Below are 72,089 nucleotides of genomic sequence, written 5' to 3' on the forward strand. Positions count from 1 at the left end.
TGCTCCCACTATGGGTTGACTCAACAAGTTGATCAAGTTGATAGCCCAACTCAAGTAATATGTAATGATTTTAACCCGTTAATGAGAAATTCACATCATGGTGCCATCCCATCAAGTTCAATGGGGAGACATTTATCAACAACTTCTTATGATCTGTACCGAGAAGGCTCTACAAACAATCAGTATGATAACATCGCATCCAGTTCAAAGGGAAGACATTAATCTGCCAATTTCTTTGACTTGAATATGAATGTAATGCCCCAATTATTGAATTAAGGACTTTATTTAAAAGATTTAGAAATGGAGGATTTTAGTGACTAAATGATAAAATATGGGTAAATAATTGGAAAAGTGTTTTAGACTAGATTGCAACTATAGTTGAATAGAGAGGGCATTTTAGTCCTTTAAAGGGGAAATAAATTTAATAATTATTTTATTAAGGTATTTAAATAAAGAAAAGCGAAAAATGAGGGGAAAAAGCTATATCTCTATATTTTTCTTCTTTCACGTGGTTAAGCTATTCTCCATAACTCCAAAGGTAAGTTTCAATTAATCGGTTTTCCCTTTTGATTGTGGGTTGTTTTTACAACCTTAAGTGATATAGAAGCTTAAGGAATGATTAATTGAGATTAAAACCATGAAATAAAAAAATATTGGAGATTTTAAAAAATGAGTTTTTGAAATGATATATTAATATATTAGTGTTTATTGAATTTTACTGGTAGATTTGACTTGCCAAAGAGGTATATGAGAGATTAGAAGTATTAGATGAGATTAAGAACATATTAGAAAAAGTGGTTTGATTCTTAGAATTGAATATTCTTGAAAGATTTTAGATGTTCTAAGAGGCTAAATGAAAGAATGTTAGTATGGATAGTTAAGGAAGAGTTTAATAGTATTGTATGGGGTAAATATAACGAAAATTGATCATATTTGGGTGAAAATCGGGTTCAAAACTGAAAATTTTGGGCAAGGGTATCGATATTGCTAGAACAGTACCGATACTATAGGCTAAAATGTGGTAAATTAGCTGATTAGTATCGATACTGATTCAATCAGTATCGATACCGACGAGGTAGCATCGATACCATGATAAGGGTATCGATACAAAACAATATCGAATCTAATTTTGGTATCGATACCGGGATGGGGTATCAGCACTATAGCACCGGCACCTCAGAATATGTCTGTTCCAGAGTTTGGAGCTTTTATGGAAGCTCTCGACGCTATTTTGACAAGGTTCCAACCTTCTCTGCCTCCCCCTGCTCCTCCAATATCGCAAATACTAATTCCGAAGGAGTTAAGAAGTTTGGGAGCATCTGAGTTTAGAGGGGAAGAAGGTGAAGGTCTTATGGACGTAGACTTATGGTTGAACGATGTGATGATGATATTGGAAAGCCTTCAATGCTCCGATCATGAGAAGTTGGGCGGAGTTGTATCGTAACTCATAGGATCGACTCGGGTATGGTGGACAAACACGACATGTATGCGTCACCCAAGCAAGTGAACTGACAGTTCTTTTAAGAGGAGTTTAAAAACAAGTATATCGGGGAGCAGTTCATGAGATCAATACTGTTGAAGTTTCTCAACTTAAAACAAGGCGACCAAGCGGTGAATGAATATGAAGCTGAATACAACAAGCTTAGCCGTTAAGCTACTGAGGTGGTCCCTAATGACAAGCTCGAAGGGATTGGTTTATTGAGGGACTGAGGCCAAAGTTAAAAGAGATGATGTTGGCCTTAATTTGCCTAGTTTACAGGAAGTGATAAATAGAGCTAAGGCGATTGAAAGGGTTCAAGAGGAGACATTGGAAGCAGAGCAGAGTGTACAGATAGGAACAAAGATTGGAATGTCTTCATCTACATCTCATGCTAAGAGAGGCAAATGCTCAGGTTCCTGATATACTGATAGAGCGGATGCTGTTGCTGCTGCACAGAAGTCTAAGCAGTCCCATTCTTTTTCTGCGAGCTCGGGCAGAGCTTTTGGAGAAAGAAGTAATCAATGTTAGATATATGGCATATTTCACCGAGGAACATGTAGAGTGCTTTCTGGTGCTTGTTTTGTTTGTGGAGAATCGAGTCACTATGCTCAGAATTGTCTGTAAAAGTCTTGGGATAGACCAGCACAAACCAAGAGGTTAGTAGCTGCACCAAGTAGAAGTAGATCCAAATATCATAACAGGTACATTTCACCTATTTGATGAGCCTGTTTTTGTTCTAGTTGACTCGAGTTCTACGCACTCTTATATTAGTACAACGTTGGTTAGAACTAGAGGAATTCCCTTAGAACTAATTTTTAGTGAAATGGTAGCGATAAACCCTATATGTAATAAGTACATGGGTAACACAGGTGTGTAGAAAGTGTCCAATTAAGATTCAAGGGTTGTCTTCTTGGCAAACTTAATGGAGTTGCCCTTTGATGAGTTTGAAATCATTTTAGGCATGGATTTGTTGTCTCCATATCATGGATGGGTAGATTGTTTTCAGAAACGACTATTTTTAAAGGATGCGGAAGGCTCCGAGATTATAGTGATTGGTGATAAAGCGAAGTCACCCTCTAATGTGATATCAGCCATGACATCAAAGAAAATGATGTCAAAAGGATGCGTAGCTTTTCTAGCTAATGTAATAGACACTAGAGTTATAGAAGTGAGATTACTGGATATCCCTACAGTTAGGGAGTTTTCAGAGGTTTTTCTGGAAGAGTTACCGGGTTTGCCTCCCGATCGTGAAGTAGAATTCAGAATTGAGGTTTACTCGGGTACCGAACCTGTTTCTATGGCTCCGTATAGAATGGATCCAACGGAGTTAAGGGAACTAAAAGCACAGTTGCAGGAGCTGCTTGATAAAGGATTCATCCAAGCCAGTGTTTCTCCTTGGGGCGCACCTGTGCTATTCGTGAAAAAGAATGACAGGTCTATAAGGTTATGTATTGACTTAGTCAATTAAATAAGGTAACGATAAAGAACAAGTATCCTCTTTCGAGTATTGATGATTTGTTTGATCAGTTGAAAGGCGCAGTACCATCAATTAAGGATTGAAAAGGAGGATATTTCCAAGACGGATTTTCAGACTGGGTACAAACACTATGAATTTACGGTAATGCCGTTTGGATTAACAAATGCTCCTGCAACATTTATAGATTTAATGAACATAGTATTCCAACCGTACTTGGATCAGTTATTGGTAGTGTTTATAGATGATATTTTGGTATATTCCAAGTCAAGGGAGGAACATGATGCTCATCTTCGGATGGTTATTCAGATACTTCGTGATAAGAAGTTGTACGCGAAATTGTCCAAATGTGAATTTTGGTTAGGTGAGATTGCTTTCCTTGGTAATATAGTATCTGCATAGGCCATAAGAGTGGACCCTAAAAAGATTCAAGCTATAGTGGATTGGAAACCCCCAAAGAATGTTTCTAAAGTTCGAAGTTTCTTGGGGATCGCTGGTTATTATAGGAGATTTGTGAAGAATTTTTTCGATGCTAACACTGTCGTTAACTAAATTATTACGAAAGGATGCATCTTTAGTTTAGACAGATAGATGCCAAGAAAGTTTTAAAATGCTTAAAAGAATATGTTGAGATTTGCGGAAGTTCAAATCTATAACTAAAAGGGTTCGCCAAGAGGGGTGGAATCGGTTCTTGTGTTTAAGGAGTAAGAAGATTGAAACATAGAAAATTTGCACAACGATTTATAGTGGTTCAACTTCTCAACCAAATCTACAACCAATACCTTAGCTCCTCACCAAGGATTTTCTAACAAATTTACTAATTTGTTCTTTAGTTTTACAGGATAAATAGTAACTTTTACAACTCCCTAGCTTTTCACGGGCTCAGTTAGAACCTTTCATATCTTTTCACTTGGCTAAGATAAAACCAATCCCTAGCTTTTAACAGGCTCAGCTAGAACCAAAACCCCTTTTAAAGGAAAGAAAATGTAAACAAGAAAATCTCTCTAAGGTGGGTGTTTACGAGATTTAAACTCACAAGAACAAAATATTTACTAGAGAGAGATAAAATAAGAATGAAAAATTCTTCTATTGTGTTTAAATGCTTGGATAGGTGTTCTCTATTTTCTTCAAGTGTCCTCATCTTGTTTTTATAGCTTGAAATGAGTTTGAAGTCATATATAGTCGTTGGGGATGTTTTGGAACCATTTGGGATTAAATTTTGCAAAATAAAACTACACAGAACAAGTAGTATCAGTACTCCTTCAATGAGTATCGGTACTACCTTTGTAATATTAGAATTTTATGACTGTTGGACTTGATAGTATCGATACTACTGTTCATTGTATCGATACTACTGTAGTAGTATCGGTACCATTTTTGCATTCAGAAATTTTTTAGCATCAGCACTGTTCATGGTATCGATACTACAATTCATGGTATCGATATTACTGTTCACACAATATCAGTATTATTCATACAATATCAGTACTATCCATACAATATGTTACTATTCATAAAAAATTTTGTGCTCAATTCCAAATTAAATGGACTTTGAATTATTTTTAAAATCTTTGAAAATTTTTGAATAAATTCAATTCAAGTCCAAAAATATTTTGTCTTAATTGTTATATCAAAATTTAGTTATACAATCTCCCCCTTTTTGATATAACAAAACACTTGAAAAATTATTTTTGGCAAAACTCCTCCTTAATAAAATGTTAATGAAAAAAGATACCAATTGTTGGAAAATATATGAAAAATGTCCAGCTCTCCCTTTTTCATTAAGAAATTGAATTTTTCAAACCATACTTCTCCCCATTTTTGTTATATAAAAAATAATTCAATCTTTAAAATTCTAAAATAACATTAGAGAGTAAGTGATAAATTTGACATTTAAAAAATCATTTGAAAAATCAAAACTCCCCCTCAAAAAGTGCATTTCAAACAAAATTTAGCTTTAAAATCTTAACACTTAAACAAAATTAAATTGCAACAAAGAATAACAAATATGTTAGTAACACATGAAATTCAATATATCAAAGTCTAAAATACTTTATGCAATACCAATTGTTGAAATTAAGTTCATATGCATAAAGCTTTCCAAAAATGTTATGCATTTGAAAATTTTGATATCAATTGTTAGAGATATATCTTTTGCATTTAAAACACATGCATAAACATTTAAATTTAGGTAAAAATTTTAAAATTTTTTAAAATCAAAGCACTTGAAAATTTGATATCAATTGTTAGAAAGATATAATTTGTATTAAAAAATATTTTGACAAAAATTCATTATGATGAACTAAAAATTATGAAAAATCGTTAAAACATTTAAAATGTTCACCATAAAACATTTTTTTAACATATGAGATTAAAAACAATGCATAATCATTTAAAATCAACACTCATGAATGCTTAAACAAAATGAATAACTAAATAATCAAAATTAAAAGCATCAAGCTTAGAGGTTACCCATTCCTTTTTCAAGTGTGGCTAGAGCATTTGAATATCTTCACTTTCATCACCATTGCTCCCACACACCTACAAGAGACATTCAATTCGATTTTAGTATCCAAATTGCTTTAGATCATTGGACGTTAGTTTCAATGCCCATTGTTCCTTTTGAAACCCATGCTTGTCTAATTTTAAAACGTTTTCCTTTCTTCAAAGGACAAGTACATTCCTTGTGACCATGAAAATGATAATGTAAGCATTTTGTCATTATGGAACTAGATGAATTATTTAAAATAGTGTCATTTTCTTTTGGTAAGCATTCAAACTTAACTTTCAAATTAAAATTTTCTTTTTCAAAACTTTCAATTTTCATTTTTTAAAAGCTCTAAATCATTTTTCAAAATTTCATTTTGGTTTTCAAAATCCATTTTAGCTTTCAAAAGAAAATCATTTTCAATTTTAAATTTTGAAATCATTTTCTTATATTTGGAGTTCATGGTCTCAAACTCCGAAAATAATTCATCGTATGCATCTTACTCATTAAAAGAATAAAAATTTAATTCATTTGAGTTAGAAGATACCTCGGGCTCTTCACGAGCCATTAAGGACACCACCTTTGTTGGTTATTTCATGTTTTCATGGATTTCCTCGAGCTTATTCCAAAGCTCCTTGGCATTCGAACATGAAGAAACTCTTTCATAGATATCGGGACCAAATGCACAAAACACCATGTGCATGGCCTTGGCGTTAAGTTGAGCTTTCTTCGTTTTGGTCACTCCACTTCTTCTTTGGAGAAGAGTAGTTGTTCTCGATTATCTCCTATACATCAAGATCATTGGATTGTATGAATAGCTTCATTAAATTCTTCTAAAGAAAGTAGTTTGCTCCATTTAAGTATAGAGGATTGTCGATCGGTAGGGAGTTTTTCATGTGGAACGAACCGGATGTGGAAGTCATCATCTCGGTTGTGTCGTGAATTGGTAGAACGTCTTCTAGGATCGTCTCAAGGTTGTTAAACTTCTAACGAGTCAAGCTTTGAAACCAATTGTTTGAAACCAAGAGGGGTGGAATCGGTTCTTGTGTTTAGGGAGTAAGCAGATTGAAAGATAGAAAATTTGCACAACGATTTATAGTGGTTTGACTTCTCAACCAAGTCTACATCCACTACCTTAGCTCCTCACCAAGGATTTTCTAACAAATCCATTAATTTGTTCTTTCTTTTTACATGATCAAGAGTAACCTTTACAACTCCCTAACTTTTCACGAGCTCAGCTGAAACCTTTCCCTATCTTTTCACTTGGCTAAGATAAAACCAATCCTAGCTTTTAACAGGCTCATCTAGAACCAAAACCCCTTTACAAGGAAAGGAAATATAAACAAGAAAACCTCTCTAAGATAGGTGTTTACAAGATTTAAGCTCACAAGAACAAAATATTTACAAGAGAGAGATAAAATAAGAATGAAAAATTCTTCTCTTGTGTTTGAATGCTTGGATAGATGTTCTCTATTTTCTTCAAGTGTTCTCAACTTATTTTTATAGCTTGAAATAAGTTTGAAGTCATATATAGCAATTTGGGATGTTTTGGAGCCATTGGGGATTAATTTTCTACAAAATAAAACTGCCCAGAACAAGTAGTATCGGTACTCATTCATTGAGTATCAGTACTCATTCATTGAGTATCAGTACTCATTCATTGAGTATCGATCCTACCTTTGTAATATTTGAATTTTATGACCATTTGACTTGATAGTATCGATACTATTGTTCACGATATCAATACTACTGTTTATGGTATCGATACTACTGTAGCAGTATCGGTACCATTTTTACATTTTGGAATTTTTGAGCATCGACATTGTTCATGGTATTGATACTACTGTTCACACGATATCGATACTATTCATACAGTATCAGTACTATCCATACAATAAGTTACTATTCATAAAAATTTTTGAGCTCAATTCCAAATTAAATAGACTTTAAATTATTTTTGAAATCTTTGAAAAACTTTGAATAAATTCAATTTAAGTCCAAAAATATTTTTCCTTAATTGTTATATCAAAATTTAGTTCTACAGAATAGTAACTGAGGCTTCAGTGCTCGTGCAACCTGAGTCAGGTAAAGTATATGTTGTTTACAGTGATGAATCCCATAACGGATTGGGATATGTACTGATGCAAGAGGGTAAAGTCGTGGCCTATGCCTCAAGATAGCTGAAGAATCATGCGAGAAATTACTTAACTCATGATTTGGATTTAGCAACCATAGTGTTTGCTTTGAAAATCTGGCACCATTATCTGTACATTGAGCTTTGCCATGGTTACACGGACCATAAAAGTCTAAAGTATTTGTTGACTTAGAAAGAGCTGAACTTAAGGCAGAGAAGATGGATTGAGCTCTTAAAAGATTATGAATTGGTTATTAACTATCATCCAGGAAAGACTAATGTGGTACCAGATGCGCTCAGTCGAAAGACTTTTGCAGCTTTAAGGGCTTAAGATGCACGTATGTATTTAAAAGAAAATTGTGCTTTGATTGTCAAATTAAAGTTAAGGCCAATGTTTTTGGATCGGGTTAAAGAGCTGCAAGTTAGAGATAAGAAATACGTAATGAGATTGGCGCAAGTCGAAAAATTAGAAGCCAAAGATTTTGAAATTAGGGATAATGGATATTTATACTACCGAGGAAGACTTTGCATTCCTGATGATGATGAATTGAGGAAAGATATTCTTGGTGAAGCACATTATAGCCCTTTGACGTTGCACCCGGGTGGAAATAAGATGTATCAATATTTGAACAGTCGTTACTGGTGGCCTGGCATGAAAAGAGCTGTCACAGAGTTTGTTGCCAAATGTTTAACATGTCAGCAAGTGAAAGCTGAACATCAGGTGCCATTCGGTTTATTGCAACCTATATCTATTCCTGAGTGGAAGTGGGAGCAAGTCACAATGGACTTTGTTTCGGGGCTACCGTTATCACCAAGTAAAAAGGACTCGATTTGGGTAATAGTAGATAGATTGACCAAGACGGCTCATTTTATTCCAATTCGAGTAGACTACTCAATGGATAAGTATGCGGAACTGTATATAAAAGAGATAGTTAGACTGCACGGAGTACCGATATCGATAGTGTCCGATCAAAACCCAAGGTTTACTTCAAGATTTTGGAAGTCTTTGCATGAGACATTGGGTACTCGATTGAACTTTAGTATAGCTTTTCATCCGTAGACAGATGGGCAGCCAGAGCGAGCTATTTAGATATTGGAGGATATGTTTAGGGTATATGTGATTGAATTTAAGGGATCATGGGAAATGTATTTACCTTTAACAGAATTTATGTATAACAATAATTATCAATCAAGTATTAAGATGGCCCAGTATGAAGTCTATATGGGAGAAAATGCAGAACACCATTAAATTGGTTTGAATTGAAAGATCGAGATTTGGTTGGCCCATATTTAAAGATATGGAGGATAAAATGAAGATTATCCAGAACAATCTAAAGATAGCCTCAGATCGACAGAAGTCCTATGCATATTTGAAATGAAAAGAAATAGAATACTAAGAGGGAGACAAAGTATTTTTAAAAGTATCGCCTTAAAATAATGTATTATGTTTTAGGTAAAAAGGAAAACTGAGTCCGAGGTTCATTGGACCGTATCAAATATTAAAAAGGGTTAGACTCGTAGCTTATCAGTTAGCTTTACCTCTGGACATGGACAAGATTCACAATGTTTTTCATGCATCGATGCTTAGAAGATACATAACAGACCCCTCGCATGTTATCACTCCTGAGGAAATTGTGATCCGACCATATTTGACTTATGAGGAAGAACCAGTAAGGATCTTGGCTAAGGTAACCAAGGAATAGCATAGAAAAAGGATTTTGTTGGTTAAAGTGTTTTGGCAGAATCATAAGGTTGAAGATGCTACACGGGAAAGGGAGGAGGATATGATAAAGCAGTTTCCACATCTCTTTGTTTCAAGTACTTCTTTAAATTCGAGAACGAATTTTATTAAGGGGAAGAGTTATAATGCCCCAATTATTGAATTAAGAACTTTATTGAAAAGATTTAGAAATGGAGGATTTAAGTGATTAAATGATAAAAGATAAGTAAATAATTAAAATAGTATTTTAAACTAGATTGTAACTATAGTTGAATAGAGAGGGCATTTTAGTCATTTAAAGGGAAAATAAATTAATAATTATTTTATTAAAGTATTTAATTAAAGAAAATGGGGGAAAATGAGGGGAAAAAGCTATATATCTATCTTCTTCTTCTTTCATGTGGTTATGCTCTTCTCCTTAGCTCCAAAGGTATGTTTCAATTAATCGGTTTTCCCTTTTGATTGTGGGTTGTTTTTACAACCTTAAGTGATATAGAAGCTTAAGGAATGATTAATTGAGATTAAAACCATGAAATGAAAAAATATTAAAGATTTTAGAAAATGAGTTTTGAAATGATATATTAATATATTAGTGTTTATTGAATTTTACTGGTAGATTTGACTTGCCAAAGAGGTATATGAGAGATTATAAGTATTAGATGAGATTAAGAACATATTAGAAAAAGTGGTTTGATTCTTAGAATTGAATATTCTTGAAAGATTTTAAATGTTCTAAGAGGTTAAATGAAGGAATGTTAGTATAAATAGTTAAGGAAGATTTTAATAGTATTGTATGGGGTAAATATAACGAAAATTGACCCCATTTGGGTGAAAATTGGGTTGAAAATTGGTGCGTGTCAGATACCCAAAAAGACGATGACGATTCGCACCTGTCATTATGTGGCACCAACTCGGATAAGACGCGAATGACCATTTACGCCTTTCATGACGTGAAACCAACTCGGATGAAACCCCACAAATGCGCGGATGACGATCTGCACCTTGTCAGAAAAGGTGTTAGATCAATAAAATTTGACAAAACGGTACCTAGGAAGTAATTATTTCATGTCAGGGTGATTTTTCGTAAAATCACCCGACACAATTGATTAATTTTATTTCTAGGAAAATCAATACTACAATCCTTTAGAGCTTTGACCAACACTTCATAAGAGGGGTGGCCAAGCCTTTTATGCCACAAATCCAAATAATCATTATGAATGGCAAAAAAATAACTCATATGTGAAAAAGTTCTATTAGCAGCTTTATTCCCAACAGAAGCATTATCTAAACCTTCAAGCCCGTATAAACCAGTAGACTCAAGGCCTCTAAGAACCACTTGTTCAATCTTGAGCTCCATTGCTTGACAGAATCGAGGATAAAACTCTAGTGAAACATAATTATCCTGTGTAAACTTGGAAACAGGCAACATATTTTTAGTAATTCCAGGTACATATAACAGATTATTTAACTTAAAATTATTGAAAGAAGCTAGAAGACTAGACTGACCAGAAAACCTAGCAGGAAGAAGATTAGCATTTCTTACTTGCACACTGCCAGAAGCGGGAGCAGTAGTGTCCACCTGGAGATTAGCCAAATCATTTGTGAGGTGATGGGTAGCCCCTGAGTCAGGGTACCAAGCATTATCATCCACAATTTCTGGCGTGGCAATGTGAGCTTGACTATTGGCCTGAGAAGACACAGAAGCAGTAGGAGTGAACTGAGGAATCATGTGAAAAATCCCAGATAGAGTAGCTGAAACACCGGACTGATAAGCCAAGGCTGGATAGGAACTGATCTGAGGAACCATTTGAGCAAAATTCTGAGGTATATTCAAAACAGGAGAAGGTGAGTAGTACACAGTGAAAAACAAATTAGTAGAGGGAGGAACAAAATAAGTACAAGCGTTAGCCTGAATAGTGGAGCTTTGCTTATCAGAACTAGCAGAGGTCCTTGATGACTCATTTTTAAAGTTTTTATCAAATCTAAAGTAATACCTCTCAACTAAATGACCAATCCTACCACAGAGCTGATATTGAGGCCTAGAAGATCTGCCTCTTCCTCTACCCCTGTTGTTGTCTCTATTATAAGGAAAAACCTCATTATTTTGAGTAACAATGTACACAACAGTAGAAACATTATTAGCCTGCTGATGAGAAACAGTATTAGCAGAAGCAATAATCTGACTGTTGAAATTTGATTGCCTAGCATCTGCATCCAGCAAAATTGTGCTTACAGTACTAACACTAGTAGGAACTGAGCCAGCAGTCAAAACAGTTATCACAGACTCAAATTCAGGAGGTAAGCCATTAAGAATTGCATTACATGCTCATGCTCAGAGATAACCTCCCCACAGTTGGCAAGGTTATCGCAAATAGACTTAATTCTAAGGAGAAATTCCCTCATGCTAAGATCATCCTTCTTTTGTGAGTGTAACAATCTTCTGAAATACATCAATCTAGATGTAGTCTTACCACTATATAATCTATGCAAGGTATGACATATCTCAGCAGCAGTGTTAAGACCTATAAGATGTGGTAGAACATTTTCACTTACAGTGGACAACAACCAGGAAGCCAAAGCTACATCTTGTTCCTCAAATGCTTCAACCGCAGGATTCACAGTCAGCTGATTATCAACAGTGATATACTGAGGTGGGAGAAACATTAGTATCTATAAACTTCTGAAGCATTGTGAGTTTTAATAGTCAAGAATACTTGCTGATGCCATAAGAGATAGTTATTATCATCAAGCACAACATTAATTCTTTTTGTAGAGAAAATTCTAGAGTGATTCGAACTAGCTGAATAACTATTACTGTCCTCAGGAGTATCACGATCAGAATCTATGAGAGTCAAGATGAGAAAAACAAAGAAGCAACAGCTAGCACAAACAAAGCACCAGGAAGAACTCAAACACAACGCAGCAACAAAGGAAGAAAGGCAACAAATCCAGAAACGCAGCAAGAGAGAAGACGAACAGAGACGATTTCAACAAAATACGAAACCCTAGAAAATAAGAAAGCACAACACAGAGATGATTTCAACAAATTGAAACAGCAAACCGTCCACAGGGGCAAAAAAAAAAGACAAATCTCACCAAAGAAGAACCAAATCAGAGAGAAAAGACCGAGATTAGGTCAAACCATCAATCAACAATATCGAACCATCTATTATGATAACTATCACCGCTCAGCTCACCATAGAGGCACCGGAAAAGTGGCTTTGATACCATGTTACGATTCAGAGATCGAGTAACGGAGTGAAAGAAACATAAAGGAAAGAGGAGAATTAGAGAAGTACAGAGAAGAGGGAAACGGTTAAGAAGAAAGTAAAATTGTATTTAAGAAATAAAAGACAATGAACAAAACATCTTGATTAAAATCAGCTTGAATAGGCGGAGACACACAAGGCCTATTTATACAATAAAGGCAAAGGCCCAAAGTCAACAAAGAAGACTTAAACAAACAAGACTGAATCATAACAGAAATCTTTAGACAGTTATACCTATAGAGACTATACTCTATCAGTGTCTTCTTCAACTTCAAGTCTGAATCTTTTTGTGTTCTGAGTATTAATTGACGCATTCATTAAAAATCAAAATCTCAGCAGCATCCTTGAGAATATAAACAAACTATATTTCAATTGAATTAAAGGAATAATTATAGCGAGGAAGCATAAGACCAAGTGGTCCAAAGCAGAGGAAGTTAAGAAAAACAGCTTGTTAATTATGAAATAAGATAACTTAATCTCTTTCATTATTTGATTTTGATTCCATCTCTAGTAAAAATAGATTAACTGGTTAGTCAAATTAGTATCAAGCAAGCCATCTCTGACGACCGACCCATTGTATTGGAGAACGAGGGTGGAAAACCTCACAGGTGCTTGGATTTTTATACGAAACATGGATGGCCAACTCTGGATTTGTTGGGCTTCCTGCAAAATAAAAATGAGTTAAGGTGGTTTAGTTATAGAGGCAGGTTACTGTTCTGAAAGAAATCATTACAACCCAAAGTTTCCCGATCGAACCAACATGTCAAAGAGAGACACTGCGGTTCCCAAGTCAGCCAGTTTCGTCAAACGTTATCGCAACTCCATGTAAGACTGTTCTGCAATTCCATGTGTACATGTTGATCCTAGTTGATTTAACTTGTTGCAGCCGAAGCAAACATGGATATGAAACGGAAAAAAAAAACATAGTTGTATGCAGCGATAACAAATACACTGCACTCAACTAGTTGATCCAAATCAAATCATCAAAACAGATGCCAACTAGTCTCCAATGATGACTACTACCCAATACCAATAATTCGTCATAAAAAGCGCAGAGCAGGTTACATTGGAACCAGAGAAAAAACTGGGCCTGCAATGCCTACCAAGACACTTCTCTCTTTGGTATATTGAGTATATCGAGAAACGGATAAGTTTTTCCAATGTTTCACAGAAATTTGCATGCACATAGCACCATTGCTTTATGTCAGCATGGTATAAAACCATGATACCGTAGCAAGTCTATAGGATTGGAAATGTGGAATCACAGTGACGCATATTTTAACGAGATTTTGCTAAGCAAAAGAAGGTACTGTCAAAAGAGCACAAAGCTGATCGGATTTCCTGTCCTACTGCAAATGACTGACGGGTTTCTGCTTCATATTCTGATATAGAATTAGTTTGATTGCATGGTACTATACAATGTTTATTATACGCATTACTAATATATGTTAAGTCGAGTGATGAGAAATTCAATGTCTTACACGGAAGATCTTTGATTATCCATGTTCGATCGAGACTCAATGTGACACTATCAAATACACCAAGAGATCTGCAGGAACATTTTTCTCTTCATATCAGACATTAATGCTGTGAGCATTTACCCAAAGCTGCTACTGCAATTGGCCATTGCTATAATTAACTGTTGAATACTCAAATGCTGATTAGTGAAGAAACCTCAAAAAAGGCCATTTTTGAGGAAAAACCCAAAGAGAGCGACTCCTTGATTGCCTCGAACTGTCAAGCTCCGGATCACAGCTTGCTCTCATTGCACCATTTCGAAAGTTTCCGGGACCAAACAGGACTTTATATTTCCTCAAAATTTCTGTATCTGCAACTTTCCCTTTCCCTCTTTTACTCTACTAATCCCAAAAACCCTCAACTCCCCCAACTCGTATAACCCTTTCAAAAAAAAAATAACAGCTTTCCCCCTTTTACACTCTAGACCCAAATCCGTTTCCCTGATTTTTTTCCCTCGAGAATCCCATTATTTTCCGGGAAAAGATTTTATTTTTTCCGGAAAATCAGAAAAAGTGAGGGAATGGAGGAAGAAGGTGGTATACCGGACCATCTCCGGTGCGATCGAACCGACGGGAGACAATGGCGGTGCAAGCGACGAGTAATGGAAGGGAAAAAGCTGTGCGAGCTTCACCATATCCAGGGCCGTCACCGACAGAATAAACAGAAAGTGTCCGAATCCATGAAAATGCAAAGAAAAAAGAGGAAAAAGAAGGCCTTTGAGAAGAACAAGCTGGAAATTAGGGCAAAGTTGCTAAAATTAGCGAGGCCGATGAAGCGGAAGCTAGTGATCGGAGGGGAACCCGAGGCATCTGAGGCGTTAGACGAAGCTGTTCGTAAGATGAAGCTGAAAAGAGGGGATTTGCCATTGGAGCTCATAAGAATGGTTTTGAAAAGAGAAGCTGAGAAAAATAAGAAGAAACGGAAAGAAAGTGAGCGTCGTGATTCTGATGATGATGATGATGAAGAAAGAGGTGACTTGATGAGAGGATTGCCTAATGGGTTGATGGCTATTTCTTCTACAAGTCCACATTTCGATAATGCAGGTTCATGTTCCGGTTCCGGTTCTGCTTTGGGTTCTGTTTCAGGTTCTTGTATTAATGCTAAAGTAGGAGAAACTGAAACTAATACTGTTGCAATTACCAGAAGGCGGTTTAGGTCAAAGAACATTGAACCGTTACTTGTTGGTACATTGCAGGTATATTTGGTTTTGGTTTGCCTTTTATTTTCAATTGATCTCTCCTGGTTCTGTTTTGAATTTGGGGTATTTCCCCCCTTAATGAAGGTTCTGCCATGTCACAAGAATGGGGCAAATTTGAGGAGAGGGAGAAGAAAAAGTTGCCATTGGTGTAGAAAGGGTGGTGCTTCTAATTTGATCAAGTGTTCCAGTTGTAAAGAGCAGTTCTTTTGTTCGGATTGCATTAAAGAACAGTGAGTCATCTTTTACTTTTTTTCAATTCTGTTTGAATTGTGATTGTAAAGTAGATATACCGTGTGTGTTTGTTTATTGACAAAGAACATAGATCCTATGCTAATGGGTATGAGTAGTTTGTCAACATGCAATAAGTTTAAGGCATAAGTACCTGTTTTGTCCTCTCTAGAAGAAGTTCGCCTAGTTTCTCATATGGACCTTCATGAACTAGTGTTTTTGGAGAATACTTTCCCATTCTGGTTTTTTGTATTTAGTCTTTGTCTCATCTGTTTAGTTTTGAATATAGTGTAATGTCAGATTTGAACCATTTGGTTGAAGTTAAATCATAGATGTTGATCAAGTCTTACTCTGTTAAATTGCGTAAAGGTATTTTTCTAAGCGGGTTGAAGTTCAGATAGCTTGTCCGGTGTGTCGTGGAACTTGTCGCTGCAAAGCCTGCTCGGTGAATCAACATAGAGAGACAGAATGTAAGGTCTGATATCATCTGAAACACTTCATGTTTCAACCTGGTGCTTGCATTTTGCCACACTAATATTTGATGTTTTACCTAGCTGCAAAAAAAAATGTTTCACTGTTTCAGGAATTTCTAAGGGACAAAAACAAAGTGGACAAGGTGTTAGATTTTCATTATTTGATCTGCATGCTTCTTCCTGTTTTTAAGAGAATAAACCAAGGCCAGAGTGTTGAGATCAATGTGGAGGCAAAAATACAAGGTAGTTGCAATGATGCTTGAATTTTTCTTATTAAAGCACTTTATACTCCTCAGAGGAAGAGGTTTTGCTGTCTTCTTGTGTGTCATAGGCAAAAAACTCAGTGATATACAAGTCCAACCTGCTGAATTCGGTGGCAATAAGGAATATTGTTGGTATGCTCTTTGTTGCTTAAAATGTATTCAATAAAATATATGTAATTTGTTTTGGTTGCCCTTTGGTGACGATATTACTTCTGGAGCAGCAGTAACTGCAAGACTTTCATTCTGGATTTCCATAGAAGCTGCCCAAAGTGTTCGTATAGTCTTTGCTTAAGTTGTTGTCGGGATATCTTTCAAGGGAATTTATTTGGAAGTATCAAAGAACTCAACTGCAAATGCCCAAAGAGAAGGAAAACTTGTTTGTCTGGCATTTTCCTTTCGGATAGGAAATCCGTAAGAATAACTAGGCAGACTTCAGGGGGTAGGAATATTGATTCTTCTGTATCATTGCCTAGTCGGAAAGCTCCTGATGGCAGTGTTCTTATATCATGTCCACCCAAAGAGTTTGGTGGTTGTGGTGATGGGCTTCTTGATCTGAGATGTATTTTGCCGCTATGTTGGTTCAAAGAACTGGAAGTAAGCGCTGAAGAAATTAGTAAGCAGCTATGAATTGCCTGAATCATTTGATACTTTTTCATGTTGCTCCCTATGCCCTTCAACGGATTATGAAGCCAAAGGCATGAAGCAATTGCAAGAGGCTTCCAGGAGAGAGAATTCAAATGATAACTTCCTATTTTACCCCACTAACTTGAACATTCATGGTGATAACCTGGAACACTTCCAGAAACATTGGGGTAAAGGCCATCCTGTAATAGTTCGGAATGTTCTTTGGACTACTGCTTTAAGTTGGGATCCAATATTCTTGTTTTGCTCGTATCTTAAGAATAGTCTGGCCAGAGTGGAGAATGAAGAATCAAGTAAAGATACAGGTTGCTTGGACTGGTTCGAGGTTAGCTTTCTAAATTACATGGTTATATAAAATTGCAATTTTTGGAGGTGATAAAAAATGTGTTGCCTTATGTATGGTGGCAGGTTGAAATTGGTATTAAGCAGTTATTTTTGGGATCATTAAGGGGGCTTTCACAATCTAGCATGTGTGTTGAGAAGCTAAAACTGAAGGGCAGGCTTTCTTCTCATATGTTTCAAGAACAATTCCCAGATCATTATACTGAACTCATTCAATCTTTACCACTTCCTGAATACATGGATCCTGGAAGTGGTGTTTTGAACATTGCTGCTAGGTTGCCACAAGAAATCGCAAAGCCTGACCTTGGCCCATGTGTCTCTATCTCATATTGCAGTGGTGAGGAACTTGTACAGGCCAATTCTATGAAAAAATTATGTTGCAGTTTATGTGATATGGTATGCCTGTCTTTATCCTTCACTTTTTTCTTTTGGGTCAATTTATCTCATTGAAAACTTGGCATGATGAACATTTATTCAAGTTCCGTCGACTCGTATGTAAACCTGAAGATGTTATATAATATTGTTGTGAAACCCCTTTAATTCGTACATTCATTATCCTTATTATGAACATCATGGAAATGTTGAGTGATCTTTGCCATTTATTTTTCTTTTCTCCCTCTTTCGATCACAGGTAAATGTTTTAGCAGATGCTACGGATGCTCCTGTTTCCATGAAGCAACTTAATAAAATAAGAAAGTTATTGAAAAAGAAAAACTTTCAAGACCAAAAGGAGAAGGAGCTTGCTAAGACAGATCTGGATCAAAATATGGCTAATGAAGTGAAGGAAAAATCTCCATCACATGGTGAAAACATGGAAGGAGTAGGACTGAATGGTACAGTTTGTAAAGAAATGTGTTCTCATAATACGGTACCAAAAGTTTCTGGATCACCTTTTGCTGTGCATGAAGCACATGATAAGGAAGATGGCTCTGATTCTGATTCGGACTGTAATCCAAATTCTGAAGCTGCACTACCATGCAACAACATTCACAGCTCAAAAGCATTAGAGGATCATGCAATCTTTGGGAAAAGAACATATTTGGCCAAGTCTTGTGGTGCAGAATGGGATGTCTTCCGCAGGCAGGATGTTCCGAAGCTTATGGAGTACCTTAAAAAGCACTCAAATGAGTTATGTCACACATGTGGTGTTCGCAAAGATGTAAGACCAGTCACGAGACTTGAAAATGTGCTAGCAGAATGGACATAACGCTGATTGTTTAACACTCCTACTACAGGTGGTTCATCCAATCCTCGATCAGAATTTCTTTCTTGACACAAGTCACAAAAGAAGGCTGAAGGAGGAGTATGGTTAGTTTACTTGGTTTTATTATCTCTCGTAATAGTTAAGGATAAGCATTCTGAAATTTCTTTCCACCTGATACCTGCTTCTAGAAATAGAACCCTGGACTTTTGAACAACATGTTGGAGAAGCCATTATAATTCCAGCTGGTTGTCCATACCAGATTAGGAATATTAAGGTATTGTATATTACTGCTACTTTAGTCATGAATAATCGTTACAGAACTTACTGAATGATGTTACGTGCAAATTTTCATATGCTTCTTCACTTGGGAATTTTACTCTCCAATTCATAAGGCTATGATGGTGATTTTCTTTACCCTTATAATCTGTAGTCTTGCGTTAAGTTTTGGACTTCATTTCACCGGAAAATGTGACCGAGTGCATCCAGTTGATCAATGAACTCCGTCCACTTCCAGAAGACCACAAAGCCAAAGCAAAGAAGTTCGAGGTAAATTTTAAAATACAACTCCAGTTAACAGTGTTCATTTTCTGTATTGAATTGAAAAAAATTCTATTTTTGCTGTAATCAGGTTGAGAAGATGGCCCTATATAGAATAGGTGCAGCAATAAAAGAAATCCACGAGCTTACATGTGCAGAGTAGGTTGCTTTTGGAATTTTTCAGTGTTATTTCTGCAGAAGCATGATGATATTTCATCAAATCTCTCTGAAAATTACAGCTCATAAACATAATGTTTGATTCTTGAGGTTAGGTCCAGTGGTGAGCTCAGTGAGTAATTGAAGATTTAAGAACGAATGACATGTTTATGCAAAGGGATTCTCGGTTTATGGCTATTGCTGCTAGCAACTTTTTCTCTATGGGCTTTCCATTGTTGAAGCATTGCTACCGGCAAATAGCATGTGGCATGCAGAGATTTTGATGCAATTGTCTATTCTACCTTTGACCCCCTATTGTCCATGGAAGTTGAAACTATATTAAACCAGGCCAGTTTACTGCAATTGACTTTGTAAATATGTAATATTAATCCACCATGTAACTATACCAAATTTAGTATGGAAAATCATTCATACTATTTACCTTTGTTATTGAATATAATCACAGCTGATTTCTCCATTGAAGCATACTGATTTGTCAACATCTGATATTCCCTTTTGGCAACCATTTCTTTTCCATGAAGGTGATGTAAATATCAGTGAAAAGCCATGCAATTCATTTTAAACATTTTTTTATTAAGCTAAGGTGATTATAAAGTAGTATATGTTTTAAATATTTTCAATCGTTTGACAAAAAATACTTGAATCACCTTATTACAGCCGTTAATACTCGAATCCATTACTTCTACAAACAATAACAATTCCTTTAACTACTAAAGTGAGTTGTTTCATGCACTGTAAACAATTAAGTGATCAGCCATGAGACCCTTTTGGTCATTTTCTTACATTATATCTACAAAATGAGTTACATTACAGCAGAGAACAAAAGATTCCAGTGTAATCTATCAAGCAGGTAGGTACATAGATTATTTGTCCTTCCATTTTTATGCAAGGAATTTAAAGAATAGTTTGACACTTTATTTCTCTCGTGTTGCCCTTCTCTTTCACTGTCTTCACCTGTGTCACCGATGAGACTAAGGGCTGAAGATTGCAATGAACAGATAAAGTAACAAATAATTACATAAGGTTGAAATTTCACATTATCTCAAAACTTCAAGATGAATAGCACTTATGATGCTTTTCATGGTCGGTATATTCCAAGGGTCTTGGCTCTGTCAAAATTGCTTTTCTAGAAACAGAAATACATGACCCTTAAGAGTCGGCTAACCGTACTTCAGATAATGTTTTATAGGGCCATCAGCCCATCGATAGTGTAGGAAAGAGATTTTGCCCAATCGGCTTTGAGTAGCAATGTTTGTAGTGTATGCATTACGTTATACCCTGGATCAAGTTTCCTCTGCCAACCCTACAAATTTAAACAAATACCAAAAATGTGGCATTGAATTAAATCAGTAATCTAAAATGGCAATAATGACCATATATGGACTAGATCTATCTTCATGAAATGAAGGCATTTTTGAAAGTTACCTAGGACCGTTACTAAACAATCCTCAGATGGGAATACATCCAGTCTTGGTTTCTAGACTCAAGTCGTCCGACAGACTTAATCGGATGACTACAAAGCATCCATTTAGTTTTTTGTTTCCTTTGGAAAACAGAAAGAACAACACATAGAACATGAGTTGACACAAAGACGAGAGGAGTTACTTCTAGCAGGTAAACTAGCAAAAGCGGAACAAAGTTACTTAAGATATTTCATATGGTTGGACAAAGGTTCAAATGAAATCTGGATTGACATAAAGAAGAAGGAACCTCGAGAACCAAAGTTGTGACCATCACAGTGCATACATTGCCATCAATATTGACTCTATGATGCCTTAATTTCTCGAGCAGTTCTTGCATGCATACAGCCGGATGGCCTAGATCACCCTCTGGGCTAGAGTACCCCAGAATGTGAATGCTGCTTCTACTTCCTGTTGAAACAAGGTATTAGAAAACCAAACGAAAGCATTGGGTAGACTAAATGGGAAAATGCGTAGAAGAAGATAACAAAGAAAACATTTTCCTAACCCCTAACTGTCCTAAAAGCCTTTGGTTTAATCTATATACATCACCTCAATAAAAGCCTTTGGATTCGGGCAGTCTTGTCACCGAGATAGTCTGTGTGCACTCTGCAGCAGTGCGGCCATCTCTACAGGCAACAGCCTTAAAGAATTCCAATAAATTTACACGGTCACCCTTTGAAAGCTCAGCAGTCATGCCTACAATAAGAAAGATGACATAAGGCTTTGTTTTAAAGAGCCGTTTCCGAAAAGCCTTGCTCTGAGACACAAGGACAAGTATATTTCCTGGATGCATGTAAGCATGAATAAAGTTGTCCACCTGAAAGAAGAGAATTATAATTTCTTGAAATCCAGAATTATCATACTTTAATTCTCAAGCAGACATCATAATCGGAACAAGGATCAAACAACATCAAGTGGATAAAATATAAGAACGTTTACCAGAAGCATCTTTAAAAGTGCATGAGTTCTGATATGAGCAAGTGCAGTCTTAATCCGATTATGTCCTTCAAGGCCATCAACATAGTGAGCATCTCTTTCCCCTTGCTCATAAGTTTCCACTAAAACAGCATGATGCACAAGTGGATAAACAGGCTTAGGAAAAGAAACAACCCTCCAGCTTCGGAAATTATATATAAAACGGTTCAAATGGGCAGCTTCCCTTGCAAGATCAACTTGAGACATCATGAAAACAGCAAACTGCTGGACACTGTCATCCAATCTCAACCACTTTAGTGTAGGAATGAACTTTGATAATTTTGCCACAGAGTTGATAATCACAAAATCTCTCCTAATTGATTCACCAACACCAGGATGTCTAACCTTTACTGCAACTACCATGGGTTTGACCCGCTGACCAGGATAGTGGAATCTCAAAGAAGCCCGGTGCACCTGAGCTATACTTCCAGATGCCACAGGTTCCTCTTCAAAAGCCTCAAAATTTTCAGAAACTTGTGGCCAAATGCCTTTTCAATAGTTCCCTTTGTGTTGGCAAAGCTACGCTCAGTGGCTTTGCTGTGGAGCTCCGAAAGCTTGATGCATAGATCTCTAGGAAAGAGATCAGGTCTTGTTGCTGCCTGTGTTTTAAAAGGTGTGAGGCGCTCCAAGGCGATTACCTACCCGAGAGCCTCAATTTTTTGAGGCGCTTTGAGGCGAGAGATTCACGTACGCGAGGCGCTTAATTTTACAAAACATTTGTAAATATTTTATAACCATACCTCAAACACAAAACAACTTAATAAGCAAAAATATTTTATAACCATACCTCAAACACAAAACAACTTAATAAGCAAAAACACCAAGTAGCATAGCAAAAACACCAAGTACATACACTACAGTGATACAAATTTTAAAATTAAGACTTACCTTAATGGAGAAAATCGAGAAAGGAGATAGGAAAAACTGAGAAAGGAGTCTGCTTTCAACTTCAACGTAGAACAATCACTGAATTAAGCATGAATGGAGGAGGGAGAGAAAATTTTAGGAGGGAAAAGAAGCTCCAGGGTATGCATCGGAGAAACTAGAGAGCTTGGATCATGATTTATAGACATACAGTAATTAAAAAATTGGACGTTAGAAGGTCAAGAGACAGTTCAAAGTTCCAGGAATACATTAATGAAGTAATTGGAATTTAAAAGGTCTGACTGTTGGAAGAAATTCGAGCCCAGACCCAAAATTTAAAAATGGGTCATTGCGTGAATCGCTAAAAGCATCGCCTCGTCGCCTCTCGCCGCCACCGACAACTGAATCGCCGCCTCATGTACTCGCCGCCGCCTTGGTGGTCGGAGGCTTTTTTCTAAACGCCTCGCCTCGCCTAGCGCCTCAAAGCGCCTCAGGCGCGCTTTTTAAAACACAGGTTGCTGCCATTGGCCCCATTTAATGAAAGCTGGACCTGCCTTTCCAAGTGTGCAATGCACAACCTCAAGCCACAATTTCCTGAATTGAGGACCAAAAGCGTCGGGAAAAGGTGCCATTATTACGGTAGGAGAGAACAGAACAGCAAGAAACAGAGCCCTCCCCAGCAAAATGACACCTTCTGCTGCTAAAAGTAGTATATCATAAACAAAAGCATGCCCATCTCGTGCATGCATAGACAAAGAATTCTGTGATGGGTAGTAATCTGTCTCTATTACAGTCCTCTGCGCCAATGCTTCCTGTTCACATGTCAATCCAAAATACCAGGTACTATCAGGTGTGAGCGGGATAAAGCTAAGCTGACAGCTTGAGCAGCCCTGCCTATGTGTTGAAAAGTTCGACCACTTGCAGACATTTCTGTGCGAGCCTCTTCCAAGCAAATTGTGTATGATGAGTTACTACACTACTTACAGAAAGGAAGGAATGGAAGCACAGTCTATATTTCGGCAAAGGCAATACAACAGTAACCACCGTTGCATACTTTCTAAATTCTGATTGGTTCGACCTCTGGTTCAAAATAGCAGATTCTGTAGCTTTCCTAATATTTGCAAATGTCAAAAGTCTGCATTCCAACAATTCAATCATCAATTACTATGCAAATTCACAAAACTTTAGAACCAGTTCTGATCTTGCACAAAAAGGTAAAGTATTAAGAACCTAATTCTCAACTTCACTCAACATGACAGCAAGAAGGTTACTTTCTTACTTCATTCCATTCAACTCAACATCTCAATTCACTTGAAAAAGTTTAAACCTATAATGTAACAATTCATTAAAACACAATCTCCAAGAGAAGCAAGTACCCCAATAAAATTAAACCTAGAAACAAAAAAGAAACTTTAACTAAAGGAAAAAAGAGAGGAACCTGGACTTGGCGATACCGAGAGAGGGAGTGCAAAAGAGGGGAGACGTGTGCAGGCACTTGAAACAAGAAGCAGATGAAGACGACGTTTTCGAATGCATTTTCTCATGGATGATTCTCTGCTGATTAACTTCAAAATTCCGATGTGTTTTTTTAGCTCAACTTCATTCTCTTCGTACTCGTAACCTAGTAGCCAGCGGCGCGGGAGAAAGAAGAAGAAGAAAGAACAGCTAAGAGATAACCGCCAGGCGAAATTGGCCAATTAGGGCAACCGGGTAATTAAATTAGCCCAATCCAAAAAAAAAAAAAAATTGTAATTTTTTAAAAGAAACATAAAAAATAATAATATTTTATTTTGGAATTTGAGCAATGCTAGTAGTATCGATACTACCTTGTGAGTATCGATACTTCCACTACCTTTGGTATCGGTACCCCTTTGGTACCAGAATCATTTTTTCATTTTGGAATTTGAGCAATGTTGGTAGTATCGATACTACCTTGTGAGTATCGATACTTCCATTACCTTTGGTATCAATATTTCTTTGGGTTATTGGTACCATTTTTGCATTATGGAATTTGAACAATTCTGGTAGTATCGATACGAAGTTGTGAGAATCGATACTTCCATTACCTTTGGTATCGATATTCCTTTGGGTATCGGTACCATTTTTGCATTTGGAATTTGAGTAATTATGGTAGTATCGATACTACCTTTTGAGTATCGATACTACCTTGTGAGTATCGATACCATATGAACAATCTCGGTACTACGTGTATAAAAACATATTTTGTGCTCAATTCCAAGTAAAATGAACTTTGAATTAATTTTGAAAACTTTGAAAACCTTAAACAAATTCAATTCAAGTCCAAAAACATTATGCCTTAATTGTTATATCAAAATAAAGTTCAATATTTTGTAACGCTTATTTTAGCGTCCAGTACGATATTTTGGAAGATGTGGACAATGTTTTATGTTATGATATTCACCTCTGCAGTGGCCACAAAGTTTTGGTTGACCTGGCTCTCTTTGAAGATCATCCATATCGGTATGAATTAGGCTAGATTCAGGTCGATCCCGTAACTTCCTACGCAATCGAGGATTTGGCAACCATTCCTCAGAAATTGTGCATGTAGGCCAGTATGTTTCATTTGGGAGGTACTTGAAGTCACAACTGTAAATGTTGCGCATGGTGTGCAGGCTATAACAGTCATAAGCATATAAATATGTGTCAATATTGATGTGCATACATGCAATAAGCGCGAGCGCATGGGAACCTAAAAGCTTGAAATCAACCACAATCACACCATCTTCTATTCAGATTACCAGTGTATGTTGTAGAATTATCTCCCTCATGTGGTCGAACTAGAGCTTGGACAACGAAATCAGAATCAAGTCTGGCAAAATTGTGGATAAACATTGATGTCGCATGTTGTTGAAAACATTTTTGTGTTTCGATATCACAAATTAAGTTTAAATGAATTTTAAGATTTTACAAATGATTTTCTAAGTATATTCGATTTAATTAATCGAATATAAAAATATTACTCCAAGTCTCTCAAGATCAATCTCAAACCTTACTAAATGTGTAAAATTGTGTTTTATACTTAATATATTTTTGAAACAATTTTCACAAAGTATTTTGAACCAAAATCAAGCCTAAAATCAATTTTTCAAAGTGATGCACCAATCCATGCATTGATGCACCATGAATCAAATTGAACATCGAATGCATTTCATGCATCGATGCACATACCATGCATCGATGCACTGAGAATTTTATGAAAACATCGAATGCATTTGATGCATCGATGCACCAGCCTTGCATCGATGCACTATGGCTATTTTGAAACATCGAATGCACTTGATGAATCGTTGCACTCTTAGTGCACCGATGCACTAAGGGTCCAACGGTCAAAATATTTGAATTTTACACTGATGCACCGATGCACCATGGGTATGCATCGATGCACTGACGCTCCCAACTGTTTTAATTAATTGTTTTCATACTTAAACGGCTCTATTGACTCCACTAAGCATCCCCAACGTTCAGAATCATTTGAAGGTGTATTTAAACAAGCTTAGAAGCCATTGATCAATAACAAGAAACAACAATCAACTAGAATCAAGAGAGAATCAAAGAGAAAGCATCAAACCTCAAGTTTGAGCATTTCAAGCCTATTTTTCATTTAGTATTCATTTTGCTTTCAAGAACACTACTTGTACTCAATTGTATTAATTTTTGAGTGTTCTTTTCTTTGTTGTAGAATTGTGCAAACAATCTACCTTGTGAGGATTTCCTTGTAAGTTTACAAATTTGTAATCTTCTCTTTGAGAAAGAGTGTTCTCAAGAATTGGGGTATATTCTTAAGGGAGTTGTAAGGTTATCTCTTTGGCCTCAAAAGAAAGAACAAATGAGTGAATTTGTTGGAAAATCCTTAGTGTGGATAGCTAAGGTAGTGGACGTAGACTTTGATTGAGAAAGTCGAACCACTCTAAATCGCTGTGCAATTACTTTCAATTTTCTGCAAAAGCTTCCACCAAAATTTTAATTGCTAATTCACCCCCCTCTTGGCCGGTTCCGTCGATCGATTAACTCAACAATTGGTATCAAAGCCTCACTCATTTGAAGATTTGATCGCCTCTTGAGTCGATTCGGGAAGAGTTACATCGATTATCAAGTCATCAATGGCCTCCACTTCAAACGTCGACTCCGATCTCGATTCGATGCTCGTCAACAAGCCTCCTTTCTTCAATGAAGATAACTATGCCTATTGGAAGAATAGGATGATGTATTTCATTCAAGCAAGTGACATGGGAGCATGGAATGTTGTAGAAGACGGATATATCAAGCCTCTCATTCATCCAAGATTGTGGAGTGAAAGAGAGACAAGAATGTTCCAGCTCAACTCTAAAGCAATCCATATCATATTTTGTGCTCTTGGACCAGATGAATATGGAAGAGTTTCATCTTGTACAACCGCCAAATAAATATGGGATAAACTACAAGTCACTCATGAAGGCACCGACGAGGTAAAAGAATCTAAAATTAGTCTTCTAACACATAGCTATGAAAATTTCAGGATGAAACCAAATGAAGATATCAAAGCTATGACAGATAGATTCTCAACGATTGTCAATGGTCTCAAATCATATGGAGAGATCATTCCAAATGAAAATCTTGTGAGGAAGTTAGTTTACTCACTTCCAAAATCGTGGCAATCCAAGAAGACTACAATCATCGAGGCTAAGAACCTAAAATCCTTAACTCTTGAAGAGCTAATTGGTTCCCTCCTCACTCATGAAATGATGCTTGAATATGAGGTGGACCTCGATAAGATTGATGAGACACCAAAAGAGAAATAGAAAAAGAAAAACATTGGAGTTGCTCTCAAATCCACAAAAGATGAGAGTGATTCATATGAAGATGACGATGACGAGGAAATGACATTGTTTGCCAAACGGTTCAGAAAAATGATGAGACCTTATTGAGGAAGAAAATTCAAACGAAATGAAGGTCTCAAAAATGAACCAAAAGAGAAGGACCCTATCATTTGCTATGAATGCCAAAAGCCGGGGCATGTCAAATATTATTGCCCACAATTGAAGAAAAAGGGTCAATCAAAGAATAATCACAAGGCTCATGTGGCTACATGGAGCGATGAAGAAGGTTCTGATGAAGAGGAACAAGAAGTTGCAAACTTGTGCTTGATGATATTCGGGGAAGATTCTAAGGTAACCTCTAACTCATCTGAATTAGATGATTTATCTTATGATGAGTTATTAGAGGAATATAATGGATTGGCTTCGGATAATGAGAAATTATTTTTAAAATATAAAAATGATGTCTCAAAATTGAAAAAAGAAAATAAACTCATATCCAAGACCAACAATGATTTTGAAAGTAAAATCAAAGATTTGCAAATCAAACTAGAAGAGTTTGAAAAGAAAAATTCGGATTTACAAAATTTACTTTCAAAGGTCAATGATGATCATCAAAAGAAAATTGATGATCTTAAAGCTTCTTTTGATAAAGTTGGAACAAAGCGTTTTGAAAATGGAGAAATTCAAAATCCAACTTTTTTAGAAAAGGTTTTTAAAACTATAATCATAGAGGTCCCCGAAGAACCTCTAATGGAAAAATCGTTAGAAGTATATGGGTTCCTAAAGGACTCATTACTACTAAAGATAAAGATATCCTACACAAATGGATACCTAAGGGGACTAGGATTTTGGAAACTAATGAATATGGACCCAAAAGAATTTGGGTACCAAAAATTAGAAATTAATCTATGTTTGCAGGAAAAGGAGCATTACTACAAGGCACGGGAAATAAATTCAAACTCATGGTACCTCGATAGTGGATGCTTAAGACACATGACCGGAGACAAAAGCCGGTTCATAGAGCTTAACGCCAAAAATGGAGGAGAAGTGACTTTTGGTGATAATTCAAAAGGTCACATCGAAGGTATAGGTACCATAGGTAATACCTCTTCCATACAAATTAAAAATGTTTTATATGTGAATGGATTAAAGCATAATCTCTTAAGTATTAGTCAATTATGTGATAAAGGATTCGATGTCATGTTTGAAACTAATGGTTGTAAAGTTATTGACATTGCATCTAATCGGATTATGCCTGTTGGTCATAGAATAGGAAACATATACATGGTGCATTTAGACTCTATTGATATGACTAATTTATGCCTAGTTGCTAAGGATGAGCATGATAATTGGTTATGGCATAGGAGACTAGGACATGCTAGTATGAGTGTTTTGCAACGACTAATTCAAGGAAATTTAGTTCGAGAGTTGCCTAAGCTTAAATTTGATAATGATAAAATTTGTGATGCTTGTGCTAAAGGAAAACAAAAGCGAATTTCTTTTAAATCCATTAATGATGTATCAACTAGTAGAGTATTACAATTGATCCATATAGATCTTTTTGGGCCAACTAGAACTACTAGCTTGGGTGGAAAACAATATGCATTTGTCTTGGTAGATGACTATTCTAGATATACTTGGGTTCTATTCTTAAGTACTAAAGATGAAGCATTAGAAAAATTCATCACGTTTTCAAAAGTAATCCAAAACGAAAAAGGTTACTTTATAACTAGTATTAGGAGTGATCATGGAACTGAATTTGAAAAATCTTGGATTTACTGATTTTTGTAATTCTAATGGTATTAGTCATAATTTTTCAGCACCTAGAACCCCTCAACAAAATGGAGTTGTTGAGAGGAAAAATCGAACTTTAGAAGAAATGGCTAGAACCATGCTTTGTGAAAACAATTTGCCAAAATATTTTTGGGCGGAAGCCACAAATACCGCTTGTTATGTTGTAAATTGAGTAATGATTAGGCCAATCTTAAAGAAAACTCCATATGAAATTTTCAAAAATAAAAAGCCTAACATTAGCTATTTTCATCCTTTTGGATGTAAATGTTTTGTTTTAAACAAGGGTAAAGACAATCTTGGCAAATTTTATGATAAAAGTAATGAAGGAATTTTTCTGGGTTATTCCTTAAATTCTAAAGCTTATCGAGTATTTAATAAAAGAACTTTAGTTGTATAAGAGTCTATACATGATGTTTTCGATGATTATCCCCTTCCAAGGAAGGATTCTTGTTTGAATGATGATGTAGGTATTATAAATATAAATGACGTTGAACATGACGTTGGAGAACTATCATCAAAGGAAGAAACAAAAGATAAGGAAACTCAAGATCCTCTCAAGAATCTAACCATTAAAGAAAGGGAAGTATCTTACCCAATAGAGTACAACTATATCAAGGATGGTGAGATTATAGGTGATCCATCCAAAGGGGTAACAACTCGATCTTCTCTTAGAAATATTTGTAATTATGTTGCATTTATCTCATGCATAGAGCCTAAGAATATTAAAGAAGCATTAAAAGATGAACATTGGATTATGGCTATGCAAGAAAAGTTAAATCAATTTGAGAGAAGTAAAGTATGGACATTAGTTGAAAGGCCTAGTAATAAATCTACTGTAGGTACTAGATGGGTGTTTAGGAATAAGCTTGATGAAAGTGGTAATATAGTGAGAAACAAGGCTAGACTTGTTGCTCAAGGGTATACTCAAGAAGAGGGCATAGACTATGATGAAACATATGCTCCCGTAGCTAGGATGGAAGCAATTAGAATGTTATTAGCATTTGCATGTTTTTATGAATTTAAATTATACCAAATTGATGTTAAAAGTGCATTTTTAAATAGTTTTATAAAGGAAGAAGTGTATGTGGAACAACCTCCAGGTTTTGAAGATTTAAAATTTTCAAATCGTGTTCTTAAATTGACAAAAGCGCTTTATGGTTTAAAACAAGCTCCTAGAGCTTGGTATGAAAGATTGTCAAACTTTTTAATTGAAAAAGGTTTTTCAAAAGGGAAGGTTGGCACTACATTGTTTTTAAAGCATAAAGGTAAAGATTTATTAGTAGTTCAAATTTATGTTGATGATATAATATTTGGTTCTACTAATGATGTTCTTTGCCAAGAATTTTCTAGGCTAATGCAAAGTGAATTCGAGATGAGCATGATGGGGGAGCTCTCATTTTTCTTGGGACTCCAAATCAAGAAAATAAAAGATGGCATCTTCATCAATCAAGCTAAGTATGTCAAAGACATGTTCAAGAAGTTTGGAATGGAAAATGGGAAACCACATGACACTCCAATGAGCTCATCAACAAAGATTGACATAGATGAAGGAGTTAAATGTGTGGATGTTAAATTATATAGGTCAATGATTGGTTCTTTGCTTTATCTAACTGTAAGTAGACCGGACATTATGTTTAGTGTTTGCTTATGTGCTAGATTTCAATCATGCCCTAAGGAATCACATTTACTAGCTGTTAAGAGGATCTTTAGATACCTTAAGGACACTCCTAGTTTAAGACTTTGGTATCCTGGAGACTCTAGCTTTAGCTTGCATGCCTTCTCTGAGGCGGATTATGGAGAATGCAAATTAGATAGGTAAAGCACCTATGGTACTTGCCAATTCCTTGGAAATATGCTGATTTCTTGGTTTTCAAAGAAACAAAATTGTGTTGCATTATCACCACTGAAGCGGAATACATTTCAGCTGGTAGTTGTTGTGCACAAGTTTTATGGATGAAACAACAACTTTTTGATTATGGAATTGAAGTAGGTACCATTCCTATCAAGTGAGACAATACTAGTACTATTTGTCTCACTAAAAATCCCATCCAACACTCTAGAACTAAGCATATTGAAATTAGACATCACTTCATTAGAGACCATGTCGCTAAGGAAGATGTAGTTCTAGAATTTGTTGATACTTTGCACCAATTAGTAGATATCTTTACAAAACCTTTAGACAAGGAAAGATTTTGGACACTTAGAAGAGAATTAGGTTTAACTGACCTATCTTCACTTAGTGTTTAAAATAATTTTATCACTTTCAAGTATAAATGAAAAATGCTTATAATAATAATTTTTGATTGCATTCTTTGCTATTAGTTAGGGGGAGTTTATGTTGCTTGATGAAAATTAATTTTATGTTCAAAAGAAGTTTAAGGATTAATTTGATTGATTGAACATGATTAATTTTCAATATATGAGTTGCCAATACCACTAGAGCCAATTCATTTAGCATTTTGAGTGTTTAAAACAGATTTTTGACATTTTTGTGCTTCATGCATTGATACACCTAACAGTGCATCGATGCATCCTTGAATGTGGATCGATACACCATGAAGGTGCACCAATGCATGCCTTGAATGTGCATCGATGCACAATGCCATGCATCGATGCATCCGTCGGGTTTTAGGTATTAAAACCCTATTTTCTCATTCTTTCAAATGTCTAAACCTCAAAACACCCCATCGTTCATCCCTCTCTCATTCAAAAATCTCCTTTTGCTCAAAATCAACGAAATATTGTCGGAATCTTCGAGCTTTTCAACTTCTTATCCTGCTACTATCATTAAATCGTGCAACACAACATCTCATTCCTCTCAAATTCGAAATTTTCAAGGTATTTTTCTAAAAACCTTTATTTTATCATATTATAATCTTAAGACTAGTTTAATTAGTCCTAGGATGAACATTTTATTGGGCATTGATTGTTTGATGATTACAAACTAGATTTTACAACCAATTTCATCAAAAACTCACAAATTTTCAAAGAAATTTTTGAATTTTCGAAATAAAAAAATCAAAAATTTGAATTTAATTTTAAAATTTGATGTTTTTGATTTAATTATGTTGTTTTCATAAAAACTATACATATTATGATTTTACAAAAATTGTTTTTAAATAGTTTTCAAAACCTTGCCCATTAGGATTCGGTTTAGAGAACCTTGAATTATTAAGGACTCAATTGAGTTTTGGGATTTATTATTGTGCATACATGTGTTTCAAATTGCAGGTTACATTCCTTTTCTGAATCTTTAAAACATGTCAAATCCCAAACGCCCTAGGACTTCATCAAGTCGTTCTCGTTCAAACAAACCTCCTAATCCTATTCCTAATCCTGTTCCTCCTCCACTTACATCTCTATTAGGATCTTGTTTTAACATGCCTGAGCGTCGTAGAGACGAATTGTACTCTATGTACATAAATTCTTTTCAATCTTATAGAATCCGGGAAGAGCGTATTCCTTCTCTTCAAGCTATGATATATATTAACTTTGACTATCTTCCGATTCTTAAAGCTTGGAAGTTTGATAAAATGTTTCAGCTCAAACCTATCGTTTATCAACAGTTAGTCCGCATTTTATATTCCAATGCGGTATGTATTCAAAACGAAACTCAATATGAGACTATAGCCATTAGATCCTATCTTTTAGGCCAATATATTAATATTGACCCCGAGACTATAGCTTTTCATTTTGGGTTAGATGATGATGGGTTATATAATGAGAATGAAAATGTGGAATATCCCTATGTTCCAAACTCTAGTGTTAGTACTCTACGATCTCATCACGATCATTTTCTTCATTTGATGATCTCTTGGTGGTTTAGACCATCCGGAGGTAGATACTCCACTCTTCATGCTAGGGATTTATGGTGGATGCACTGTATTAAAAATAAGATCAAAATAAATCTACCCCACATTATTTTTAGTCAACTAATGGATATCATAAACATTGTTCCTTCAAAACATGTTGAAACATTGATTTATGGATGTCTTCTGAGTAACCTCTTTATCAAAATCGATCTAAACGTCTCTCTCGACAATCCTATCCCACTCCAAAATCAAATCAATCTTACTTCCTTAAAGAAAGCGGATTGGAAATAAGACGAGGAAACCAGTCTTTGGGTATTTTGACCCGGTAAGCAAACTCCGGGAGCTAGCTCTTCATGAGCTTCTCCTAGCTCTTCTCGTGCTCCTCCTCCTCCTCTAGCACTGGCTGCTGACGTTGATCCTGAGTTTCAACAACTTATGCAAGATATCGACGATCACGTTCCAGACGATGAGCCTGCACCTGAACCAGCACGGCAAGAAGATCAAATACCACCATATTTTCGATCCTTCTTGGAGTCGTTTGATCTGAGGTTTGCCTTCATGGAGTCTCAGATTACTGAGTTTCAGTGGGAGATGCGTGAACGAATGGCCACTCTTACTCTTGAAGTTCGAGCTTATTATCCTCCTCCTCCCGACCCTCCGATGGATTAGACATTTTCCATGCTTTCTTGGATTTTCAAACTTGGATTGATTTTGATGTTTCTTGATGTTTAAATTTGATGGTTGTTGGATGTTTTGAACTTATTTATTGTTTTATGAATTTTTGAACTTAATATTTATATATATTTGGTTTAAATTTTCGTTATGAGCTTAATATTTATTAATTTTATTTTTTTGCATCATTTACACACTAGTTACATTATGACCAATTATGTCATTTCACATTTGTTTATGAATATTGATTATGAAACTAATGGCTAATCTCTCTTTTGATTGTGATCTTAGCAGCTTAAGTTATATATATATATATATATATATTTAATAAATTGGCTATGTTTTTCAAAACCTTGTTTAAATCGATTTTTAAGTCTTTTTGATTTAATAAAAAGGGGGAGAAATGTTAAGTGTTAAAATGTTTTAAAGGGGAGAAGTGTTAAAGTAAGGGGGAGTAATTTCAAACTTAATTTTTCAAAAAAATTATTTTCAAAGAAAATCTTAAAATTACACAAATGTTTTGTTATATCAAAAAGGCGGAGATGTTTGAAAACATTTTTGTGTTTCGATATAAAAAAATTATGTTTAAATAAATTTTAAGATTTTACAAATGATTTTCTAAGTATATTTGATTTAATTAATCGAATATCAAAATATTACTTCAAGTCTCTCAAGATCAATTTCAAACCTTACTAAATGTGTAAAATTATGTTTTATACTTAATATAATTTTTGAAACAATTTTCACAAAGTATTTTGAACCAAAATCAAGCCTAAAATCAATTTTTCAAAGTGATGCACCGATGCACCAATCCATGCAACGATGCACCATGAATCAAATTGAACATCGAATGCATTTCATGCATCGATACAAATACCATGCATCGATGCAAATACCATGCATCGATGCACTGAGGATTTTATGAAAACATCGAATGCATTTGATGCACCGATGCACCATCCATGCATCGATGTACTCTGGCTATTTTGAAACATCGAATGCACTTGATGCATCGATGCACTCTTAGTGCACCGATACACTAAGGGTCCAACGGTCAAAATATTTGAATTTTACACTGATGCACCATGGGTATGCATCGATGCACTGATGCTCCCAACTGCTTTAATTAATTGTTTTCACACTTAAACGACTCTATTAACTCCACTAAGCATCCCAAATATTCAGAATCATTTGAAGGTGTATTTAAACAAGCTTAGAAGCCATTGATCAATAACAAGAAATAACAATCAACTAGAATCAAGAGAGAATCAAAGAGAAAGCATCAAACCTCAAGTTTGAGCATTTCAAGCCTATTTTTCATTCAATATTCATTTTGCTTTCAAGAACACTACTTGTACTCAATTGTATTAATTTTTTAGTGTTCTTTTCTTTGTTCTAGAATTGTGCAAACAATCTACCTTGTGAGGATTTCCTTGTAAGTTTGCAAATTTGTAATCTTCTCTTTGAGAAAGAGTGTTCTCAAGAATTGGGGTATATTCTTGAGGGAGTTGTAAGGTTATCTTTTGGCCTCAAAAGAAAGAACAAATTAGTGAATTTGTTGGAAAATCCTTAGTGTGGATAACTAAGGTAGTGGATGTAGACTTTGATTGAGAAAGTCGAACCACTCTAAATCGCTGTGCAATTACTTTCAAATTTCTGTAAAAGCTTCCACCAAAATTTTAATTGCCAATTCACCCCCTCTTGGCCGATTCCGTCGATCTATTAACTCAACACATGTGTTTGATTCTTTTGCATTGCCTTGTCTAAATATGGAGCCCAATTTCTCCCATCGCTGATCGTGGTATCAATTTGTGCACTTTTGTCTGCCCATACTTTACCCAACCTAAAGTAAGTCTCCCTAACAATACTTGTTATCGCGAGATGTTGAGTCCCTTTCAGTATTGAGTTGATACATTCAGCAAGGTTGGTAGTCATATGGTTGTAACGTTGACCCTCAACATCATATGCTTGTGACCATCTCTCCCTTGGTATTTGAGCTGCAAACTCATACACATCATCTCTGTATCTTCTCAAATTTTCAAGCCGTGCACGGAAGTTTGGTTGGAGTAAAGCATACACTAAAAAACAGTAACTTAAATGTTACTAAAAAAACATTAATGAAGCATAAATAATTAATGACAAATGCTAAGGTACTTACCCATGTTGATAATCTCATTTTTGATTCTTTTCTGCTTAAACCTCGCCATTGCATTCGACGTGATATAATGTATACAATATGCAGGATATGCGTGATGTGACATCTATATATTTTTGGGTCTACCAATTGTGCTTAACAACCCAAGCAACAGATCTGAGATCATGCAAACCCCTTCTTAAGTGACAAAATGGGAATAAAAGTTGGAGAGAAAGAAAGAAATTCCAAGTTTCCTCCGATTCATTTTTAACAATGGCGAAAGCAATGGAAAAAATATTTCTGTCTCCATCTTGTGCAACGGCTATCATCAAGACGTGTTTGTAGAGCCTATACAGAAAAGTGTCATCGACTTGAATCATTTGTTTGCAAAATCTAGATCCTTCGATAGTTGGCTTAAACGCCTAGAAAAAACCACCAAAAATTCTCTTCTCAGGGATAACGTCTCCCTCAAGCGTGACTGCAGGATGAATATAGTACCTAACAATGGTTCCAGGGATGAAAAATTTCATTACTTGCAGTAGACGTGGTAGCTCATTATATGACTGATCCCAATCTCTATACACCAAGGTCATTGCTTTCTGTTTAGTCATTCATGCCTTGTAATAAGTCGAAATATAACCAAATGTATTCCGAATGGATGCCACTAACACAGAAACTGACACTCTTGGATTTTTTCCACCAACAGCTTCACATAAGAGCATATGATATCTGAATCTAAATGTATGTGGTCTTGTGTCAAGGAGGTCATTATATATGCGTGCTCTACATTGAACCTTGTGACTTCCCACAATATATTCCGTTGTAGGTATGATACTCGTATCCTCCATTTACAACCAACATCATGGAGTATACACCTTAGGAAATAAGTTTTTTGATCCGACTCCACGATATAGAATTGAAGATGAGCTTTGATACAGTACTCCTTGATTGCTAGTTGTGCCTCTTTTTTGTTTCAAACTGAGACCCAATAGCCAACTCAGATGACCGCTAGTCTGAAGAACCCCAGTAGGCAGCACATAACTCTGGTATATCAAATATTTCAAGATTTTGCATAGCATCGTAGTTAATGTCATACATTGTAACTGCATGATGATACCGAGGCAAATTCTGATGATTGAATTTATCTTCAATTTTTGTCATTGCCCAAACATTTGGAGCATTCTACAATCCTTTACATCGTGAAACAACTGCCTCCCATACATCCGTCTCAACATCCAAACCTTGTCCCTCTGAAGCAGCCTCAACAATATCGGACTCATCAACTAATGTTGTGTCGTTATCGTCTACCAACGGAACAAATTCTTCATCATCCTCGCTAAATTTAGCAAGGCTTTCACCGACCTATCCAACAAGGTTCTCATCACCATAAATTCCATGTCGTTCACTTCTTCTGTTTTTCGAGCTGGTACTGATGACATCGGAATATCAGTTTCATTCGTCATTTCGACGTACATCTCCACCATATTATTATCTGATGATTGATGAAGTCCAACCACAACAGCAACATCATCATCATCATAAAGCTGAACTTTTCCATAAGTCATTGGATTTGAGGAGATCGGTGCCGATAACTTAAACATGAAACAGAAGCTTCAACATTTCTCTCAATTTTTTGCTTCATTTGGCAATGCGATACATCTACAAGGAACATCATATTGATCAGTCTATTTCACTTAAACACAACACCAACATCAGTTTGTAGAATTTCGCCATTATAATGGACAATGCGAAACCTGACGTTTGCGAATGGAGCAAACTGGGTTGGGAGAGTCGTCCTTACCTTTGAATACTCGATCTGGATTAATCATCAATAATCGGATACCAGGTGATTAATTCAAAAAAATTAAATAATAATTCGGCCCTTAAACATGTATATCTCAACCTATCTGAAACCATATAACATAATATTTTTTAATTATCGTTTTAAACTTTTTGTTAATTTTTAAACTAACCCAATTTTACATTATTTTATATGACTTCATTTAGTACTATGATTTGTGCAGTTTTCGAATCAAAATTATTTTTCATTTAAATAATTAAAATATTTTAACTTCTTATGCTGAAATATGGTTCATCAAACCAAAGAAAAACTAGGAAGAAAATTGATGCTTTATCATTTGAAGTCATTTTCCAAGTCAAAAGTCTACTACCCAAAACTAATTATTTACACACAACCCAAAAGTCTACTGCCTTTGCTCACAATTGTAATGTTATTAAAACCGGATCGGACCGGCCGGTTGAACCGTGAACCGATGGCCTGTCCGGTCCGATTAACTCTCAAAACCGGATGAACACAGAACCGGCTGAGAACCGACAAAACCGGTGTGAACCGCCAGTTCTCTTTTTTTCTTTAAAAAAAATTAAACCAAATGACGTTATTTGTTAAACGAGCCGAGTCGAACTCGAGTACTGTTGAGCTCTCAAAAACTTTAAAAGTAAGCTCAACTCGACTAAAAAACTCACGAGCTAAAAATTATCAAGTTCAACTTGAACTCGAAATATAATATTGAAACTTGAACTCGAAAAGGCTCGAACTCAAAAAAAATTTAGAAGCTCAATTGAAGCCTGAAATTCGAGCTCAATTGAAACGAAAGAATAGTTCGCTCTGTGCTCACCAAAAGGCTTCATGATTTTGAATGTCAAATTACCTCTAGTATTTATAGAAGTCAGTTGGGATGCTCTTCTATGTTTCTTAGCCATGTGGGATTGTTTTGTTCTCATATTTTTACTCTTTAGACTTTTGGGATGCTCTTCTATGTTTCTTAGCCATGTGTGATTGTTTTAAAAAAAATTAAACCAAATGACATCATTTGTTATGATTTTTTTCAGCCCCAAATTTATTTTTTGATTATAGTTATATAATTATATTTATTATTTAATATGTTTTACCTTAAATATTATGTTTTAGTTGATTTGAATCATTTTGTTTCACTTGATTTTATGTTTTTTAACTTATATATGTTATGACTTGTGATATTTTTATACCTTTTAATATTGTAAATTTAAAAAAAGTGTTATATATATATATATATATATATATTAATATTGCTTTGAATATTATGTAAAATTAAAAAAAAATTATTTTATATTGAACCCGGTTGAACCGCGGTTGAACCCGGTTGAACCGCAGTTGAACCCAGTTGAACCCGGTTGAACCCGATTGAACCAGTGAACCAGTACCTTCACCAGTTCAATGTCCGGTCCGATTTTAAAAACATTGCAAAATTGACGTTACAAACGTCTTCTTATCCTCACGTCTATATCCCAAAGTACAATATTAATGAACTATGAACACATACATATAAGGATGGATACGAAATTTTATGCTAGGAAGTAAATTTATAAACTTTTAAGGAATACGAAATTATATAAAATTTTAGAATGGTAAAAGTATATTTTCAATCAAAGATATAAAAACAATCTAAAAAATATAAAATTTTAAATTTTAGGAGGTCTATTGCCACACTCGTCCCCACCTCAATCATATATGTGTGTGAAAGAAAAATCTTAGATGTTCTTCTCCACCACTTGCATGTAGTACAATATTAGTTCAATTTATAACCTAATGTATTAATAACAATTGAATAATATATATACATAGATATATCCTATAGTCTTCAACTATTAATAACATACCAAAGAGGGATAGGTCGTTCACACACAAACATTAACGTGGTTGAGACAAAAGAGAGAATAACATGGAATAGAATCTAAAACTTCATTACCATACGTCGACAAATTACTAAAGCTTGAGGTTGCCTACCTTTTAACCTTCACACATTCTAGAAATCATTATTCAAATCGTTAAACCATATAATTTATTTTTTTCTGATTTGATCCTAAACTTTTATGATATGAATTTTATTCTATTTTTTTTATTGTCATCCTAGTTTCAGGCTTCCGCCCAAATTAATCTGGATCGACAAATACACTTGATTTTGGTGGTTAAGTCTCTTTACGGGGATTATCTGCATGCACAAGAACTCGAATCTGAGATCGTACTTAAGTGACACATGAAAGAAAATCCAAAGGTATATTAAGACAGGAACACACTTTTCGAGTGCAAAGTTCTCTCTCTCTCTGTCTCTCTTCAAAACGTTTGAATGAACAAAATTTCTTTGGACGGTCGTTGAATGGGAGAGGGGTGTCGTTTTCTCGGGCACTGGTTTGCTCATATCCAAAGAGGGAACCTTAGCTTTAGCAACTCAATTTTTTTCTACATTAGTTGACAAGTTTATGATAAGCCCTAATAATCTCATTTATTCTACGAATGCAAAGTGAGGAAGACAAAAAAAAAAGTCAAAGTTCTTCTATTAGTCCCTAGAATATGTGAAATTTTAGATTTAGTCTCTATATTAAAATTTTGTCGTTTTTAGTCTCTTTCTACTATCAGTCTTTAAATCATGCATAAGTTGTAGATTTAGTTTATATTCCCCATTTTGATAATTAAAACTGATTAAGTTGAAATACATGAGCTCACTTTACAACTTATAAATAATAAAGGGACTAATGACTGAATTTAACCCATAAAATAACACCAAATTTTGACGAATGAAATACCTAAAGCTTACATGGGGTTTGACATAGAGAACTGGGAAGAAGAAGCTTGGGATGTAGGGAAGTTGGTCTGCTTATTAATGGCGCTTATATTATTTATATTTTCATTAACATTTATCTTCTTTGTTTGGTTCGATTAATTTCTTGTTTACGTGCATGGTTGAAAACTGTTCACAGTTTTCCCATGCACCCGTTTACTTTTACTTCTTTTTATAAATATAGGTCAAAACATGGCTATCTGTTAAGGTATTAAATGCCATAAAGAATATCTTCACAAATCCACCAAAAATCATGACCATTTCTTTTAACCGATAGGATTTGTATTCGTACTAAATTTATCAAAAATTAATAAATGAATAATATTTATCTTAAATTGATTATAGTTGTTTATATTTATATATGAGAGAAAAAATATTACAAATATAAAGAAAGTCAGAAAATTTAATATTTATCTTACTCAGAAGCATCTAAACAAACCATATGTACCCTAAGGAATTGGTTGTGAAGTTTCTCATGTTTGTTCAATTTTGACTTCAATAATGTACATATTTTCTACTTGCTCTCCTATTAATCTAGTAGTATTTTGGTCTCTATCGTTGTCTCGATTAAAAGATCTTAAATAATCGTCTTCAAAAGGATCATGATATAATTTTCTTTTTCCTTTTGGATCTCGATCTGTTTGATATATTTCCATAGGATTTGTATTATTAATATTTTCTTCTAGAATATTAATATTTTCTTTTGTTGAATAGTTGTTCTCTTCATCAGATGTATTTTTTTAAGTTATTTCTGAAACATTTATAGCTTCTATATCTTCTGAATTATTCTCAGAACTGATACTACTGTCTGTAGTATCACAATTTAACATATAATGATAGTTAAATAAAGTAAATAATTCTTTATGTCCTTCATAAAGTTTTTCTATTAATTTTAAATATTCTATTTTTTCATTCTTATCCTTATTAGTAGAAAAATTTAATTTCCAATGTTCCATTAATTCTTTATAAGATTGAAAATCATATTTTTGTTGAGGTGTAAATCTCTTTTGTTTTTTTTTCTTATGTTCATCCTTTTTAGATGAACCTTCATATAAAGTTTCTTCTTCATCTGATGATACTAATATGATGTTTCCATTTCCATAATATAAAGGACCTAAATCTATATTATCTTCTTGTTTCGAGGATATCACAACTTGATCTAATTTATTATTAATATCAGATAATACATTTTTAGATTCACAATTTAGATCTATTTCAGTTACCTCTCCAAGATTACTATTTTTTTTCTATTTTTTATTATACATCTTATTAAAATATATAGAGGTCATATCTATTAAACTATTAAAACCTTTACTAATATAGGTAATATTATTTTCGTTCTTAGAGTTTATATGCATAGTATGATTGCAATTTTTATCTTTAAACAAACAATCTTTTTCTTCCATGATTTTATCTTCGATACCTAAAACCTTTCGTTATTTGTGAAAATCACAAGCTTTACAACAACAAGGTCTAAACGTCACTTCACCAGACTAAGGCAAAAGTAAAGCAGAATAACATATATATGGGTTTTAATATAAAATACTGAAATGAACAAAGTGCAAGATAAAGATAAAACTTACAATAATACTTTTATATTATTACTCCAAAGATCGAAAACTTTGGGGGTTGTACAAGTTACAGGGGATAAAGGTGTGGAAATTATTTTACACGAGTATTTTACACAAGGATAGTGATACATAAGAAAGAGAATGAAAGATTACAAAGAAAAATCTAAGAGAACTAAGCTAGAGAGGAGAGTGGTAGTGGAAAAAGGTGATGCTAAAGGTTATACAAAAGGTGATTCTAAAGGTGATGATCAATGTGATCCCTTGTCTCTTCTTTTTTAGACTCCATTACCAAGCTACTTTTAATTTATTTTGAAGTCCACCCTGGTAGTCTTCCACGTGTTGGTGCTTTTATTTTTTCTTCTTGTGATTGCTTCCATGTCTTGTATTTTTCTTCTTGTGGTGGCTTCCACATCTTGTTCTTTTATTTATTACTGTCTTATTTCTCTTTAAGGATCTGATAGTTTTTATCCTTCTTGCATGTTCTCTAAATTCATTGTCTCGATTTCGTCCAAGTGTAAAGATTACGGTGACAATGGTGGTAGTTCCAATTATCCCATGATTGTTTTATTCCCTCGTTATATTGTTTGGGTAGTCCTCAATTTCCATGTCATCAATTTTTTGTAATAGCTTTATGACTTCAATGTCTGTTGTGTAACATCCCAAATTAAGGGTTAGTGACTAAATAATCTTCTCCACGTGAAAGCTCAAGCAAAAGGTAAGTTTCCTCATTAGTTGATTATTTGTTCAATTAAAGGTTGGGTTTTGATCCTTAGATGATAACTAAGCTTAAGGAAAGCTTAAGTTGTCTTAAAATCAAAAGATGAAGAAGTTATGAAAGATTACAGAAAATGGGGTTTTAAGTGAATTCTTGGAAAAGAGTTGATAAGTAGAATTTGAAACTAAATTTGACTTGTCATCAACTTAATTAAGAGATATGAAGTGATAGAATTGGATTTAGAGTATCTTGAAAATTTGGTATGATTATTGATTTCCACATGAAAGATGGAATTTTGAGATTAAAGATGAGATAAATGGATATAAATGAGTTTAAGCATGTGTATGTGAGTTAAGGATATAAAAGGGGGTTAAAATATGGCACAATTAAATTAGAAGGAAGTAGTTTACGTGCATAAATGGGAATTATGGACTAGCGTGCATCGGTACACATTCAACATGTACCGATGCATCAAGGGTAAATTTCCAGAAATTATTCAGTGTGTATCGATGCACACAGGTAGGCATTGATGCATGGAAATTTAGAAGCTATTTTGTGTACCGATGCACCTATAGTGCATCGATACACCCCTAAAGGAAAAAATGGAATTTGGTTCATTAAATTAGCCTAAATTATTAATACCAAGTTATAAGGTTTAGGCTTTTGATAATTGTCTCGGAAATTATGTTTATGTGGATTTTGAGCATAAACAAGTTTTGGAACCATCAAAGAATTAGGATTAAATCAAAGCAAGGCTAAGGTGAGTGCAATTTCAATTGTACTTATGTTATTGTAGGTGTGACATGATTTGTATGAGTATATGATAGTGTGATTGTGAATAGGTATAAAGGAAACAATAGATGATATAAGAATCTATTATAAGATATATGATATGAAAATATGATAGTGAGCTACGTGAAAGAACTATGAAATATATGAGTTTATAGGTGCTATGTGATTTATATATATATTTATATGAAACAATGCAAAGTGATACAAGCTATGTGAACATAAGTGACATGAATTACATGAAAGTAAACTACGTGATTATATGCACATATGATATGTGACAGAAAAGGAGAAATATGGGATTAAAAGAGAGATGATATGAATAAGTGATGTGAATATGCGAATATAAGTAAACAAGACATGATATATGTGCTTACATGATAACATGAGAAATAAAATAAGCTATGTGATAAGAATAATAATAAGAATAATGAAATGATATGCATATGTGAATATATGAGAATAAAATATGAGAATACATGTCTATGTGATGAGTTATATGAAAGTAAATACATGAAAATAATATATATTTAATGTTTTATAAGTGATTATGTAAAATTGTGAGAGAAGTTATATGGAAGTGATATATGGACTATATGAAAGTATGTATATGAGTACATATATAAGTTTAGATGTCATTCTACGTGCTATGTGATGTATATATATGAACATCTATGAACAAGAAATGACATACGTAAATGAAAAAAATGAGAAATGATATAAGTCATATGAAATGATTTACGTGATTACATGTAATATGAAATATATGCTTACACATACATGTGGTATGTGACAGAAGAGAAATAACAAGTGATATGAAATGTTATAAATGATAATGCACATGTTATGTAATATGAGAGCTAGTGGTATAGTTGGCATGCCAAGAGTGAAGAATTACATATGTATTTCGGGACATATGGACAGTATACCTATGTTCTACAGAACATATGGACAAAATTACCTATGTCTTTCAGGGCATATGGACAGTATACTTATATTATACGGAACATATAGAAAAAATTACCTATTTCTTTCGGGATATATGGACAGTATACCTATGTTCTAAGGAACATATGGACAGTTTACCTAGGTTCTTCGGGACCTATGGACAGATGTCGAGGTTCTTTATGACCTCTGGATAGGTCAATTGGGACATTTATACGAGTTGTGGTGACAGCATAGTGGTGCACATACCTTAAGTTCTCAAAAGTATACATGGGCTAATACATGATCTTTAAAGACAATAAATAACTTGATATGATACTATGTGTGCTCTGTTGTAAAATGATATGGATGCCCGATGGTGAGTATAGAAAGGTTCAGTATATGCTTACATGATATAAAAGAATTAGTGATAACAATATGAGTACTGATAAGTATTGTAAATGGTATATGCTTTTATATGATATGATAGTTGTTGAAAACATTTTGATATTTCGATATAACAAATTAAGTTAAATGAATTTTAAGATTGTACAATAAAGGTTTTCTAAGTATATTCGATATAATTATTCGAATATAGAAACATTACTCTAAATTTTTCAAAAATCATTTTTAATCCTTACTCAAGTGTAAAATTAAGTTTTAATCTTAAAACAATTTCAAAATAATTTTACAAAGTATTTCGAACCATTTCAAAGCCAAAAATTCCAGATTGCTCAAAAGGAACCGATTCCCCCCCAAGGGGGTACCGATTCCCCCCTTAATGGTTTGGCTCCGAAAATTCCAGTATGCTCGGAGGGAACCGATTCCCCCCTATGTAACGGTCGAAATATTTGAATTTTACACTTAGGGAACTGATTCCCCATAGGGGGTACCGATTACCCCCACGCTCCAAGTTGTTTTATTAATTATTTTCACACTAAAACGGCTATATTATCTTCTCTAATCATCCCCAACGTTTAGAAGTGATTCAAGGTGTATTTAATCAAGCTTAGAAGCCATTGATCAAAGACAAGAAATATCAAGCAACTAGAATCAAGAGAGAATCAAAGAGAAAGCATCAAACCTCAAGTTTGAGCATTTCAAGCCAATTTTTCATTCAATATTCATCTTGCTTTCAAGAAAACTTATTGTCCTCAATTGTATTCATTTTTGAGTGTTCTTTTCTTTGTTCTAGAATTGTGCAAACAATCTACCTTGTGAGGATTTCCTTGTAAGTTTGCAAATTTGTATTATTCTCTTTGGGAGAGAGTGTTCTCAAGGATTTGGGGTATAATTCTTGAGGGTTTGTAAGGTTACTCTTTGTCCTCAAAAGAAAGACAAATTAGTGAATTTATGGAAAATACTTAGTGTGGATAGCTAAGGTAGTGGACGTAGACTTTGGTTGAGAAAGTCGAACCACTCTAAATCGCTGTGCAATTTCTTTCAATTTTCTGCAAAAGATTCCGCCAAAATTTGTATTGCTAATTCACCCCCTTTGGCCAATTCCGTCAATTGATTAACTCAATAATTGGCATCAGAGCCTAACTCATTTGAAGGTTTAATTGCCTCTTGAGTCGATTCGGGAAGAGTTATATCGATAATCAAAGTCATCAATGGCCTCTACTTCAAACTTTGACTCCGGTCTCAATTCGATGCCCGTTAACAAGCCTCCTTTCTTCAATGGGGCTAATTATGCCTATTGGAAAAATAGGATGATGTACTTCATTCAAGCAAGTGACATGGGAGCTTGGAATATCGTAGAAGAAGGATACTTCAAGCCTCTCACTCATCCAAGATTATAGAGTGAATGAGAGACAAAAATGTTCCAGCTCAACTCCAAAGCCATCCATATCATATTTTGTGCTCTTGGACCAGATGAATACGGAAGAGTTTCATCTTGTACAACCGCCAAAGAAATATGGGACAAACTTCAAGTCACTCATGAAGGTACCGATGAGGTAAAGAAATCTAAAATTAGTATTCTAACGCATAGCTATGAAAATTTCAGGATGAAACCAAATGAAGATATCAAAGCTATGACGGATAGATTCTCAACGATTGTTAATGGTGTCAAATCATATGGAGAGATCATTTCAAATGAAAAGCTTGTGAGGAAGTTAGTCTACTCCCTCCCAAAATCATGGCAATCAAAGAAGATGACAATTATCGAGTCTAAGGATCTAACATCCTTAACTCTTGAAGAGTTAATCGGTTCACTCCTCACTTATGAAATGATGTTTGAAGATGAGGTGGACCTTGATAAGATTGAAGAGACACCAAAGGATAATGAGAAGAAGAAAAACATTGGAGTTGCTCTCAAATCCATAAAAAATGAGAGTGATTCAGATGAAGATGACGATGACGAGGAAATGGCATTTTTTGCCAAACGGTTCAGAAAAATGATGAGACCTTACTGAGGAAGAAAATTTAAACGAAATAAAGGCCTCAAAAATGAACCAAAAGAGAAGGACCCGATCATTTGCTATGAATGCAAAAAGCCAGGGCATCTCAAATATGATTGCCCATAATTGAAGAGAAAAGATCAATCAAAGAATAAGCACAAGGCTCATGTGGCTACATGGAGCGATGAAGAAGGTTCTGATGAAGAGGAACAAGAAGTAGCAAACTTGTGCTTAATGGCATTCAGGAAAGATTCTAAGGTAACCTCTAACTCATCTGATTTTGATGATTTATCCTATGATGAGCTATTAGAGGAATATAATGGGTTGGCTTCGGATTATGAGAAATTGTTTTTAAAATATAAAAATGATGTTTCAAAATCGAAAAATAAAAATAAACTCATATCCAAAACCAACAACGATCTTGAAAGTAAAATCAAAGATTTGCAAATCAAACTAGAAGAGTTTGAAAAGAAAAATTTAGATTTGCAAAATTTACTTTCAAAAGTCAATGATGATCATCAAAATAAAATTGATGATCTTAAAGCTTCTTTTGATAAAGTTGGAACAAAACGTTTTGAAAGTGGAGAAAATTCAAAATCCAACTTTGTTAGAAAAAGTTTTAAAACTACAATCATAGAGGTCCCCAAAGAACCTCTAATGGAAAAATCGTTAGAAGTATATGGGTTCCTAAGGAGCTCATTACTACTAAAGATAAGGATATCCTACACAAATGGATACCTAAGGGGACTAGGATTTTAGAAACTAATGAATATGGACCCAAAAGAATTTGGGTACCAAAAATTAGAAATTAATCTATGTTTGTAGGAAAAGGAGCATTGCTACAAGGCACGGGAAACAAATCCAAATTCATGGTACCTTGATAGTGGATGCTCAAGACACATGACCGGAGACAAAAACCGGTTCATTGAGCTTAATACCAAAAATAGAGGAGAAGTGACTTTTGGTGATGATTCAAAAGGTCACATTGAAGGTATTGATACTATTGGTAATACCTCTTCCATACAAATTAAGAATGTTTTATATGTGAATGGATTAAAGCATAATCTATTGAGTATTAGTCAATTTTGTGATAAGGGATTCAATGTCATGTTTGATATTAATGGTTGTAAAGTCATTGACATTGCATCTAATCGGATTATGCTTGTTGGTCATAGAATAGGAAACATATACATGGTGCATTTAGATTCTATTGATATGATTAATTTGTGTCTAGTTGCTAAGGTGAACATGATAGTTGGTTATGGCATAGGAGACTAGGACATGCTAGTATGAGTGTTTTGCAACGGCTAATTCAATGTGATTTAGTTCGAGGGTTGCCTAAGCTTAAATTTGATAATGATAAAATATGTGATGCTTGTGCTAAAGGAAAACAAAAGCGATTTCTTTTAAATCCATTAATGACGTATCAACTAGTAGAGTATTACAATTGATCCATATAGATCTTTTTGGGCCAACTAGGACTACTAGCTTGGGTGGAAAACAATATGCATTTGTCTTGGTATATGACTACTCTAGATATACTTGGGTTCTATTCTTAAGTACTAAAGATAAAGCATTAGAAAAATTCATCACGTTTTCAAAAGTAATCCAAAACGATAAAGGTTACTCTATAACTAGTGTTAGGAGTGATCATGGAACTGAATTTGAAAATCTTGGATTTAGTGAGTTTTGTAATTCTAATGGTATTAGTCACAATTTTTCAGCACCTAGAACCCCTCAACAAAATGGAGTTATTGAGAGGAAAAATAGAACTTTAGAAGAATGGCTAGAACCATACTTTGTGAAAATAATTTGCCAAAATATTTTTGGGCGAAGCCACAAATACCGCTTGTTATGTTATAAATCGAGTAATGATTAGGCCAATTTTAAAGAAAACTCCATATGAAATTTTCAAAAATAAAAAGCCTAACATTAGCTATTTTTATCCTTTTGGATATAAATGTTTTGTTTTAAACAACGGTAAAGAGAACCTTGGCAAATTTGATGCTAAAAGTGATGAAGGAATTTTTCTGGGTTATTCCTTAAATTCTAAAGCTTATCGAGTATTTAATAAAAGAACTTTAGTTGTAGAAGAGTCTATACATGTTGTTTTCGATGATAATCCCCTTCCGAGGAAGGATTCTTGTGTGAATGATGATGTAGGTGTTATAAATACAAATGATGTTAGATATGACATTGGAGAACCATCATCAAGGAAGAAACGAAAAAATGAGGAAACTCGTGATCCTCTTGAGAATCCAACCATTGAAGAAAGGGAAGTATCTTATCCAAGAGAGTACAACTATGTCAAGGATGGTGAAATTATAGGCGATCCATCCAAAGGGGTAACAACTCGATGTTCTCTTAGAAATATTTGTAATTATGTTGCATGTATTTCATGCATAGAGCCTAAGAATATTAAAGAAGCATTAAAAGATGAACATTGGATTATGGCTATGCAAGAAGAATTAAATCAATTTGAGATAAGTAAAGTATGTACATTAGTTGAAAGGCCTAGTAATAAATCTACTGTAGGTACTAGATGGGTATTTAGGAATAAGCTTGATGAGAGTGGTAATATAGTGAGAAACAAGGCTAGACTTGTTGCTCAAGGGTATACTTAAGAAGAGGGCATAGACTATGATGAAGCATACGCTCCCGTAGCTAGGATGGAAGCAATTAGAATATTACTAGCATTTGCATGTTTTCATGAATTTAAATTATATCAAATGGATGTTAAAAGTGCATTCTTAAATGGTTTTATAAAAGAATAAGTGTATATGGAACAACCTCCAGGTTTTGAAGATTCAAAAATTTTGGATCATGTTCTTAAATTGAAAAAAGCACTTTATGGTTTAAAACAAGCTCCTAGAGCTTGGTATGAAAGATTGTCAATTTGTTTAATTGAAAAAGGTTTTTCAAAAGGGAAGGTTGACACTACATTGTTTTTAAAGCATAAAGGTAAAGATTTATTAGTAGTTTAAATTTATGTTGATGATATAATATTTGGTTCTACTAATGATGTTCTTTGCCAAGAATTTTCCAAGCTAATGCAAAGTGAATTCGAAATGAGCATGATGGGGGAGCTCTCATTTTTCTTGGGACTCCAAATCAAGCAAAGAAAAGATGGCATCTTCATCAATCAAGATAAGTACGTCAAAGATATGCTCAAGAAGTTTGGACTGGAAAATGGAAAACCTCATGACACTCCTAGTTTAGGACTTTGGTATCCTAGAGACTCTAGCTTTAGCTTGCATGCTTTTTCTGATGCGGATTATGGAAGATGCAAATTAGATAGGAAAAGCACCTTCGATACTTTCCAATTCCTTGGAAATATGTTGATTTCTTGGTTTTCAAAGAAATAAAATTATGTTGCATTATCTACCACTGAAGCCGAATACATTTCAGCTGGTAGTTATTGTGCACAAGTTTTATGGATGAAACAACAACTTTTTGATTATGGAATTGAATTTGGTACCATTCCTATCAAGTGTGACAATACTAGTGCTATTTGTCTCACTAAAAATCCCATCCAACACTATAGAACTAAGCATATTGAAATAAGACATCACTTCATTAGAGACCATGTCACTAAGGAAGATGTAGTTCTAGAATTTATTGATACTTTTCACCAATTAGCGGATATCTTTACAAAACCTTTAGACAAGGAAAGATTTTGGACACTTAGGAGAGAATTAGGTTTAACCACCCTATCTTCACTTAGTGTTTAAAATAATTTTAGCACTTTTAAGACTAAATGAAAAATGCTAATTTTTAATTGCATTCGTTGCTATTAGTTAGGGGGAGTTTATGATTCTTGATGAAAAATTAATTTTATGTTCAAATATCGTTTAAAGAATAACTTGATTATTTGAACATGATTAATTTTCAATATATGAGTTGCCAATACCACTAGAGAAAATTAATTTAGCATTTTATGTGTTTAAAATCGGATTTTAGCATTTTGGTGCAGAGGGAATCGATACCCCCATGAGGGATCCGATTCCCCGTTTGAAGGGGAAGCGATTCCCCCCACAGAGGAATCGATACGCCCCTGGGGTTCTGGATTTTAACACGGGTAGAACCCTTAAATCCTCAAAACCTTCTCTTCTTCTTCCTTCCGCCGTTTCTCCTCTCTAACCTCTCAAATCTCCATTTTTGCCTCAAATTATCGATTTTAATCGGAATTCACTTCAAATATCATCTTCTAAACTTGCTATCATCATTAAAATCATGCAAACAACATCAAAATCCACTCAATCTCATCCTTCAAGGTAAAATTTTCTAAACTCTCTATTTCATCAATTTATGAACATAGAACTAGTTTTAATTAGTTCTAGGTTGAACTTTAGATCGAGCATTGATTGTTTAGTGATTAGAAACTAGATATTACAACTAATTTCATCAAAAACACAAGAATTTTCCAAAATATTTAAAATTTTTGAAATAAAAAAAATTGTTTTTCAAATTATTGTGTTTTGATTGAATTATGTTGTTGTTATGAAAACTATACATATATTGTTTTTCAAAATCTTATTTTTCAAATAGTTTTAAAAAACTTTTCCCACTAGAATTGAATTAGAGAACCTTGAAATATTGAGGAATCAATTGAGTTTTGGGATTAATTGAATTGCATACATGTGTTTTCTAAATTCCAGGTTATCCATCCTATTCCGATTTCCTAAACCATGTCCAATCCTAAACGAGCTAGGTCATCATCTAGTCACTCACACCGTCAACCAAATCCACCTCCAAGTCCTCCTCCTATTCCTGAAATTCCAATTCCTAATCCAAATCCCATTGATCCTAATTTGACTATCCAAAACTCGTGCTTCAATCATCCTGGTCCTAGAAATCATCGTTGTTGGTATTATCAATATTTCGACTCTTACAAAATTAGAGAAAAATGTATCCCTTCTCCTCAAACTATGTTAGATATTAATTTTAAATATCTTCCTCTTTTACAGGAGTAGAAATTTGATAAACTTTTTGATCTTGAACCCATTGTCTACCATCAACTTGTTCGTATTTTCTATTCTAATGCCGTTTGTGTTAAAAACTGAACTGAAACCGAAACCATAGGAATTTATTCCTACCTCCTAGGACAGTTCTTATATATTGACTCGGCTTACATAGCCAATGCATTCGGATTAGATAATGATGGTATTTCAAATGAGAAACAAATCTTAGGATCTCGTTATAAAAGAAGGGATAGTGCAAGTGTCTTAGACCTTCATGAACGTTTTTTTCATCTAATGATTTCTTGGTGGTTTCGACCATCCGGAGGTTTTTATTCTACTCTTAGAGTCTTGGATCTTTGGTGGTTATATTGTTTTGAAAACGGTATTAAAATAAACCTACCTCAGATCATTTTTGCTGAAATTGTTGAAACTGTAAACCTTGTACCTAACAAGAAACTCTGTTCATCTCTAGTTTACGATTGCATTTTGAGTAACCTATTTTCTAAAGCCGGGCTTAGAGTTGGTCTAGATGCCTCCTTTCCTCTGAAGAAACAAATTAATCTTCTTTCCTTAACGAAAGCGGGATGGATAAAGGATAAGGAAACCGGTGAATGGATTCGATCGTCTGAACATACTCCGGGAGCTAGTTCTTCACGAGCTCAACCAAAAGCTGACGACAATCCCGAGCTTCAACAATTAATGTGAGACATCGATGAAGCCGAAGATGAGCTTGAGCAGCCCGAGGAGCAAGCACAACAAACGCATTAAATGCCTCCATATTTTCAATCCTTTATGGAAACATTCGATTTCCGATATGCTACCATGGATTCGCGCTTTACTTCTATAGAGTCCCATTTATCCATAATGTGATTAGAAATTCTTCGGGAGATGCGTGCAAACAACGAAGCAACCAACGCGCGTATTAATGAACTCACTCACGAAATGGTCGCTATGCGAGCTCGTTTTCCTCCTCCCAATCTGATTGTTTGATTCTATGCTTAGTTTTTTAAAACTTTGAACTAAAAGATTATTGTTTTAACATTTTGAATATTTTGGAATGTTTGAATTTGTGGATTGATTTTGAATTTGTTGGGATTTATGAATGGTGAGAACTTATATATTTGGTGTGATTAAATTTATTCATTACTGCATCATTTACATCATTTTAGCAATATGACCAATTTTGTCATGTCACATTAATTATGAATATTGATTATGAAACTAATGGCTAACGTTTCTCTTGATTGTGATCTTAGCAGCTTAAACTATATTCAATTGGCTAAATGATTTCAAAACCTTGTTTAAATTCTTTACAAATGTCTTTTTGATTTAACAAAAAGGGGGAGAAGTGTTAAATGTTTTAAAAGAGGAGTAAGTGTTAAAGTAAGGGGGAGTAATTTTTAAAAACATCAGTTTTTGATTTCAAAATCTTAAAATTACTAAAATGTTTTGTTATATCAAAAAGGGGGAGATTGTTGAAAACATTTTGATATTTCGATATAACAAATTAAGTTAAATGAATTTTAAGATTGTGCAATAAAGGTTTTCTAAGTATATTCAATATAATTATTCGAATATCAAAACATTACTCTAAATCTTTCAAAAATCATTTTTAATCCTTACTCAAGTGTAAAATTAAGTTTTAATCTTAAAACAATTTCAAAATAATTTTACAAAGTATTTCGAACCATTTCAAAGGCAAAAAATCCAGATTGCTCAGAGGGAACCGATTCCCCCCTTAATGGTTTGGCTCCGAGAATTCCAGTATGCTTGGAGGGAACCGATTCCCCCCCCCCCCCGTGTAACGGTCGAAATATTTGAATTTTACACTTAGGGAACTGATTCCCCATAGGGGGTACCGATTCCCCCATGCTCCAAGCTGTTATATTAATTGTTTTCACACTAAAACGGCTATATTATCTTCTCTAATCATCCCCAACATTCAGAAGTGATTCAAGGTGTATTTAAGCAAGCTTAGAAGCCATTGATCAAAGACAAGAAATATCAAGCAACTAGAATCAAGAGAGAATCAAAGATAAAGCATCAAACATCAAGTTTGAGCATTTCAAGCCTATTTTTCATTCAGTATTCATCTTGTTTTCAAGAACACTTATTGTGCTCAATTGTATTCATTTTTTAGTGTTCTTTTCTTTGTTCTAGAATTGTGCAAACAATCTACCTTGTGAGAATTTCCTTGTAAGTTTGCAAATTTGTATTGTTCTCTTTGGGAGAGAGTGTTCTCAAGAATTTGGGGTATAATTCTTGAGGGTTTGTAAGGTTACTCTTTGTCCTCAAAAGAAAGACAAATTAGTGAATTTGTGGAAAATCCTTAGTGTGGATAGCTAAGGTATTGGACGTAGACTTTGGTTGAGAAAGTCGAACCACTCTAAATCGCTGTGCAATTTCTTTTAATTTTCTACAAAAGTTTCCACCAAAATTTTTATTGCCAATTCACCCCCCCTCTTGGCCAATTCCGTCAATCGATTAACTCAACAATAGTATTAATTGTTTATGCATTAATATGAGTAAAGTAATATCATATGTTTTCATGCCTCATTAAGTCAATGACTTAACGTGTAATTGTTTTACACGTAGGTTCTAAGAAGAGAGAGATTGATAAAAGTTATACAAGACATGTTAGTTCTCCTTTCCAAAGATCAGATCAGAAAAGAAATGTATAGTGTGTATTTTGTAATAAGGATAGTGGTTGGCATGTAAGTAACGGTTTAAATCCGATATATTCTAATAAGTTTGTAAAATCATATGATAGAGTTTTGCAATGTTTTAAATGTGTATATGTAAATGAAATTTTTATACGAATGAAAACTTGGATTTTTTATGAATTTATATGTATTTTGCCGAAGTTACTGTAGCAGTGCATCGATACACTGTAGCAGTGCATCGATACACAATTGATATTCGAAATTTTCACTGTTCATGGTACTATTTATATGGTACTGTTCACTGTTCATACCATGTTTTATTGTTCATAAAAACGTATATTTTCTTAAATTGGTTATAACAAACATGATTCAATAATATATTATCGTATTTTCTTAAAAATAGTTCAACTGTTTTGTTATTTTACAAGAATAAAGGTTTTAAAATGTCAATGTGACATCTCGGACTCGTATCCGGATCGGATACGGGTTGGGGTGTTACATGTTATGTTACCCATATAATTTGATGTGCAAATATTCTTCAGCAATCGGTCCAACATTGTTTGGTATTATTGTTCAGTATATTTATTGCTTCTGTTTTTAGATCGAATCCTTCTTGGATCTAATAGTAGATCAAATTATTATAGCACTTTTCAATAGAGGACTGTAAGTTGTTCTTGCCTTCATTTACTGCACAAAGTTTTGGTCCTCCAAGTACCTTAGTAAAAGTCTAAATTTGGTATAGCTGATCGAATTTTTCTCTTTCAGCTATCCCAATTAGACTATTTATATTAAGATGAAAATAATGATAATGATCATCTTGAGGAATATAAGTATATAAGTTAGATTTTATAAAGGTTTGAAAATATTTCAAATGATGAAAAGAAAAGTTTTAAACAGTTATTTCTCTAATAAAACCTCATTCAATACTTTTTATATCAAACGATTCATGATCCAGTATAAATTTAATTACTGGAATTTTTTCTCTAATAATATTTGTATAGACATAAGCTTGTAGGAAATATTCAGAAAAAACATTTTTGAATAGAGCTTGTTGGTTGCAAATTGCTATATCTATTTTTGAAAATATTTCTCTTCGCAATATTATTCTAGCTTTATTATATAAACATAATCTATATAATTTTAGTAAAATAGGATTTGTTGTTCCTTTATCAAGAAAATATTGACTTGTTTCAAGAAGATTGTTTATCTCCTCATCTTTCAAAAACCATATTTCTAATTCTTCTCAATCTCTATGGATTACGATGTTTAGTAATAATCTTTAACCTTATTTTCTTTAGTTATTTCTTCAATTAAAGTTTCAGAAAGTTTAGAAAGATATCTTCTAAAATTTGCTCTTTGATTAGTGATATGGTTTTTCCATACCGCATTAATCAAATTATATATTTTTGTTTCTAATCCAGGATTATAAAAATCTTTTATTTATTCTTTTTTGGTTTTTGACTATTGTGGTTTCAACAGTGATTCAACTTTTTTTTATAATTTCAGCATAACTTTCTTGATACATTGAATTTAGATCTTGTGACCACTACAGTTGACTTACTGAAGGTGTCATCGAAAATTGTTATACAACTCCTTTTGGATAGGAAATATAATATCCTTGGTTATGATAATACATTACTGAAGGTTGTACAAGCACAAATCCTTGGTTAGGATTTTGTTGTCTCGAAATCCCTTTGTTGGGTTTTTTTCAAACGGTTGTCCATTATCCTACTGTTGCTAGAGGTTTTTTTTCCTCTATCCATTAGGCCTACTAAGAAAATCACCAAAAATATTGTTATTGCCTTTAATATATAAAACTTCAAAATTAAATGTACATAATTCATTATACCATCTAATTCTTCTTGGTATTGTCTCTAATTTTTTATTGGTGAGAAATTGTTTAACTGCTTGGTTATCAATTTTTATTACAAATTTCTCATGTTCTAAATAAATAAGAAAATTTTATACCATTTTTTATGGCTAACAATTCTTTTTCAAAAACTACATAATTAATTTCATTCGGTTTAAATTTGCCTGATGCATATCCACATATTAATTCTTGATTATCCTTTATTTTGACTTTTACAACACATCCCCAAAGTTTTTCTGAGGCATCTGTTTCTAATATTAATTTATCACCTTGTTTAGGTAGATAAACTTTTGAAACATTTGTTATTTCATATTTTAATTTTCTAACTATTTTCAAATCTTGTTTAGTCCATGAAAAGGGTACATCATTTTTTAATTTATCATATAACATAGTTATTTTCAGATAATTTTGGAAAGAAGTTTTTTCCATAATTAACTATTTCTAAAAATTGTTGAAGTTGTTTTTTATCTTCAATATTCTTAGGAAATTGTTTTATTTTGATTATAATATGATCTTGTAGTTTAAGACCATCTGAAGATAATTTTAATCCTAAAATTTCTATTTATGTTTTTTATAATTATATTCTTTTAGGACTAAGTATAATTCCATGTTTTATGAATTCTTGTAAAATAATATTTAAATGTTTCCTATGTAATTCCAGTGTATCTGAAAATACTAAAATATCATCTATATAAACTACATCAAAAATTTTATACTTATTAAAAATTGAATACTGTTGAAAATTTTTTGATATTTCAATATAATAAATAAAGTGTTAATTAATTTTAAGATTTTATATTCGATTTAAAATATAATATTCAATTCAATTATTCGAATATCACAAATATTACTCCAAGGTTTCAAATATCAATTTTTACTCCTTACTAGATGAAAAATTGAGATTTATATTTAAAGTATTTTTGAAATAATTTTTACAAAGTATTTCGAACCATAATCGAGTCAAAATTGAGTTTTAAATAGGGAAGTACTGATACCTTCTTAATGAGTATCGGTACCCCTCAAACATCGAATGCAAAAGAGGTATTGATACCCTACAAGGTATCGATACCCCTATATATAGTAGTACTGATACCTAGCCAAAAGGTACCTATACCCCTCATTTTGATTTTGACTCCGAGAAATAACAAAATGCAAAATGGGTACCGATACCATGACCGGTATCGATACCCCTTTACATAGTAGTATCAATACCCCCTTTAGAGGTACCGATACCATCAGTTTTGCAATGGTTGAAATATTTGAACTTTATACAGATAGTATCAATACCCCTATGAAGGAGTACTGATACCCATATGCTCCCAGCAGTTTTTTCAAGTGGATTTCACACCACAACGACTCTATTGACTCCAATATGATTCCCAACGTTCAGAATTCATTTGAGTTGTATTTAAACAAGTCTTGAAGCAATTGATGAAAAACAAGAAACAAGTTTTGAGAAAGAATTCAAAGTGAGAAAGCCTTAAACTTATTGTGTGAGCAATTCAAGCCAAAATCCATTCAATATTCATTTTGCTTTCAAGAACACAATTTGTGCTCAATTGTATTTATCTTTGAGTGTTCTTTCTTTGTTATGGAATTGTGCAAACATTCTGCCTTGTGAGGTTTTTCTATAAGTTTGTAAAATTTGTAAGTTTCTCTTTGAGAGAGAGTGTTCTCAAGAATTTGGGGTATAATTCTTGAGGGAGTTATAAGGTTACTCTTTGTCCTCAAAAGAAAGACAAATTAGTGAATTTGTGGAAAATCCTTAGTGTGGATAGTTAAGGTAGTGGACGTAGACTTTGGTTGAGAAAGTCGAACCACTCTAAATCTCTGTGCAAATATTTTTTAATTTTCTGTCAAAGCTTCCACCAAAATTTTAATTTTCAATTCACCCCCTCTTGGCTATTTCATCCGATTGATTAACTCAACAATTGGTATCAAAACTACACTCATTTGAAAGTTTTACCACCTCTTGAGTAGATTCGGGAAGAGTTCAATCGATATTCAAGTCATCAATGGCCTCTACATCAAACTTCAACTTCATTCTTGTTTCTCAGCCCGTCAACAAGCCTCTTTTCTTCAATGGAGCTAATTATGCCTATTGGAAGAATATGATGAAGTTCTTCATTCAAGCAAGTGATATGGGAACGTGGAAAATCATGATGAGAGGATACTCTGAACCATCCATAGAACCGAAAATGTGGAGTGAAGAAGAGACGAGATTATTCTAACTCAACTCAAAGGCAATTCATATTCTATTTTATGCTCTTAGACCAGATGAATACGGAAGAATATCATCTTGTTCAACCGCCAAGGAGATATGGGAAAAACTTCAAGTCACACATGAAGGAACTGACGAGGTAAAAGAAACTAAAATTAGTCTTCTTAATCATAGCTACGAAAATTTTAGGATGAAACCGGATGAAGACATCAAAGCTATGACTGATAGATTCTCCATAATTGTCAATGGTCTTAAGGAATTCGGAAAAATAATTCCAAAAGAGAAACTTGTGAGGAAGATTATTTATTCTCTTCCAAAAGCTTGGCAATCGAAGAAGACTGGGATTTTCGAAACTAAAGACCTAAAGTCTTTAACTCTCGATAAACTCATTGGTTCTCTCCTCACTCATGAAATGATGATTCAAGATGAGGTAGATCATAAGAAGAACGATGATACAAAGAAGGAGATGAAGAAAAAGAAGAAAATTGGTGTTGCTCTTAAATCCACACAAGATGAGAGTGACTATAATGATGACGATGATGAAGAAATGACATTATTTGCCAAACGATTCAAAAAATTAATAAAACCCAATAGAGGAAGAAAATTCAAACGAAATAAAGGCCTCAAAAATAAATTAAAGGAGAAGGTCCCAATCATATGCTATGAATGCAAAAAGCAAGGACATATGAAATATGATTGCCCACAATTGAAGAAGAAGGGTCTTTCAAAGAAGAAACAGAAAGCACACATGACTACTTGGAGCGATGATGAATCATCTAATGAACAGGAACAAGAAGTAGTAAACTTGTGCTTGATGGCCACCGGGTTAGATTCTCAGGTAACCTCTAACTCATTTGATTTAGAATATTATTCTTTTGATGAGTTATTAGAGGAATATAATGGGTTGGCTTTGGATTATGAGAAATTATTTTCAAAATACAAGAAAGATATTTCAAAACTAAAAACCGAAAAAGATCTAGTATCCAATACCAACATTGATCTTGAAAGTAAGATTAAAAATTTGCAAGTCAAATTAGATGAGTTTGAAAAGAAAATTTCTGATTTACAAAACTTACTTTCAAGAGTCAATGACGATCATCAAAAGAAAATTGATGATCTTAATGCTTCTTTCGATAGAGTTGGATCAAAACATTTTGAAAAAGGAGAAAGTTCAAAATCCAATTATATTAGAAAGAATTTTAAATCTTACAATCATAGAGGTCCCCAAAGAACCTCTAATGATAAAATCATTAGAAGTATATGGGTTCCTAAAGGACTCAATACTACTAAAAATAAGGATATCTTAAATAAATGGATACCCAAGGGGGCTAGGATTTTGGGAACTAATGAATATGGACCCAAAAGAATTTGGGTACCAAAGATCAAAAATTAATCTATGTTTGTAGGAAAATGAGCATTGCTTCAAGGCACGAAATATAAGTTCAAACTCATTGTTACTTGATAGTGGATGCTCTAGACACATGACTGGAGACAAGAGGCGGTTTACAGAGCTTAAGGAAAAAAATGGAGGAGTGGTAACCTTCGGTGAAAACTCAAAAGGCTACATTGAAGGTATAGGTACTATAGGTAATACCTCTTCCATACAAATAGAAAAAGTTTTATGTGTGAATGGGTTAAAGCATAATCTATTGAGTATTAGTCAATTGTATGATAAAGGATACAATGTCTTGTTTGAATCAATCAGTTATAAAGTAATTGACATTGCATCTAATCGAATTATGCTTATTGGTCATAGAATAGGAAACATATACATGGTGCATTTAGATTCGATTAATATGACTGCTTTATGCCTAGTTGCCAAGGATAAACATGATAGTTGGTTATGGCATAGAAGACTAAGACATACAAGCATGAGTGTTTTACAAAGACTAATTCAAGGCAATTTAGTAAGAGGTTTGTCAAAGCTAAAATTTGATAAAGACAAAATATGTTATGCATGTGCTAAAGGAAAACATAAGATAGCTTCCTTTAAACCTATTAATGATGTATCAACTAGTAGAGTATTACAATTGATCCATATAGATCTTTTTGGGCCAATTAGAAATATTAGCTTGTGAGGAAAACAATATGGTTTTGTATTGGTATATAACTATTCTAGATATACTTGGGTTCTATTCTTAAGTACAAAAGATGAAGCATTAGAAAATTTTATCACTTTTTCAAAAGTAATCCAAAATGAAAAAGGTTACTCCATTTCGAGTGTTAGGAGTAATCATGGTACTAAATTTGAAAATCTTGGATTTACTGAGTTTTGTAATTCAAATGGGTTAGCCATAATTTTTCAGCACATAGAACCCCTCAACAAAATGGAGTTGTTGAGAGGAAAAATAGAACTTTAGAGGAAATGGCTAGAACCATGCTTTGTGAAAACAATTTGCCAAAATATTTTTGGGCGGAAGCCACAAATACCTCATATTATATTATTAATCGGGTAATGATTAGGCCTATTTTAAAGAAAACTCTATATGAAATTTTCAAAAATAAAAAGCCTAACATTAGTTATTTTCATTCGTTTGGATGTAAATGTTTTGTTTTAAACAACGGTAAAGACAATCTTGGCAAATTTGATGCTAAAAGTGATGAAGGAATTTTTATGGGCTATTCCTTAAATTCTAAAGCTTATCGAGTATTTAATAAAAGAAATTTAGTGGTAGAAGAGTTTGTCCACATTGTTTTCGATGATAATCCCCTTATGTGGAAAAATTCTTGTGCTGATGATGACGTAGGTATTATAAATACAAATGATATGGGAGAACCATCATCAAAGGAATGAGTGAAGGATGAGGAAACTCAAGTTGCCTTTAAGAATCTAACCATTGAAGAAAGGGAAGTCACAAATATGTCAAGGATTGTGAGATTTTAGGTGATCCATCCAAAGGGGTAACTACTAGATCTTCTCTTAGAAATATATGTAATTATGTTGCATTTATCTCATGCATAGGGACTAATAATGTCCAAGAAGCATTAGTGATGAAAATTGGATTATGGCTATGCAAGAAGAGTTAAAACAATTTGAGAGAAGTAAAGTATGAACATTAGTTGAAAGACCTAGTAATAAATCTACTTTAGGTACTAAATGGGTATTTAGGAATAAGCTAGATGAAAGTGGTAACATAGTGAGAAACAAGGCTAGACTTGTTTCTCAAGGCTATACTCAAGAAGAATGAATAGACTTTGATGAAACATATGCTATCGTAGCTAGGATGGAAGTAATAAGAATGTTATTGGCATTTGCATGTTTCAATGAATTTAAACTATACCAAATGGATGTTAAAAGTGCATTTTTAAATGGTTTTATAAAAATAAGAAGTGTATGTGGAACAACCTCCTGGTTTTGAAGATTCAAAATTTCCAAATCATGTTTTTAAATTGACAAAAGCACTATATGGTTTAAAACAAGCTCCTAGAGTTTGTTATGAAAGATTGTCAAACCTTTTAATTGAAAAAGGTTTTTCAAAAAGGAAGGTTGACATAATATTGTTTTTTAAACTAAAAAGTAAAGATTTATTAGTAGTTCAAATTTATGTTGATGATATAATATTTGGTTCTACTAATGATGCTCTTTGCCCAGAATTTTGAAAGCTAATGCAAGGTGAATTTGAGATGAGCATGATGGGAGAGCTTTCATTTTTCTTGGGGCTCCAAATCAAGTAAAGGAATGATGACATCTTCATCAATCAATCAAAATACGTCAAGGATATGCTCAAGAAGTTTGGATTATAAAATGTCAAACCCTAAGCCACTCCAATGAGCTCATCTACAAAGCTTAACAAAGATGAAGGATGTAAATGTGTAGATGTTAAATTTTATAGGTCTATGATTAGCTCTTTACTTTATCTAACCACAAGTAGACCATGCATCATGTTTAGTGTTTGCTTATGTGCTAGATTTCAATCATGCCCTAATGAATCACATTTACAAGACATTAAGAGAATCTTTAGATACCTTAAGGACACTCCTAGTTTAGGACTTTGGTATCCTAGAGACTTTAGCTTGCATGCCTTCTTGGATGCGGATTATGGAGGATGTAAAATAGATAGGAAAAGCACCTCTGGTACTTGTCAATTCCTAGGAAATATGCTAATTTCTTGGTTTTAAAAAAACAAAATAGTGTTGCATTATCTACCACTGAAGCGGAATACATTTTAGCCGGTAGTTGTTGCGCACAAGTTTTATGGATGAAACAACAACTATTAGACTATGGAATTGAAGTTGGTACCATACCTATCAAGTGTGAAAATACTAGTGTTATTTGTCTTACTAAAAATCCCATCCAATACTCTAGAACTAAGCACATTGAAATTATACATCATTTCATTAGAGATCATGTCACAAAGGGAGATGTAGTTCTAGAATTTGTAGATACTTTGCATCAATTAGCATATATTTTTACAAAACCCTTGGATAAAGAAAGATTCTGGACACTTAGGAGAGAATTAGGTTTAACCAACGTACCTTGATTTTGTGTTTAAAATAATCTTAGCACTTTTAATGATTAAGGAAAAATGCTTGTAAAAATAACATTTTTGAATGCCTTTTATGCTAATAGTTAGGGAGAGTTTATGATCTTTAGTGAAAATTAATAATATGTTCAAATAAAATTTAAGGGTAGATTTGATTGATTGAACATAGTTAATTTTCGTGATATGAGTTGCTAATACCACTAGAGTTGATTAATTTTGTATGTTAAGTGTTTAAATACAGATTTTTGACAATTGTGTGCACTAGGTATCAATACTGGTCACGCAGTACCGATACCTCTCTTGCTAGGTATCAATATTGTTCATAATGGTACCGATACTCCTTGAATGTGTATCGATACCCCTAGAGGGGTACCGATACCCCCTGTCGGATTTAGGCTTTAAAATCCCTAAAATCTTCATTTGGCCAAAAAACTTCAAATATAACTCTTGCTCATCGTTCCTCTATTTTTCAACTCCAAATCACTACATTGCTTCATTCCTTCGATTTTAAGTTGGAATTAAACAATATTTCAACTCCAAATCCTGCTAGTATCATTAAATTCGTGTAAACAACACCACATTCCATCTCAATCTAAATTTTCAAGGTAAATTTTTCTAAAATACTATTTAATTGATTTTTGAACATATGACTAGTTTTAGTTAGTTCTAGTTCAAATTAGTGATCGGGCATTTCATATATAATGGCTTTACACTAGAATCTACAACTAATTTTATCAAAAACACAATTTTTCAGAAATTTTTCATGAATTTCGAAATAAAAAAATGTTGATTTATTTGTTGTTTTTGATTTAATTACATTTTTTTAATGAAAACTATATACATTATAATTTTTCAAACTTAGTTTTCAAAATAGTTTTCAAATTTTGCCCATTAGACTAATTTTTAGAACCTTGAATATTGAGGACTCATATTGAGTTTTGGGAATAATTGTTGCATATTTTAAATTGCTGGTATTACATCCCATTTCGATTTAAATCATGTCTAAATGTCCTAGGAAATCATCGAGTTTATCAAACTAACCTCCAAACCCACCTCCTATTCCACCTCCAAATACCAACCCAAATAAACTCGATATGACTATTCTAAACTCTTGCTTTAACAAACCTAACCGTAGAGGTCTCTACTCTAGGTTTGTTAACCATTTCGAGTCATATAACATTGGGGAAGAGCGTATCCCATCTCTCCAAGCTATGGTGGACATGAAATTCAAATACCTCCCTACCCTAAAATCATGAAAATTTGATAACCTCTTTAAAGTTGAACCAGTTGTTTATCACCAACTAGTTCGTATTTTCTACTCCAATGTAGTATGTGTACAAAATGAGTCCCGAACCGTAACCGAAAGTATTTAGTCCTATCTCTTAGGCCAATACTTTAATATAGACTCGGACTATATAGCTAGTGCATTTGGACTAGATAACCGAGGGTTAGATAATGAGCAAGATTTAGTGTCTTCCCTATAAAGTCAAGTCTAGTGCGAGTGTTTTAGAACACCATGTATGTTTCCTTCATCTTTTTATCTCTTGGTGGTTCAGACCATCCGGGGAGAAATACTCTACTCTTAGAGCCCTTGACTTATGGTGGATACATTGTATCCAAAAAAATAAGAAAATAAATCTCCCTTAAATTATCTTTGGGGAACTTGTAGAAACCGTAAACAACATTCCTTCTAAACGTGTTGAAACATTAGTTTACGGATGTCTACTTAGTAATATATTTATGAAAGCCGGTATTAAGGTAGAACTTGATGTAGCCATCCCTCTAACCACTGAAATCAATTTCACATCTTTACGAAAAATTGGGATGGACGGGTGACAAAGACCAATGGGTTCACGCAACAAAGAAAACCCTCGGTGCTAGCTCTTCACGAGCTGCTCCGGACCCGACTCCGGCTCAAGAGCTAGAAGACCTCTTACAGGATGTCGATGATCCCGTAAACCAGCCCGATGACGAGCCAACCAGGCAAGAGAGTCCGATGCCTTCATACTTTCGATCGTTCATGGAGACATTTGACTTAAGGTTTGCATCCTTAGAGTCCCAACTCATGGCTCAACACTTAGTGCAACAAAGGGAAACTCGAGCTCGCTTTGACTAACTCAATGCTAGGGTCAATGTGCTTACACAAGATGTGGCTTCTATGCGAGCACATTTTTCTCCTCCTGATCCATCGATGGATGACTGACCTTGCCTTGCTAGTTTTCTTAGTTTGAACGTTGAACCTTCTATTATTTTAAATATTTTGATTAATTTGTGTGTTTTGCATATTTGGATGTTTGTGTTTTAGATGTTTAATTTTTAATAATTAGACTTTTGAACATAAATAGAATCTTTATAGTTTATGCATCATTTACAATTTAGATCAATTATGACCAATTCCTATTGCATATTATTTATGAATATTGATTATGTGGACTAATGGCTAATATTTCTCTTGACTTTGATCTTAGCAGCTACATACATATTTATATATATCAATTTGGCAAACTTGTTTAAATTTTCTAGAGTCTTTTTGATTTAACAAAAAGGGGGAGAATATAGTAAGGGGAGAGTAATAAACTTTTCAAAATAATTTTTCAAAAAGAAAATCTTAAAATTTTAAAAAATGTTTTGTTATATCAAAAAGGGGGAGATTGTTGAAAATATTTTGATATTTCGATATAACAAATAAAGTGTTAATTAATTTTAAGATTTTATATTCGATTTAAAATATAATATTCAATTCAATTATTCGAATATCATAAATATTACTCCAAGGTTTCAAATTTCAATTTTTACTCCTTACTAGATGAAAATTGAAATTGAAATTTAAAGTATTTTTGAAATATTTTTTACAAAGTATTTCGAATCATAATCGAGTTAAAATTGAGTTTTAAATAAGAAAGTACTGATACCTTCTTAACGAGTATCGATACCTCTATATATAGTAGTACCGATACTTATCCAAAAGGTATTGATACCCCTCATTTTGATTTTGACTTTGAGAAATAACAGAATGCAAAATGGGTACTGATACCATGACCGATATCGATACCTCTTTACATAGTAGTATCGATACCCCCTTTAGAGGTATCGATACCATCAATTTTGCAACGGTCGAAATATTTGAATTTTATACAGGTAGTATCAATGCCCCTATGAAGGAGTACCGATACTCATACGCTCCCAGCAGCTTTTTCAAGTGGATTTCACACCACAACGGCTCTATGGACTCCAATATGATTCCCAACGTTCAGAATTCATTGGAGGTGTATTTAAACAAGTCTTGAAGCCATTGATGAAAAACAAGAAACAAGTTTTGGGAAAGAATTCAAAGAGAGAAAGCCTTAAACTTATTGTTTGAGCAATTCAAGCCAAAATCCATTCAATATTCATTTTTCTTTCAAACACACAATTTGTGCTCAATTGTATTTATCTTTTAGTGATCTTTATTTGTTCTGGAATTGTGCAAACATTCTACCTAGTGAGGTTTTTCTATAAGTTTGCAAAATTTGTAAGTTTCTCTTTGAGAGAGAGTGTTCTCAAGAATTTGGGGTATAATTCTTGAGGGAGTTATAAAGTTACTCTTTGTCCTCAAAAGAAAGAAAAATTAGTGAATTTGTGGAAAATTCTTAGTGTGGATAGCTAAGGTAGTGGATGTAGACTTTGGTTGAGAAAGTCAAACCATTCTAAATCGTTGTGCAAATATTTTTCAATTTTCTGTCAAAGCTTCCACCAAAATTTTAATTGCCAATTCACCCCCTCTTAGCTATTTCATCCGATTGATTAATTCAACAAATACAACCATCTTTGAAACACTTGTGGTGCATTAAATAATCCAAAAGGCATTACATTCCATTGATAATGTCCATTGGGATCACTAAAGGCTGTCAATGGTTTTGACTCGTCAGTTAGCATTATTTGTCAAAATCCTGACTTACAATCAAATTTACTAAAATATCTAGCTTGTTTTGCTTGATTAATTAACACATATTTTCTTAAAATAAAATAGTCATCAAATATAATATTTTGATTTAATCTTTTATAATATATATCATTCTAGATTTTCCTCTTTTAATCTCAACATGGTTTCTTACCATAAATGTTGGACTAGAGTGTAGACTATTTGTTTCTTCTATTAATATTTTTTCTAATAATTCTTTTATTTGAATATCAAATTCATCTATATCTTGTTTAGTATAGATCATTGGTTTTACTCGTATAACTTTATTGAGATTTTTCAATTTTATATTACAATATATAGGACTATTTTTCATAATTTTAGTGGTTCTTCACTAAAATTGTTTTCTAATATTTTAAACATCCAATGATTTGTTTCTAGATGCTTAATATTTTCTTTTCTTGGTGGATTAAAATTTTTCTCACATATAAATTTATGATTTTCTACAAATGGTATTTTTACAGAATTTTTTTTCTGCATATAAAATTACTATATCTTTATCAATAGAAAATGGTAAGTTTTGATATGTAAAATTATTTCCTAATAATATGTCTCCATGAATTTCTGGAAAGCATAATGTTTAGGAATTACAAATCTTATATTGTTTATGTAGATTAGAATATTCCTAGATTTATATTTAATAATGGTTTCATTATCATCTATTCCTACAACTCTAATTGGAGTTTTCATTGGTTCCCATTTTTCTACATGAATTGCATTTTTCCAGCAACTACTTGTTGTAGTTCATGTGTCTAATAAGACATGTAAAGAATATGTATTAAATTCTCTAAACTGAAATGTTATTTCAATATATGTATAATATTTTCTAGATTGAAATTTTGAAAAAGTAATTATTTCTTTTCCAAGTTTCATTTGTTGTATTATAGCTGATGTATTTATTTCTTCCATTCTAGTGTTTCTAGAACTTCTACTTGGTTCGGTTGGGAAAATAGAAATATGCAATGTTTTCATATCTATCGGTGTAATATTATTTTCTTCTTCATCATCATCATTTATTTCACTAGAAGATGGTAAAACCATGTTTTGGTTATTTACCACTGATGCATTTTTAAAATATAATTTATCTCTTGACGCAACATACTCTATTGTGTTTAGAGGTTTAGGAGCACTAGAATATTTTAATATTCAGTCTCTCGGTAAAGATAAATCTTTTAAGTGTAATACTTTAAGCTAGATTTCAGAAGTAAATTTATTTGGTTCAAAGAGTTCAATAATTTTATTATTAACCACTTTTATTTCTACCTCGGTTGTATTAGTATATTCGTTTATAGAAGTCCAACTGATTGCTAGATCTTCTGCTATATCGTTAATATCAGAATTCGTGGTTTGAATTCTTAAACATAAACATTCTTCAATTAATGGATCAATTATGAAAATAATATAGTTTGGTTTAACTTTAAATCCAATAACTCCTATGTGTAAATTAGATTGAATACCACCTATAAGTGCTTTTATGGGGTTTTCAATTCTTTTATCTAAAGAATAATATTAGTACATATTGACCCTTCCTAAATAAAGCTCTTATGGTTATCATAATTACTCCTAAATGAATATACCTAACTTGTGGATATTTATACCTAATTCTTTTAATTTTTTCTTTAGTAAATAGTGGGATTTCAGTTAATAATCCTTTTGTGTCTTTGGCTACGGTATTTCCACTAATTTTTTCAATGTGCTTTTGACTCCAGATTTTAAATTTTGATATTTTATATATTTCTTCTTTACAATTCTTTTTATTATTTTTTCTATCATTTCATCATAGAGATTTTCTTCTTCTCCAATTATACTATCTAATTTTATTTCTTTTTTTTTCATTATTAGGCATTTCTTTTAATTGATTATTTGAATTACTACCTAACATAAATATGAACTCATCTTATCACTATCAGATTTTGTTCATGATATTAATTCGTATAATATTTCATTAGGATTTGTTTCCTCTTCTGAACAAAATTTTAACTCTTGTTCTTCAAGTGTTTTTATCATCTTTTTAGCATTTTTGCCTTTGTTAGGATAATTTGTTATTATGCGACCTTCTTCATCACAGATAAAACATTTACAATTTTTTTTTTTTTTTAGTATTTTTTGAAGTTTTTCTTCTAATAAATTTTCTTCTCCTATTATTCTTTGGATACCTATATTGTTTCCAAGGTCTCCATCTAACTAATTTATATTTTTTTTAGTTTTTCTATTTGAATGTATTTGTTTACATCCAAATTCCCATTCATTTTCTAAAAGTTTTGTACAATGTCTACCACTTAATTTATTTTTCACTTGTTTAGTGGCTTTAGTTTGTAGACAATATTTAGTTATTCTTTTTCTAGCAAAATTAATTCTATTTCCTATAGAATCTATTCCACTAATTTCTAGACAAGATAATCTACTATGTTTTTCAAGATAAGACTCGTATTTGTTTATGCAAAGCTCATCCCATGGTGGTGGTAATTTATGGAAATATTGGTATTTTCAAAATTCTATTTTTTGATTTTTAATTTTTGATATTCATGAAGAAATTTTTTAGAAAATTATTCTAAATATCTTATATCACATAATTTTATTTTTGATAAAATATAAATAGCTTGACCGTCATGATCTTGCTTATCAGTATAACCACAAAATTCTATTTTTAGAATTTGTGTTAATCCTTTTAAAACATCTTTAGGTGTTTGAATTTGATTAATTAATCTCCCTTTTTACTCCATACCTATTGTTGATTCTTCCCATCTACGAAGAAATTGTAAAACATCTCTTTGAAAATTTCCAACAAAATTTAAAAATCTTTCCTTTGACCAATTATTATTGTTTACATTAACTGTCATAGACTGTGCCCAATCATATATGGTGTTTTCATAGTCTGATATAAGAATATTAGTTAAGTCTATATATACTCCTCCTTGAGCAATATTTCTTTTATTAAGATTTTCTAGACTATAAGGAACTGGTTGTGAAGTTTCTCCTGTTTTTTCAGTTTTGAATTCATTAGTGTAAATATTTTCTATTTGCTCTCCTATTAACCTAGTAGTATTTTGGTCTCTATCTTTGTCTCGATTAAAAGATCTTAAATAATCGTCTTTCAAAAGGATCAAGATATAATTTTCTTTTTCCTTTTGGATATGGATTTGTTTGATTTGTTTCCATAGGATCTGGATTATTAATATTTTCTTCTGTTGAAGAGTTGTTCTCTTCATCAAATGTATCTGTTTCAGTTGTTTCTGAAACATTTATAGCTTCTATATCTTCTGAATTATTCTCAGAACTGGTACTATTGTCTATAGTATCATAATTTAACATATAATGATAGTTAAGTAAATCAAATAATTCTTTATATTGTTCATAATTTTTTTCTATTATTTTTAAATATTCTACTTTTTCATTCTTATCCTTAATAGTGAAAATTTTTAATTTCCAATGTTCCATTAATTCTTTATAAGATTGAAAATCATATTTTTATTGAGGTGTAAACCTCTTTTGTTTTTTCTTACATTCTTCATATAAAGTTTCTTCTTCATTTGATAATGCTAATCTGGTGTTTCCATTTCCATAATATAAAGGACCTAAATCTATATTATCTTTTTGTTTAGAAGATATCACAACTTGATCTAATTTATTATTAGTATCATATAATAATTATTTAGATTCACAATTTAGATCTATTTCAGTTACCTCTCCAATATTATTAATTTTTTGTTCTATTTTATTAACTTTATTATACATCTTATTAAAATATATAGATGTCATATCTATTAAACTATTAAAACCTTTACTAATATAAGTAATATTATTTTCGTTTTTAGAGTCTATATGTATAATATAATTGCAATTTTTATATTTAAACAAACAATATGTTTTTTCCATGATTTTATCTTCGGTACCTAAAACCTTTCGTTATATGTGAAATTCACAAGCTTTACAACAACAAGGCTTAAACGTCATTTCACCGGACTGAGGCAAATGTAAAGCAGAATAACACATATATGAGTTTTAAGATAAAATACTGAAATAAACAGAATTCAAGATAAAGATAGAACTTATAATAATACTTGTATATTATTACTCCAAAGATCGAAAATTCCGGTGGCTGATACCTGTTATAGGGGGTTAAAACTTGAAATCAACGCAGATCTTTTGTTATTTTTGTCACAATTTGACTCAGCTCATAAGTATGGGACTTGTATTATTTTGATATTATAATGAATTTTTCTTCTTTTACTCATATTTTTTTTAAAAAAATTTCTACATAACATATTGCTATCTCTTTCAATATATGATCATTATATTTATTTTAACCTCCGTTGAATTAAAAAACGATTTCAATTTATGTTAATCACGGATTAACATGAAATATTATTGATTAAGTGGCTTTTTTAAGTAAATATATATTAATGATATGAATAGTCAAAGCTACGTTTGTTCTCAAAATCTGGAAAAAGAAGACTGGTGCTGTAGTTACTCGGTTAATTAAGGCTTTCAAGGGCTCAAAAAGTCAAAACCCCCATGCAAGATTGAGTCCACGCGTCCCTCAAATGCTGACGTGATGAAACATTAGGATCTCTCTTACTAAAAGTTATTAGACGGACTTAGTTTACAACGTCATTTATAATCTCGAATAATAATATTTTTTATCTAATTTTTTAAGATGAATATTTTCTTATTTTTTACGCGTAAATAAAAAGTGAATAATTATTTAAAAATTATTTTAAAATTAATAAATAAAAATAAACAATTATTTTAAAATTATTTTAAAATTAATGAATAAAATTTACTAAAATCAGAAATGACGTGGTGAACTACGATTATAAAATAATTTATCCTCTCTTAAAGAGCCCCGCCGTGTTTTCTAATTGGTGGTCCCCCACGCGATTGGTGGACACGTGCCCTTCTATTTTCGTACTTATTTTATATTTAAGGTAAAACCCCGCCATTACCATAATCCCCCATGCAAAATCACCTACTTTTCTAATCACACTACCTGAAAAAGACAATAACCCTTACAGGTGGCACGTACACGTGTCTTATTCACGATCTCCGAAGTCGTCATGGCCGGAAAGCCCGTCGATCTTTCAATTCAGCCAGTCGGTATCTTTGAAACAAAAAGCTCTCTCTCTTTATCAGATAATAGTATATAAGACTGTAAATGAGACGAGACAGATCGCGAGCTACTCGAGATCTATTCGTTCAAGGTTTAATAAATACTCGGATCGAATGGACTCGACTCG

General features: G+C 33.3%; 1 protein-coding gene and 2 pseudogenes across 6 annotated transcripts; 1 reads left to right on the forward strand and 2 right to left on the reverse strand.

The window, feature by feature from the left end:
- Positions 1-10,351: 10,351 nt before the first annotated feature.
- LOC120170596 lies at positions 10,352-12,666 on the reverse strand. 6 transcript variants are annotated; one of them, XM_039178536.1, is made up of 4 exons: positions 12,494-12,666; positions 11,850-11,942; positions 10,840-11,115; positions 10,352-10,707 (listed from the first exon to the last, which is right to left on the reverse strand). In XM_039178536.1, the coding sequence occupies exons 1-4, from the start codon at positions 12,494-12,496 to the stop codon at positions 10,360-10,362; spliced, it is 720 nt and encodes a 239-aa protein (XP_039034467.1). In that variant the 5' UTR covers positions 12,497-12,666; the 3' UTR covers positions 10,352-10,359. The 6 variants fall into 6 exon arrangements, with proteins under 6 accessions (XP_039034467.1, XP_039034466.1, XP_039034465.1 ...); XM_039178535.1 differs by having other exon boundaries at positions 10,352-10,698; positions 11,850-12,666; XM_039178534.1 differs by having other exon boundaries at positions 11,850-12,666.
- Positions 12,667-14,305: 1,639 nt separating this feature from the next.
- Positions 14,306-19,626, forward strand: LOC120170650 (annotated as a pseudogene).
- A 645-nt stretch (positions 19,627-20,271) lies between these two features.
- LOC120170651 lies at positions 20,272-24,123 on the reverse strand (annotated as a pseudogene).
- Between the last annotated feature and the right edge of the window lie 47,966 nt (positions 24,124-72,089).

The sequence above is a fragment of the Hibiscus syriacus genome, unplaced genomic scaffold, assembly GCF_006381635.1.
Source record: "Hibiscus syriacus cultivar Baekdansim isolate YM2019G1 unplaced genomic scaffold, ASM638163v2 tig00111783_pilon, whole genome shotgun sequence".
Taxonomy (NCBI): Eukaryota; Viridiplantae; Streptophyta; class Magnoliopsida; order Malvales; family Malvaceae; genus Hibiscus; species Hibiscus syriacus.

Excerpts from the sequence above, each read along its gene's own strand:
- LOC120170596 (XM_039178534.1), bottom strand. The coding sequence starts at position 11,960 with ATGTTTCTCCCACCTCAGTATATCACTGTTGATAATCAGCTGACTGTG. Across the intron at positions 11,116-11,849 it reads CTTCCTGGTTGTTGTCCACT|AATTTTGCTCAAATGGTTCC; the intron begins GTAAGTGAAAAT and ends AATATACCTCAG. Across the intron at positions 10,708-10,839 it reads CCGCTTCTGGCAGTGTGCAA|TTTACACAGGATAATTATGT; the intron begins GTAAGAAATGCT and ends CCTGTTTCCAAG.